This window comes from Bos indicus, chromosome 9 (assembly GCF_029378745.1).
Source record: "Bos indicus isolate NIAB-ARS_2022 breed Sahiwal x Tharparkar chromosome 9, NIAB-ARS_B.indTharparkar_mat_pri_1.0, whole genome shotgun sequence".
NCBI classification, from domain to species: Eukaryota; Metazoa; Chordata; class Mammalia; order Artiodactyla; family Bovidae; genus Bos; species Bos indicus.
Window position 1 is genome coordinate 19,073,184 of NC_091768.1, and position 72,089 is coordinate 19,145,272.

The window sequence follows — 72,089 nt, forward strand, 5'->3', positions numbered from 1 at the left end:
TGTGTCTGACTCTTCACAGCCTCATGGACTGCAGCCTTCCGGGCTCCTCTGTCCTCCTCCTCTGCCACTTTCCACTCTAGGGGATCTTTCTGACCCAGGGATTGAAATGGTTTCTTAGGTCTCCTGCATTGGCAGGCAGATTTTTTACCACTAGTGCCACCTGGGAAGCCCCATATATATACTATATACACTATAGTGTATGTATATACTATATACACTCTATATACTATATACATTACTTATTTTCAAACAATTCAGATGTAGAGATATAGGTATATTTCTATATCTGAATTGTTTGAAAATAAGTTGCAGCTCTCACATGCTTTCACCCCTAAAAAACAAAAACAAAAAACTGCAGCACACCACACATTACCTAAGAATAACTACAATACTATATTTTACCTTAGAAAACTAACTATAGTTCCCTAGTATGCAATATCCAGACTACATTCTAATTAAAGGAAAATAGGAGTTAAGTGAGGAATCCAGTTCATTACCGGGCTCCTTTTCCCTGCATACCATGTTCATTTTGTCAGTCTCCCGTGGAAGAATCTAGGGTGGCTCCATGTTTCAAAGCTAAGCTGCTGGTGACAATTCAAGGCCTCTCTGACCATGTGGACAGCCCATTCGCAGCCTACGACAGTACATTCCCACGGACACTGACATGCCATTTCCTTAGTGCCTACTGTGTGCCAGGCCCAGCTCCAATTCTCTCTGCTTCCCACCAGCAACCCTCTCCTCCAGTCACGGTATTTTTCCATTTTCCTGCACGTCTATGCACACTGATAGCCGGGAGGAGTCAAACTGTCACTCAGGCCTTTAGGATTCCCCTGGTTCATTAGTCTTCAAATCGTGTCCCGTGGGCTCACCCAGTGAGCCTTAGGAGCTGCCCAAAGAGGTGAGGTGACAGCCTCGGGCTGGGTCCACCTCCCTCACACCATCCCCAAAGAATTATCGGTATCCTACTGCTCCCTGGTGGCTCAGTGGTAAAGAATCCACCTGCAATGCAGGATCCATAGGAGATGCGGGTTTGACCCCTGTGTCGGGAAGATCCCCTAGTTCAGGGCATGGCAACCCACTCCAGCATTCTTGCCTGCAGAATTCCAAAAACATAGCCTGGCAGGCTACAGTCCATGGGGTTGCAAAGAGTCAGACACAACTGAAGCGACTTAGCATGCACTACTTTGAAAAATGGTTTTAAAAGCCATTAATCAAACCCAACCTATCATTTTGCAGAAAAAAATGGAAGCAGGAAACAGTGAATCTATTTTTGCTCAGGTACCCAAAATATGGTTTTAGGAGATGAACCTACTCCAGATGTGACTCCACGTACTTCCCTCCAGCCTTATAAAGGTTGTTCCCCATCTGACAAGTTCTCCTGCTACTCTCAAGACTCGTCCAGACCTCCTTCAAACATCAGGAGCATATGTGCATAATACACCATAATCCTTCCACAGCTACTCAAAATGGTTCCCTGCTCTGGTCTCCTAGAGTCTTTTTTAGACTGAATTGAGCGACTTCACTTTCACTTTTCACTTTCATGCATTGGAGATGGAAATGGCAACCCACTCCAGTGTTCTTGCCTGGAGAATCCCAGGCATGGGGGAGCCTGGTGGGCTGCCATCTATGGGGTCGCACAGAGTCGGACACGAGTGAAGCAACTTAGCAGCAGCAGCAGCAGCAGCACACATATATAATGGTTGATTTTTTTACACTGGAGTCTTTTATGGTATTATAGTATCAGACAGAATGGAATCAGTATAAAATATAGGTCAAGAAGGTGCTCTAAGAATGCAAAAGGCCAAAGCAACGCATTGTGACTGAAGATCAGTCAAGTGTCCAATTCTTTCTTGCCGTCATGGGGACATTGCAGCCACTCAACAGCTACTGATCAACTGAAGATTTTACACAATTTGATTAATCATTATTCAACTCACTGTTAAAAAAAAAAAAAGGAAAACAAAAAACCTAGAAGTGTATATGGCCAAAGGTCTGTCTGGACTCGTAAGAATGAAGCCCCAGATTACATCTCTTCTTGGGTTGTTATCAATTCTTTAGCAAAGTGCTCAGAACACAGCAGCAGCTCAGCAACTGCTGGTTAAATGTAGTTCTTGGGGGCTTTGTATATGTTAAATAAACCAGTTTTTAAGAGCACTGTTCATTACCAATTATTCAAGCTAAATTCAACCAAAAAGAATGAATGAATACTATAAAAATTTACCTTATCCTGATTTAGTAGCGTCTAAATCAGGATAAGGTAAATTTTTATAGTATGAAAAGACCTTAAAGATTTTATACTATTTTATACTATGAAAAGACCTTAAAGATTTCACAGGTAAAAAAGCAATTCTTTTGGAATTCAAAGGAGACTTGGCTCTAAAAATAAAGGTACCCATACAGGTCAGCTCCACCTCTGTTTCCTTCCTTCCATCCTCTATTCTCCCCAGATTCCGTTTTGCCTTTCAAATCACTCCAGTTCCACAAGTCGTTGGGTGGGATGGGCTGGAGTCTTCCAACCCAAAAAGACAATAGTGGAAGAGCCACAAGAAGTATTATTCAAGATCAATTATTTCCTGGAAATACAGCTAAACATTTATTCCAAGTCCAAGAAGTCATTTTTCACAGGCACTCTACAGCAACCAGGTAAATAATATTTTAAAGTGCTATTCAGTAAATTAACTTACTTAGTTTTATGTATGTTTGTTTGTGACTAAAATCTGTTCTCAAAATGAAATCCATTAGAGTAATTATATGAAGGTTTTACAGTGGAAAAGGTTAGGATTCAGTAATGGCTTTTATAAATACACATTTGTGTTACTAAGTAACTAATAATGTTAGCTTCCCCACTAGACTCTGAGCTCCGTAACAGCAGGACAATGACCTTCTCAATACTGCATCCCTAATACCTTGCAAAATGCCCAGCATTTAGATGTTCAGTATGTTTTTGATGAATAGATGAATGTGGAAGACAGACTTTGGTGCAACCCTGATATGTCCTTTGTCCTGAAAACATATGTATTACAAATCAGGATGAATTCACGGAAGACACACTAAATCAAATTTCCACAAAGGAGAAAGACCGAGGAAAAGGATCAGTTGAATCATGTGAAATCGCTGTTTCTGAAGGTCCAAAGAGAAAATAGGATAGGCATTTCATACAGTTAGGCCTAATGCGATTGTTTTATTTTTATTTAAAAAAATTTTTTATTATTATTTTTTTTTACAATATTGTACTGGTTTTGCAATACATCAACATGCATCCGCCACAGGTGTACACATGTTCCCCGTCCTGAACCCCTCTCCCACCTCCCTCCCCATACCATCCCTCTGGGTCATCCCAGTGCACCAGCCCCAAGCTTCCTGTATCCTGCATCGAACCTGGACTGCCAATTTCTGTTCTTAACAGTTTAATGTGAATGTTTTAAAAATGTTCTGCTCTCATTTCTCAATCAGTGTGAATTTATAAGACTAATTTAAGTACATTATATTTTAAAAAGAGATCTTTCCTCCTATCTTTATAGAGGAGTTTGAGAAACCAAAGTGTTTCCAAGGGGATGTAATAGGTGTCTTCAGACACTTGAAGGGTCACTGGATGAAGAATGTTAGTTCTGTACGTCCCTGATCCTGGGAGACCTGACATCAATAGTTGGCAGGTACAAGGATAGGGCTTCCCAGGTGGCTCAGTGGGTAAAGAATCTGCCTGCAATGCAGGAGACTTAAGGGAGGTGGGTTCGATCTTTGGGTCAGGAAGATCCCCTGGAGAAGGGCATAGCAACTCACTCCAGTGTTTTTGCCTAGAGAATCCCACGGATGGAGGAGCCTGGCAGGCTACAATCCAAAGTATTGCAGAGAGTCAGATACAGCTGAAGCGACTGAGCAGGTACCCACAAGGATACAGTTCTTAGCTCAACAATAAGAAAGTACTTTGTAATAGAGCTGTTTGAGTGATAATGTCAAGACTGAAGGAACTCAGTAAGTCTAAGAAACTGTTTGTCATGTTGTAAAGGGGATTTAAACCTCCTTGGAAGGGAGTAAGATGATCTCAGGGGTTCTTCCCGTCTTCAGAGTTGATAACCTGGCTTCAAGCAACTCAATGAGACCCATCAACCTAGGTCTATTTATCTCTATGTGAATATTTCCTGTTAAATTATTAAGCAATTTGTAATCTGGAAAGAAAGATATTACACAGAACATGGTGTAATTTTTGTAGAAAAGTGAAGTTGGGTCTAAATTAAAAAAGAAAATGTGAGCACACAGGTCAAACTAGTATTGTCCCAAGAATAGTACCACAACCAAAAACGATGTTCCTAAAGCTATGATGTGCCTCTGTGCGTGCATGCTAAGTTGCTTCAGTCGTGTCTGACTCTTTGCAACCCCATGGACTGTAGCCTGCCAGGCTCCTCTGTCCATGGGATTCTCCAGGCAAGAACACTGGAGTGGGATGCCATGCCCTCCTCCAGGGGATCTCCCCAACCCAGAGATTGAACCCACGTCTCCTATGTCTCCTGCATTGGCAGACAGGTTCTTTACCATTAGCGTCACCTGGGAAGTCCCAAACTGGATTCTAAAAGGCTTTAGTTTAAATACAAACAACCCGCCTGCAACTCAGGAGACCCCAGTTCAATTCCTGGGTCGGGAAGATCTGCTGGAGAAGGGATAGGCTACCCACTCCAGTATTCTTGGGCTTCCCTGGTGGCTCAGCTGGTAAAGAATCCACCTGCAATGTGGGAAACATGGGTTCGATCCTTGGGTTGGGAAGATCTCCTGGAGAAGGGAAAGGTTACCCACTCCAGTATTCTGGCCTGGAGAATTCTGTGGACTGTATAGTCCATGGGGTCATGACTGAGCGACTTTCACACAAAATAAAGATGATTTAATTTTTGCACTAATTCCAAGGAATATGAGCCTGAATTGTGGTTTATATGTTTGGGTTACACTGTCCAATTAGCTTAATTTGGAGACACATAGAGCAATGATAACATCCTGAGCTTGATTCTTCTCTTGTTTATTGAAGACCACACTGAGTTCACCAAGTATTTACTCTGCCTCTACATATGTCACAAAGGTGAAAGAGACAATGGTCACTGTGCCCCAGGGACTAACATCTCACCTGCTGCATGGTTTGACTCCTAATACTTCCTGAACATCTATTTTGTATCATTTCACACTTTTAACACCCAATCAAGGGTACTATTTTTATCATTTATAGACAGGAACTCTAAGATATGCAGAGTATAGACAGACTAAGTAACCTGTCCATGATTATATGGAGAGTAAGAAATAAAGACAGGATTTCAACCTAGGCAGTCTGGTTTCAGAGTTTACAAGTTTAACCAGTATTATATTGCCTTTGACATGAAGCACAGTTTTTCCTTTTGCACACTGAGACTGACCACCTATGACAGACATACCTGACATATGCACCAGCCCACACCTACAAGGCCCATTCGTATTCATCCAATTTCCATTCAGTTGGCATTTATGGAAAATCCACTGCATTTTAGGCACTGCATTACCTGATTTCATAGAAACTATCTCATTCACCACTAACAGCTTTGTCGAACAGATATTATCTGTATTTTAGGGATGAGAAACTGAGCAGAAGTTAAATGACCTGGCTGGCTTCACATAGGTGAGCAATGGTGACCTCCTTAAGTCCTGTGCTTTTAGTAGCTTCATAAATGTCATTTTTAATGGTGTACAGTCAGTGGATTTTAGTACAGTTACAAGGATGTACAACCATTTTAAAATTCCAGAACCTTTTCATTATCTCCCCCGAAGGAAACTGTTTCCATTATCCGTCAGTTCCCACTCTCCCCTCCCACTACCTACCATGAGTCTATTTTCTGTCATTATAAATTTGTCAATTTGGACATTTGGCAGGCATGAAATCATATAACTGTTTTTTTGTGACAGCCTTCTTCCACTGAGCGGATGTTTTCAAGGTTCATCCTTGTGACAGTATGTATCAGTACCTCATCCTTTTATATGGTTGAATAATATTCCACCGTGAGGCACATTTTGTTCATTCATTCATCAGTGAATGGACATCTACATTGCTTCCACTTTGGGGAAAATAAAAAATACTGCTATAAACATATCATGCATCAGTTTTTGAGTGAATATGCTTTCAGTTTTCTTGGGTATATACAGAACTCCTGGGTCATTTGGTAACTCTTCCACTTTCTGAGGAGCTTCCAAACTGTTCCCCAAAGATGCTGCACCATTTTACGTTCCCACCAACAACAAATGAAGGCTTCAATTTCACCAGGTGCTCTCCAACACTTCAATTTTTTAAAAGTTATCCTAGTGACTGTATTGTCTCCTTATGAGTTTGACTTGCATTTCCCTAATTATTTTGAGCATTCCTTCATTTAAATCTTGGCTATTGATACATATTGCTGGAGAAGTGTCTATTCAAATCCTTTGCCCATTTCAAATTTTAAAATTGTTTATTGTTGGGTTTTAAATTTTTATTATATGTTCTGGATAATAGGTACTTATCAGATTTATTATTTGTAAAAATTTTCACCCATTCTGTGGATTATACCTTTACTTTCTTGACGTTTTAAATTTTGATGTACAATTTATCTAGTTTTTTATTTGGTTGCTGTGCTTTGGATTTCATACTTAAGAAACTACTGCCTAACCAAGGTCATGAAGCTTACTCATAAATATAATCCTAAAACCGGCTTTCACCTTCTCTTCTCATACAGGAGAGAGATGTATAATCCCATATTCCCTTTGCAGTTTTAAAAGAGCCTGAACCTCTACTTGGCACTGGATAAAAAGGCTCATTTTTACTGAGGCATAGGAGCATCATATTAATATATTTAAAGAATTCACAAGTTTTCTCCCAAATTAATTTATGAAAAGTGCTTATTACAGGGTAGTAAATAAATTGTGGCTACTTATAATTATTATCTTAATCATTATAATTACTGAAAGATATTTTATGTCAGCGTTCTGGATACAATAATAGAAAATAATAAAAGTTCAGAGCTCACAATTAAGAGAGAGGCATTCAAAGAGATACATTAGCATAGGTGACAGCTAAAAATTGAGATGGCCTCCTTGTATCTGCTGCGATTGGAAACCTGAAGGACAGCATTTGTAGCTCTAGCTGAGAAAAACATCTCCTAAAATTTGAGGAAGGAAAAAAACTTTCGTTTCATAAACCTGTTTCAAACTCCTTAATCATTTTAACGTCCCCCAAAGATGTTATAAAACAGTTCACCTGCTGTCGGGCTGATGTATCTGATGTATCTTGACTTTTCAGTTCACACGATCTTTTCACAGAACATAAAAATGAGAATTACAGAGCCACTTGCTTCTCAAAGCCCACTTATTCCACTACAATCCATGGGCCGGCCTCAGGGAGAATTTTAGGACTACCACTTACGACTGGACAAGCAGTGCACCGCTCAACCTTAAGGCCATGCCATTTGACTCAAAGTCACTGTGGATCCAAAGAGTTATGATTTTCCAGCAGGTTAGGCAGACAAGTGGGCTTTCCAGGTGGCTCAGTGCTAAAGAATCCGCCTGCCAGTGCAGGAGATGCAAGAGACACAGGTTCGATACCTAGATCGGGAAATGGCAACCCACTCCAGCACTCTTGCCTGGGAAAATGGGTTGCCATTTTCCCTGGACTAGGAACTGGTGACCCACGCCAGTATTCTTTCCTGGGAAATCCCATGGACAGGGGAGCCTGGTGAGAGTCTGTGGGGTGGCAAAGAGCTGGACACAACTGAGCACCGCACAGCAGAACACAAGCAGACGAGCATTTTGGAGAACACATATTTTTCTAACTTGTGTACGTTCACTGAAGGGGTAAGCAATGTGGCAGTGGATGGGATTCCCAAACCTTCATTGCATCTGCTGGCAGCACACTCACACCCTTGGCAGCATATCCTTAGGTCTTCAAGTTCTTGGGGAGCAACGCAGGCTTCCTGTGTTATTTTGGTAGCTGTCTGCTCTACAGTATTCCCTTGCTTTGTCAATGTGGCAGTAATAATACCCATTAACTTCAAGAGACGTATACCAATGGCCTACAGAACCCCTGATCTTTGTGTGTTTGAATAAAAAGTAATGAAAGCAGTGGCCATGGCAAATAAGGATTTAAAACACACTGATTTCCCAAGAGAAAAATATCACAATTCATAGAAGACATTAAAGTGATGTTAAACATAGGAAAAGCTGTTTTACTAGTAATAAGTTTAAAAATTAAAACAGTACAGCATATTTTTCATTTATGAGACTAACCAAAATAAGGGTGTTGACAAATGCAGGAAGAAATGGCATTTATATGCTGTTGATGGAAGTGGATAGGGACCACTTTTTCGGCAATGGTGAGAACATGGAATGTATATTCCGTTTGATTCAGACATTCCACTTCTAGGAAATTATTTGAGTTGAAATATGTAAGTAGGCAAAACTTTGTGTACAAGAATGTTTACTGCAGTATTACTGGCGATACTGCACTGTTAGAGATAATCTTTGTATCCAATACAATTTATTGGTTGAATTAAATTCAAAATAGAATGCGTAGTATGACTTTTAAAATTATATGCACATATGTACACATGCGCACACAAGTGCTTCTATCTGCACATATACACAGTAAAACAGAGAAAATGATGGGACAGTGACTATCTCTGGGAGATATGAAGGGGGAAAAGGATGAGTTTGACTTTATATATCTTTGTAATGTTATTTTTTAAAAGATCACCAGCAGCACTTTAGAAATTAAATGTAAACCTATGAAGTTTATACTTCACTTCGGAACTGGAAGCTAGCCAGAAATATACTTCAACTGTGTATTAACTGCATGATGAAAATATTTTTGTCAAGTGATCATAGGATACCAGCTATTTTCCTTTGGGGTAAAAGTTCTCGGCATATCTAACACTCATCAGTCAAGGTACATTTCATAATCAGAAACCAAATAAACTATATATGAGATTATCCTCCATATAATACAGTTCCTATCTGTAGGAGATTAATGCCAAACTTGGGACAATGACACAGGTGTAAATTCTGAGTCCTGAAATTATACCTTGGAGGAGGGAGCTTGTTTTTGTTGATAAGAGAAAAGCATGGAAAGCCCTAGGAACAACAGCCTTTGTGCAAGAGTCCCAGAGCAGCACAGGCAATAACTATTCTCCATTTCTTCATCTAAGAAGAATCCGCAGATTTCAGCTTTTCTGGGGTGTTCATGCATTTACCCAACTTCTCAGGAATGCAAACAAACAAATTTGCATTTAGAAAACAGCTCTTCTGACCATCCTTCCAGAAACAAAAAGACATTGCTATGGCCCGAATGCTTGTGTCCTCCCAAAGTTCCTATGCTGAAATTCCAACTCTCAAAGATGCTGGCAGTAGGAGGTGAGGCTTAACTCATGAGGCTGGAGCCCCTATGAATGGCATCAGTGCTTCTAAAAGAGAGATCCCCAGCCCCTTGCCCCATGTGTGGACACAGTGAGAAGTCTCAGATCTGAGCGGGCCTCACTCGATCCTGCTGGCACTTGACTTCAGACTTCCAGCCTCCAGAACTGTGAGAAAGAGATTTCTGCTGTTTATAAGCCACCCAGTCAGTGGTATTTTGCTACAGCAGCTTGAGCAGACTCAGACGGATGCTATTCAAAAGACCAGGTTCATGTCCGGATTGTTCTCTTTCCCAAGGGCGTGGAGTAGGTCACATACTCTCCTACTTCTTAGCCTACAGAGTGCTCTAATACTACCTAAGCCAACATCTTTCCCAAAAGTGGTCACTTGGGAAAAGAGCATTCGAAACTGTGAAATTCTCAACAAATGGGAAAGTATTTTAATATGAATGTAACTTAGTATTGGCTTCTCAGGTGGTACTACTGGTAAAGAGCCTGCCTGTCGATATAGGATATCTAAGTGACGTGGGTTCCATTCCTGTGTTAGGAAGATCCCCTGGAGCAGAAAATGACAACCCATTCCAGTGTTCTTGCCTGGAGAATCCACAGGGACAGAGGAGCCTGGTGGGCTATCGTCCATAGGGTCACAGAGTTGGACACGACTGAAGCAACTTGGCACAACACAGCACAACTTAGTATTATTTTGAAACTGGGAACATTTTCAAGGATGAGGCTGAGTTTATGGTTTTTCACTAGTTCTGGTTTAGCAGAATGCCATTCTATTTATAAGGATTTCAACAAAATAATGTTGCATTAAGTTTTATTATATGGTTGACTATTGCTGGCCACTTCTGGTATAAAGGTTATTAGAAATAATTCTACACTGGCACTCATAGATGATTCTATTAAAATAACATTTTTAAAGGCCATAAAATTAAGAAACAACCCTATATGAATTATTAGAGGGACCATCATGAGACAGACTGTACAAATTCTTTCCATCTTCTGCAGCAAGAAAATAAAACAATGCCTAAATTTAGCAAAGACACTACTAAGAGGCAGGTATTTTGCAGGCAGGAAAACCTTTTATTTTAAACCACAAATAATCAGCAGGTGGCCACAACTATCCATGTTTCATTAAAATCACATAAAACCTAGGTACAAAAGCACCACTGATTATTGCTCTAGAAAAACGGCATGAAAAAATCCAAATACGCACAGTAAAAGCACCACAGGATGCACAGGACTAAATTTTTAAAGCGAGTGCATGGAATACTGAAATCAATTTTACAGACAGCTTCCAATATTAAACTGGTATTTATTTTACTCAAGGATGATGGAAATTTCCAAAAAGCACGACTATGAGAAGGTAAAATGTCCATCCTTATATATTTTTGTATGCCAACTAGTAGAGTCCTAAAAAATTAGCATTTACAAAATACTCGGTAAAAATAGCTTTTAAAAGTTGTCCCAAGAGGTACATAAAATCAACCCCAATTTTCATGACCATTCATTCTCCCTCGTTAGCTACAGATTCAGTTTTCTGTGCCTGTGAAAAAAGAAAGGAAGACAAAAAAGAGAAGAGTTACTATTAAAACTACCATAAGCCAAAGACGACTCCACCCGAGCAACATGCACAGTTTGGAACATCTGTTTTTAGCGGCTCTACTGCAAAACCGAGTTCAACTCTGGGTGTAAAAACAGACAAGGCAGGGATATATGACACCAACACTTGGCTGCATTTGTTGCTTTCTGCTTTGCAAACGACCACAAAAGCTTTGCCTGCGGGGCTCCCGCGGTTCACGATTAAAGAAAGAGAACACCACACCACTATCTGATGCTAGTCACTGCAAACGTGCAGAATCGGCTACTGTACCCTTAACTCTCACTGTTTCAATCTGCCCCTTTACTGACAGTGTGCTGGGTGGGGTACCTCTGGAGGCTGAGACACTAACAGTTGAGCGAGAGATGTGGATCTGCAATCACATTACAGGCAATAAAGAGACACATTATGAACGTGCGGTCGCCGGCTGAAGGATCCAGCAATTGCTTTCAAGACACTGATTCAATCAGCGGGAGGTGTTTGGGGCAAGTACCTCTTCAGTTTTAGTGTCACCATTTTCAGACGGTGCTGCGGTACCTTCCTTTCCAGCTTCCTGCTTCTCCTCCTTCTTCCCTTTAACACCTTTGCTAACCTTTGCTGCCGGTTCTTTCTAACAGAGGATCAAAGCACAGGGAGACAGAGTGCGTGAGACAGGGTGGGAGGTTGTGTACATTTAGCCAGCCTCCATCCAAACACAAGGGGAAGCACAAACAAGGGTGACGGGGTGGCTCTCAGGGGAAACCGGGAGCCCGGTTCTGCTGAGCTTTGAGTGGGTTACATGGAGGCTCCCGTGAAAATGTAACAGGCAACTCAGGAAATCCACTGGACTTTGACTTCTCCTCAAGTGTGTTTCTGGCGGGCATCCTCTCTTGATACAGTGAGAAGCGGTCCTGCCGTGGGGAGAGCAGCTGCAGGGGGACACAGTGAAGTCAGGGCAGACCCAGTGAGAGCAAGCGCTGCACTTGAGGACCTGGGGCTAGAAGCTGGGAGAGCCCTTGAGAAGGAAGGCCCAGAGGAAGAAAAATTCCTGATTTTAAGACCAAGCCAGGACTGCCCTGGTGGTCCAGTGGTTAAGACTCTGCCCTGGTGGTCCAGTGGTTAAGACTCTAATGTGCTCCCAAAGCAGGGGGCCCAGGTTCCATCCCTGGTTTGGGAACTAAGATTCCACATCGCACAGGCCATGAAGTGTGACCACACCCCCGTCCCCCCACCAAAAAAAGACCAAAGCCACAAAAATAACTTCTGCTTCACAATCGCCTTTTCACGCCTCAATATACATCATTTCAAACAATGCACACGCAACAAGGGATGACGCTCTGAAGGGCAGAGTAAACAAAAGCCGTTTGGGGGTAAACTTCCTACCCCCGATAATTCTGCACTGCAATTTCCTCATCTGCCAAACAGAATATGTATCTCTACCTTAGTAGGACTGATGTGAGTGTCTATGTATAGGATGAAAGTGAAAGGCGCTCAGTCATGTCTGACTCTTTGTGACCCCATGGACTACTCAGTCCATGGAATTCTCCAGGCCAGAATACTGGAGTGGGTAGCCTTTCCCTTCTCCAGGGGATCTTCCCAACCCCAGGGATCGAACCCAGGCCTCCTGCATTGCAAGCGGATTCTTTACCCGCTGAGCCACCAGGAAGGCCCACGCATAGGATGAGGGTCTGACATAGGACAAGAGGCTATCCAGGTGGCTCAGTGGGTAAAGAATCTGCCTGCAATGCAGGAGCTGGAGGAGAATGTGGATTCAATCCCCGGGCTGGGAGGATCCCTTGGAGAAGCAAATGGCAATCCACTGCAGTATTCTTGCCTGGAGAATCCCCATGGACAGAGGAGTCTGGCAGGCTACAGTTCATGGGGTCACAAAGAGTCGGACATGACTGAAGCGACTGAGCACACACGCACACAGGACAAGGGCTATGTAACTGCCTGTATTCATTATTTGCTGTGTGTTTATTACTGTGTGTTAGTCGCTCAGTCATGTCCGACTCTTTGCAACCCTGAGGGGTGTTGCCTGCCAGGATCCTCTGTCCATGTGATTCTCCAGGCAAGAACACTCAAGTGGGCTGCCATTTCCTTCTCCAGGGGATCTTCCTGACCCAGGGATCAAACCCAGGTCTCCTGTTTCCCTGGTGGCTCAGCTGATAAAGAATCCACCTGTAATGCAGGCGGCCTGGGTTAGATCCCTGGGTTGGGAAGATCCCCTGGAGAAGGGAAAGGCTACCGACTCCAGTATTCTGGCCTGGAGAATTCCATGGACTGAATAGTCCTTGGGGTCACAAAGAGTCAGACATGACTGAGCGCCTTTCACCTACACTTACCTGCACTGCAGGCAGACTCTTTATTGTCTGAGCTACAAGGAAGCCTTAATTTTTCGGTAGTATTGATTAATTATTAGTCAGCAGACTGGCCTCCTAAGACCAGTTCTAGGAAGCCAGAAGCCCCTCACAAGTCCTCCACCAGCTGTTGGCAGCAGGCCCAGGCTCACTGTTCCAGAGAACCATCTGAACTGTGTGTCTCATGAGGCAGCTACCAAATTCCACCTTGGACATGAGGCTTCTCAGAGTAGCATATGCTCTGACTTCCTTTGCTGTATGGACCAAACGGAAAACAGACTCCCAGCAAAGTGTAAAAACTGTGCTCTCTGCTTTTTGAGAAAGCCTGTCTCCAGCTCGGGTGAGTTTTCTAGTCCAGGCACTGAGCCTGAATCATTAAATGTGATCTTTCCTCGGATGACTCTTGGGATATGGAATTATAATTCATTCACTGTTGAAAAAGCCAAAGCGGGGGAGGGAGCACCTCTTACCTTAGCAGATGTTTTTCTTGGTTTAGGTTCAGGTTTGGGGGGAGCAGGTTTCTGCAAAGATAAATGAAGTTATACAAATACTGAAAAAGACAACCCTCAGCACCAAAAGAAACAGCAACAAGACCGCCAAAGACAACAGTCCATTTTGACTATGATGTTCATTTCAAAAGAAAAAAATGTCCTATTTTCAGCACCAGCAAAAAGACCTCCGCATTTCATGACTATTTTTTTCATCCTGGGTTCTCAAGTCGACGAAAGGTGAGATCCGGAAGTCAATTCACTATTCCCTGGGCCAGAACAACTCTCTGGGAACACGTTTAAGCTTCTGTCTGATGTCTCTATTTCCTTTTATCACAGCAATGCAGCAAGAGGAACGACTCAGGCCCTCGGCCAAATGACTCTGTGAATTTGGTTCACACCGGCCTTCCAAACAGTCTAGAAATCCTAGCACCATCACAGGCGAAGCCCATCTGGGAATGAAGAGAGCTGCCCATGAAGTATTCCAAAACCAGTCCCAAATTCTCCCACCTCTGATGCGGGTTTCAAATGCCTGTCTGAGCTTGAGCTTCTTCCTACTTTTCTCTTCCAAGGCCAGTTCAAGGTGAACAGAATCTCCTGGCCACCCAGACCCTGGGCTCCCTAGAGTCTGTTATTAGGAACACAATTATGATGAGGCAGTGCTCACCGTGTGTGTGTGTGTTCAGTCACTTCAGCCGTGTCCGACTCTTTGTGACCTTATGGACTGTAGCCCACCAGACTCCTCTGTTCGTGGAATTCTCCAGGCAAGAATACTGGAGTGGGTTGCTGCACCCTCCTCCAGGGGATCTTCCCGACCCAGGGATCGAATCTGTGTCTCTTATATCTCCTGTACTGGCAGGCAGGTTCTTTACCACTAGCGCTACCTGGGAAGCTCACAAGGTATACTGTTAGCTCCCAGAGTTCCAAGATCTTTCACAGACCTTATTAGCCAAAGGGCCCACCAGGCGACTTCTTTTTTTTCTGGCCTTGTGTGTTTCTCCCCACTCCTGGGAGCAGTGGCCCCCTGCCCTGTGGCCCCAGGTCCCTCCACACAAGGCTTCAGCCTGGCTGCTTCCTAAGGACCTGAGATGGGTACAAAGAGACATGGGGGCAGTTTAAACCTGTGGTTTTTCTAAAGCTATCTTAGGGCAAATATTTCTCTCGCTCATGGAGCTAGGAAAAAATTATACCTCTCTCCTGGCACCAGGGAGCATGGTTTTTAAATAGAAAACACTGCCCAGAGTACCTCCTCCACGCCCCCACCCCATCCTCTCCCCCCATGGAGAAACACACGTTCCCCCAGTGCCTCCAGGCATCCAGGGCCATGCCGAATCTGGCCCTTTCCATCAAGGTCATAAACTGAAATTATAATCACTTCAATTCCGGAAGACTGGTCGTTGGACATAACCTCTCAAATAAGAAAAGGAAATTGAGCTTGAAAGGCAGGGGCTGTTTTCCTTAATCCTCTGACCACCATCAATTTGCTCCCCAAATATATCAGCTTGCATAGCTCCTAAATTTTCAGGATATAAAACATTTTACTTCAGGCTTTGATACACTGTACTAACATGTCCTTGTTTTCTCAATTTACAGCAAGACGGACCTTTTCCCCCTAAACTCAGTATTGGTGTTTCAATGGGACAGGAAATGGTGATGTTTTTGTAGTCTGTAATCCCACCGGCTTCCGAGGCTCTGCGTCAGCACCGCGGGCCATACTGTCAGTGGAAGATATTATATTGCTGGACCCTGGTGCTCAACAGAGGCCTTGTTTTATATTTTGGTTTTTGACTTAAAGGTCTGCCCCCCCTTGATAGGCTAGACATCCATGCAATACAATGGCTTTCAGCATAATCTACAGGAAAATCTAAAAGAGTTAAGACACAGCTTTTCAACCACAGAGAAAATCACACCACCGGACAAGTGTAACATCTTTTGTGTTGGTGTATTGTGTTGGTATTGTAGCAAAATCTGGATTAACTATGTACACACACAAACACACCGCCCAGGTCTTAACCTTCCAGGTGACTCTGATGCTGCTTCTTAGCTTGGGCCTCATGTGGCGCTAGTAGTGAAGAACCTGCCTACCAACGCAGGAGACACAGGAGACGTGATCCTTGGGTCAGGAAGATCCCTTGCAGAAGAAAATGGCAACCTACTCCAATGTTCTTGTCTGGAGCACCCATGGACAGAGGAGCCTGGTGGGCTGCAGTCCATGGGGTCACAAAGAGTCAGACACACCTGAAGTGACTTCCACGCACACATGTGGAACACTGGCTCAACCCAACCTAAACCCATACTTCCGAACTTGAGAATGGTTCCAATACCTTTTTCTTTCCTTTTCTTTTAAATTTGTGAAACAAGTTTAGCAAAAATATATTGAGAAGAAAAGCCAGAAACTGATATATATTTTTTTAATTTGTGAAGTTTCCAATATCCATTTTGGCTTGGATTCCCTGCATTGTGCCAGGCACAGGTGTGGGCTGAGAAGAAAGCCAGGCTCCCTTGAAGGTCCCAGTGCCATCCAGTATGGGCTGTGAGCCAAGAGGTCAATGCCTTTCCCCCTGCATCTCAGTGGGCAGCGCACGTCCCCCTCCAGAGAGCTGGGCTGACTGGTCTTGGCAGGAGGAGGCCGGGCACACGAACAGGCTGGGTGGAAGGAGCACCGGATTCAGCCAGGAGCATGGCAGGGTGAGGAAGGCTGGGGCACAGTCTTGTAAGGCTTGATCACTGCCCATCCCAGCTTCAATGCTCTTAACCCACGACCCTTCCTTGGGCTTGGCCCGGAGAGGGAGACCCCAGGTGGCAGACTGGAAATGGTTCCTTTTTTTTTTTAAAAAAGATTCTCTGCTTCTGAAGTGAGGCTACAGCCTATGGATTCAGAGGACTTCCAGAACATTCTGACTAAGGTATGGATTTTCTCTTTCTCATGGAGAGAGAATCAAGACTTCTTGTCTCCTTTGGTACATCAGGTACAGAATAGGAGATGAGGGCTTTGCTAATAACGTCACTCTACATCACACGGCTCCAGCCATATCAAACAACTTCCTGGGCTTCGTATGCTTGCTCGCTGGGCTGCCCACCTTTCTTTACCAGCGTATTTGATTAAGTGAATTGCTTGGCAACACTTGTCAAACCTGCTCGAAATCCTGACCCAGGTAATTTCCAAAAAGGAAATTAAACAAAGCTCAAGGGAAACACCACCTTAGTCTTCATTCTGCTGCCGTGGATAGGAGGAATGTGTGTTCGTAAGAGCTAACAACAGTGGGGTCCAAAGTACTCACCGCTGACAACCTGGCAGACCGTCTGGTGGGCTACAAAGGAAAAGAAACACAAAACATAATTCTTCGTGATTTTGCACAATCAAGCTGATTTTTTAAAAAGTTCACTCTTACTGTCTTACTTTGTTGACAGAATAGTACGCATGAGTCCCATTAATCCCCCACCTCAACCCCCGGTGAGCACAGTTAAACATACCCCAAGTGCCCTGAGCACTGGAACATTCCAGAAGTGTCTGTAAAGAGGTGCAGGTGCAGTGTTCAAAGAAACGGCCTCTCACAGGGGAGGGCGCCGTGGGCAAGGCAGGGGAGATGCGTTTAGGCTGCAACCCAAAGCACCATCTACTGTGTGATAAAATGGGCCGCAGGGGCACTGAGGCGCTATTTCAGAACCAGTCCAGTCTGACTCGCATTCCTCACGAACGGAACCGAAGCTTAAAAATTTACACAAAAAGAGACTTATATAATTGTGCAGAAACCGAAATAGCAGGAGTCCCCTCCCTGGTTACTATGTTAGAAAAGAGAAGGACTACAAATCTTAGGCAGTTAACAACCACAGCTTCCTTTTACCTGTAACAAAATAAACACAATGATTGATCTATGAAATGCACATCACTGAAAGATTTAAATAGAGTAAAACGCTCTTTTCATTTGGAAGTTTACAAATTTAGAGAACCTGTTGAGATTAGAATTTTTCAAGGAAATCTTTTTCCTCAAGGATGGTGCAACTTCACAGCAAAGGAGATGGTAAAGAAAATTACTAAGAGCAGAAATGTTCTACATATTTCAAAAAAACGCACATACAACTGATACTCTGCTCCTCACCCACCAAAGACAGAGCCTCAAGGGATTTCACTTTCTACAAGTACAACTTCCTTTCTTTATAAGTGTTCCAGGAGCAAATACTCCTCCCGTTCTCTTCGGTCCATCTAGAACAGTGTACCACCTAACATATAGTAGATATGCAAGTACACTCATAAAAAAAAAAAAGGAACTCAAGCTTTTCTCTAATTTGCTGCCTTATGCGGACTCTGCCTCATGACAGTAACTTAAAGGTCTCAAATAATCTTTTTGACGGTCAGCGCAAATGATCAGCAGGAACCTGGCTCACAATTCCAAGGAATCATGGAATTCTCAAGTCAGTCTGGGTGAGCTGGTCAAGGCCAAAGGGCCTTGGAGTGTTTCTTGCCATCTCCACATCGAAGAATTTTCTTGCTGAAAATAGCCAGAGGAAGCTAAAGCTGTCTTTCTTTAAACTACAGAAGGAAATGAAGGGCCAGAGCCTCCAGGAATAACTTTAACCCTGGGTTCGCGTGCACAGCTCAGAGCTGGACTTCAGGTGGGTGGGCAGAAGTGTCGAGTCAGAAGACCGTGCAGACACGTCGATGCACAGGGTCAGGGGGTGCACAGCACGACACACAATGCGGGTCTTCCCTCCCGCCCCTCGTCTGTAACCCTTCTGCACGGAACCATCTTCTCTAGCGCTTCTGTAGCTCTGATGCCTCGCGGGGGCCCTCAGCAAACATGGAAGTGACTGGACGGGGTGAGCAACAGACACGCACAGCAAGAGTGAACTCGCAGGGAGCGGTGCCAAGGCCACTAGTTACTTAGGATCCAGTTTGGAGCCTGAAAAGGGGCCAACAGGTTAACCATTATTTACAACTGCCTCCCTATCAACCAACGAGCTGTTCTGAGTAAGAGCTCATTGAAGGGAAGCCAGATCCTGTGAAAAATTTCCCAACTCGATGGTTCTCTGCTCCCTCCCTCTCCAGGCAAGAGGGGAACACACGAAGAGGCAGAGTGATGTCACACCCCCACCCCGACCCTGGGATTTCCAGAGGCATTCCAACAGAGCACTGGCCTGCCAGCTGTTCCCATCCAAATGACTCACTACCTTTTCATAATTCAGGTCCAGTACAAGAGTTTCAAAATAAAAAGCCTACAGAACGCATGCAAAACAAAGTCTGCCTTTCTAGGCTATCTAAATGGAGCCATATCTAAAAAGCATATATTTTACAGTAAAATGATTTTATGACTTCCTGCCTAAAATTTACCAGCTCTTCTTTCTATGTCAGGGAGGGAAAAAAAAAACAAACAAACAACAACTTCTCTTAAATATTCTTCTCTTAAACCATCCTAAGAGATGCTCTTTCTCACTGCAGAGAGGGGAGGCTGAAACAAACTTTCGCTCACAGTCAGTAGTACTGACTTTGCACCAAGTGTGTATACCTTCCTGGAAAGTTTCATCACATTTCACAAATCTTCCTACAAATGACCGGACTGTATTTACTGGATATAAAATAGACCAGGCTGCTCTTCTCCCTTCTTTCAAACACTAGAATTCAAAGTATTCATTTGAGACTCACATTGTGGGGCAGAACTACTATTTTAAAAAAAGATAAGATGTAAAATAAAAGATAAGATTTAAAAAAAAAGATAAGAATTTCTCTCAATAAACAAGGCTTTACTATATAGCACAGGGAACTATATTCAATATCTTGTAATACAGTGGAAAGAATTTTAAAAAAGAATATAGATGTATACATATATGTGTATCACCAAATCATTTTGTTATGTGCCTGAAACACAATATGGTAAATCAACTATACGTCAATTAAAAAAAAAAGTCTTTCCGTTTGTTGATTGTGAATCCGCAGGAAAAGTGGCCAAAAGAGCAGTTCTCAGGGGAAAAAAGGAAGGCTTTTAGAATGATGGGTCGTTAAGAGTTATAGAAAAAACATGAGGGTTTGTTACTGCGGTACACAGGTGCTGGACAAAATGGAATTATTCAGTAGGCATTGACTGATCACCTGATAAACTCCCTAGGCTGGACAAAATTATCGTGAGGGCTACTACGAAAGATACGGAGTTTTTAATGTCCTGCAAAAGCAACACAGAAGTCTGATCTCAATATGACAGAATTCCCTGGGAGAGCTAGAGACAAGCAGAATCACTGAACTTAGCTGAATACTGCTCAAAACATATACGCCATTCCAGTGGAACTGAGAAGTATATTTACTTTTATGAGACTTCTTAATGCTTCTGTGCTTCACCATGCACTTCCAAGCAAAGCCCACAAGTCAAGTTGCTTTTAACTTTCATAAACAAATGAAGAGCTAGGTCGAATTTCCCTTCTTTGCAGAATTGAGAAGTGGAGCAGGATGCGTATCAGGGTCTTGACTGGAGGACGGAGAAGACAGAGAAAAGGCACTGGGTGACCAGATTATTTTTTTTGGGGGGGGGGTGGGCCATGACGTGTGGCATGCGGGATCTTATATAGCTTTCTGACCAGAGATTGAACCCGGGCCTCCGGCACTGGGAGTGCAGAGTCTTAACCACTGGACCACCACGAAGTCCCATGACCAGATTTACAATGACCCCAAAAGGGGCATGAGGACAGGGGATTTTGAGTCAGAAGACTCAGACGGCTTTCCTGGTGCTGCAACTGACAAGGTATGACACCTGAAGGAAAAGTATGTTATTTCTCTGAGAACCTTTTCCGCTCTTGTTATATGGGGATAACAACTCGTGCCTCTGTTGACCAAAACAGTGCTTCTCTGACATAAATTACTCCCTCTGATTGCTTTTTCTTCGTAGCAGATTTCTGATCATTTTATTTTCTCTCTCTTTCTCCCTTCTACAGCGGAAGCTCCATGAAGGCAGAGAGACTTTTGCTCCTTTGTTCACTATGCAATCTGCACAGCCTGGCGCATTCAAGTGTTCCATACGTCTTGTGGTTGCTTTGGTCGGAATGCTGTTGCTGTTGTTCAGTCGTTAAGTCAGTCGTGTCTGACTCTTCGCAACCCCCTGGACTCCAGCATATCAGGCTTCCCTATTCTTCACCATCTCCCAGAGTCTGCTCAAACTCATGTCCACTGAGTCAGTGATGCCATTCAGCCATCTCATCCTCTGTCACCCCCTTCCCCACCTGCCCTCAATCTCCCCCAGTATTAGGGTCTTTTCCAATGAGTCGGCTCTGTGCATGGCCAACTATCTCTATGGAAATCCCGAAGTGCTCTCTCCCCTTATTCCAGGGTTAAATTAAGGGTCAGCTCAAACAATGGAGGTGAAAATCTGCCCAGTGTAATGACGGTAGCCTATCACTTTGGTAATTTATTGTCCAGATACTATACTCTGCACTATGCCCTTCAAATACCGTGGAGAAGATTTTTAAAAGGGGATCCTCCTTTGTAACTGATATTTATTGAATGTAGACTAGGCTGGGCATACTCAGTGACATAACTAGAAAACCCCATCAATTCAGCGGGGAAAATCAATCAATATATGATCAAATAGTTCTTATCCCAAAGCACTTTTAATTAACCAACCTTTTCACTTTTTAAACAATTGTGTTGGTGTCCTGAAGACAAATCATAAGTTTTAATCTGGTCCTGATTTAAATGATAGGAAGAGTCTTTTCTAGGAAAGATTTCTGATAGCAGTAAGATAATACATGCAATCAAATAGAACATTAAAAATAATAATGTAAAAATATAAGTAATAAAAATTCTGAGGCTAAAAGAATATGCATAAGACAACTGTATGAGCAAAAATCTTGTTCATATATTCTAACCAGCTTGCTTTTAGTGTTGAAAGAAGGGAAAAGATGTTTTCACTATCCATGATCTGTTGTACGTAATGGTTTCTAGGTTTTCTGACAGATCAATTTAAATAGCAGTCCCCAAGGAGAAACCCAAATGCATTTGTGCCCAAACCTAAAAACATTAAGGTGTATTACACTTAGTCAACTGTCCTACAGATTACATTTCACCATTTTCCAGAAAACTCAAGCGCTGAAACTTTGGTATAACATTTTTTTATTTGTTTCTACCATTTGTTTAGTGACTTGACCTTGGATTGCCAGTTTTACCTCCCAAGCTCTGCTAGACACTGAAAACTGGGTAAATGCATGGCGGGGACTCGGCTATAAGCAGTTCTGTTTGTTCTGCTTTTGAATTATTTCTTTACAGATTCTGTTGAAGATTTTCCATTTGGCCGAACAAACTTCCTTTTACAAATCATGTGTAGGGGTTTTGCTCTCATGACAACCTCTGAATTATTAACACAATATGAGTCACCCAATCAAAGAATCTGTAACTAGATATTGTTTTCGTCTCTCTCGTGACCCCTTTTAGTTTATAAGTTCAAGGGTTAAGAGCTGCAGTGTTTCCACACACTGTAAAGCTCTGTGCAAAAGGGAATGGCTGTCATCACAGTAACCATCTCATTTGCTACTTTTCTAGCTCATCTCCTTTTAGAAGTTCATGATATTGCCATGGAAGGTCAAATGCAAGTATCTCTTCCAAGTTCCTAGCCTTTTGGAGTTTTCTGTATTTTCACACAGAGCTTCTTTGACTTATTATCTAATTATCCCAAACCCTAAGAATTTTCCTGGTTAAAAATAAAAAACTTTAAAATTCTGACATTTTACGTATCTTTTGTAATTTTTGACTTTAGAAGACGACCGCTTTTAGGCAAATACTCAGAACCCAAACGGTAATTTATAGTTCACTCACTGGAGTGGAGAATTTATTAAATCAACAGTCTTTCATTTCCTTACTGTGAAAGGCACACTTTGTTCTCCTTGATGAATTTACCTATTATCTCACTCTTTGCCCAGGAGGAATTCTCAGTATCTGCTTTAACAGACAGCAGTACTCACAAGCAGAAACATAAACACAGTAAGTGGAAAACACCTCCTGAGTGCCCCTGACTGAAACCTGCCCAGGCCCAGGGCAGTGACACAGCCACAGGTCTGTCTCTGGTTTACATAGTCTCAGCAATCCGGTTTAGAAGAGGAGTCATTCAGATGCAGACAGTCGTAACAACACTAGAAGTTCCAGTTAATGATTAAATACGGGATGTCAAAGATACACTTACCTCCTGTTTAGTTACTTTGGATCCATCCTTCCCCTCTGTATTCTCTGGAGACTAAAAAGAAAACATTTGGGTGAATTGTATTTAAGTTGGAAAATGCATATTAAAAGACCACATAAGCCAATGATAATCTCCAGGGAAAAGAAAATTTGTAAAAGGATACGTTTTACACACACACACACACACACACACACACACACACACAGAGCATTTATCTGCATAACTGCTCTAATATTAAACCAGAATTGTTGCAAGAACTGATCTGAGCCCCTGTTCTCAATGTACATTCACTTGAAGCAATTTTCATTGATTTCTCTTGCCACCGGGGGAAAAGAACAGGGAGCCAATAGTCACTTTGTTCCCTAAGATGAGAGCAGGAAAAGCCCAGGCCAAGGGCAAAACTGTTATTTTCACCCCATACTCGCCTAGCTTTGATTCTAGCCCATTTCCTGATAAGACCTGACACATTTATCATGAATTCCCATTTTTCCATCAGTAACTCCAGGGTCTCTCCCACACTCCCAGCCCCAGCGGAATGGCCCAGCACCCAGCCACCCTAGCTGATTTCTTTCCAGAGTTTGATCCATCCCCCCAGGCAGCATCTGCCCACTCTTGTGATAGCGCAAACCTGACTCCTTTCCAGACTCCATAAATACACTTAGATTTATAAGGCAAATCAATTATGTCAATATATTTTTATTGGCTATACAATAAATAAGATGAAAACAATAATAATCAGAAAATTAAAACTATTTGACACAACACAGGAATAGAGTGGGTTTCCCAAGTGGCGCTAGTAGTAAAGAACCTGCCTCCCAGTGCAGGAGACTTGAGAGGTGGGTTCAATCCCTGGGTGGGGAAGAACCCCTGCAGAAGGGAACGGCTACCCACTCCAGTATTCTTGCCTGGAGAATCCCATGGACAGAGGAGCCTATCGGGCTACGGTCCATAGGGTCACAAAGAGTTGGACACAACTGAAGTGACTCATCGGACAAGCACGCAGGAATAGAGGAGTGGCTCAGACAGTAAAGAATCTGCTTGTAATGTAGGAGAACCAGATTTGGTCCTTGGGTCGGGAAGATGTCCTGGAGAATGGAAGGGCTACCCACTTCAGTACTCTTGTCTGGAGAATTCCATGGACAGAGAAGCCTGGTGGGGCTACACTCCATAGGGTCACAAAGAGTCAGACACAACTGAGCAACTAACACACACACAGGAATAGAGTTCCCAGGACAAAAAAAATACAAATAGCAAACTGACATTTGATACAATGCATGGCTTAGGAACGGAGAAGGCAATGGCACCCCACTCCAGTCAGAGGAGCCTGCTGGGCTGCAGTCCATGGGGTGGCTAAGAGTCGGACATGACTGAGTGACTTCCCTTTCACTTTTCACTTTCATGCACTGGAGAAGGAAATGGCAACCCACTCCAGTGTTCTTGCCTGGAGAATCCCAGGGACGGGGAAGCCTGCTGGGCTGCCGTCTATGGGGTCGCACAGAGTCGGACACGACTGAAGCGACTTAGCAGCAGTAGCAGCATGGCTTAGAAAAGAAAACAGCTATGTGGTAATGCCTAGTCTGATAAAATGAGAAAAACATTTAAATGCTCCTCAAACCCACTGTTTGCTGGTGTTAGTGACACTGTAAATCAATATATTTTCAAAGAACAATCTGGCAATATAAAAAAGACACAGAGGACTAATCATGTAATGACAGAGTAATTCTGATTTTGGAAACTGGAACCAAGACTCAGAGAAAGCAACAAGAAGCTTTGTAAAAATACCATTTTGTTTGTACTCTTTCTAATATGAAGTAACTGGAAACGACTCACAGGATCAGTAAATAACAGACAAATGTTTAGATAAACAATGTAATTATTAATGTTATGGGATTAAAAATAGTTAAGCTATGTGAACATATGGAAAGTCCACATAAAGTAAGATTAAATTTAAACACTTAGGTTACAGGAAAATCCCTGGCAGACCAGTGGTTAGGACTCCACACTTTCACTGCTGAGGGGCTGCGTTCAATCTCGGGTAGGGGAACTAAGATCATGTGAGCTGCACAGTGCGGCCAAAAAATATTAATAAATAAATGCTTAGATGATAAAATAATATGTAAAAGTCAGGTCAGAAATAGATAAAGTCTTTGAGAAAGACAAAAGCTTTTCTTCTATGCAAACAACACAGTAAGCTTCTTCTTCCCTGGGACTGCCTGTTACCCAGTCTATGGATTTCTCTCTCTTCAGAACCTCCCAGATCCTTGGAGTTCTCTCCTGTTTCCCCATCAAGCAACTATTTTTCCCCTCATCCATGGAATCCTCTCTATCATCAAGGAAAACAGAGCTTCTCTTTTCTCTCCCCACTCTCTGGCACAGGAATGTCTGGCTCATAGATCTTGTGCTGTATCAGGTGGCTGAGTTAGAGACAGAAAAATCTCGGATAATCTAAAAGGTGAGCCATTTGGCTTTGTCCATTTCCCCAGTTACCAGTGTGACCCTTCTGGCCACAAACCAGACGCTGTGTTGTCTGAAGTGCTGGGCTCTCATTCTTACTTATCAGGCCACACTTACTTATCGGCCCAGATCTGATCTGGGCTACCCTCTACCTGGAACTGACAGGCTTTTAAAGAAGCAGCACACAGCTACTACTTATTTGTTTTTTGGCCATGTGGGATGTTAAGTTTCTTGACCAGGGATTGAATCTACCCTCCCTGCATTGTAAGCGCTGAGTCTTAACCACTGGACTTCCAGGGAAGTCTCCACACAGCTTCCACTGACATTAAATGACATTAAAATTTTTTTTTTTCTTAAACTGGTATCATCCACAAATTTTTTTCCTTAGACTGATATTAACGACATTATGTTCAATATGCTTCCCGCCAGTGGATTTGTGACAGCAATATGACTGATCACTCTCTAAACTGACCTAATATTGTTCGTATTGGATGCAAATTATTGAAAAAGAGAAACTTGGAAACAACCCCCGCACCCCCCAAAAGAAGGCAGGTATAACTGAATATGTTATTTCTTCCAGATGAATGAATGAGCCTAAGACTGGAAACGGGAAGAGAGACAAATGTAGAAAAGCTGGTTTGTCTGGCAACTACTCTACGAGATCACTCTATAACAAGCACATAGCAAACTGGTAGGCAGGAACAACCCAAATGATCTTCACCCTGGGATCAGTGGGGTTCTGCGGCACACATGCAGGTCCAGACACCACTTCACTCTTGGCTCCCTAGCTCAGAGCCGTGTGATCTGGGACAGTGACCTGATCATGCGACTCCGTCTCTTTCTCTGATCAATGATAGTGACACCTAACTCAAAGGGTCACGTTTACAATCAAGCGAGATACTGGGGAGAGCATTTCATAGACTGAATGGCTATACAGATGTTATACAACAAAACATATAAGACCTTCAGTCAGTCAGTTCAGTCGCTCAGTCGTGTCCAACTCTGTGACCCCATGAATCGCAGCACGCCAGGCCTCCCTGTTCATCACCATCTCCCAGAGTTCACTCAAACTCACGTCCATCGAGTCGGCGATGCCATCCAGCCATCTCATCCTCTGTCATCCCCTTCTCCTCCTGCCCCTAATCCCTCCCAGCATCAGAGTCTTTTCCAGTGAGTCAACTCTTCTCATGAGGTGGCCAAAGTACTGGAGTTTCAGCTTTAGCATCAGTCCTTACAAAGAACACCCAGGGCTGATCTCCTTTAGAATGGACTGGTTGGATCTCCTTGCAGTCCAAGGGACTCTCAAGAGTCTTCTCCAACACCACAGTTCAAAAGCATCAATTCTTCGGTGCTCAGCCTTCTTCACAGTCCAAGTCTCACATCCATACATGACCACTGGAAAAACCACAGCCTCGACTAGACGGACCTTTGTTGGCAAAGTAATGTCTCTGGTTTTCAATATGCTATCTAGGTTGGTCATAACTTCTCTTCCAAGGAGTAAGCGTTTTTTAATTTCATGGCTGCAGTCACCATGTGCAGTGATTTTGGAGCCCCAAAAAATAAAGTCTGACACTGTTTCCACTGTTTCCCCATCTATTTCCCATCAAGTGATGGGACCAGATGCCATGATCTTAGTTTTCTAAATGTTGAGCTTTAAGCCTACTTTTTCACTCTCCACTTTCACTTTCATCAAGAGGCTTTTTAGTTCCTTTTCACTTTCTGCCATAAGGGTGGTGTCATCTGCATATCTGAGGTTATTGATATTTCTCCCAGCAATCTTGATTCCAGCTTGTGTTTCTTCCAGCCCAGTGTTTCTCATGATGTACTCTGCATAGAAGTTAAATAAGCAAGGTGACAATATACAGCCTTGACGTACTCCTTTTCCTATTTGGAATCAGTCTGTTGTTCCATGTCCAGTTCTAACTGTTGCTTCCTAACCTGCATATAGGTTTCTCAAGAGGCAGGTCAGGCGGTCTGGTATTCCCATCTCTTTCAGAATTTTCCACAGTTTATTGTGATCCACACAGTCAAAGGCTTTGTAGTAACAATTTTTATTTGAGTATAGAAGTAAAATAAAGAATCACCTTTTAATCCTGAAATTCTAGACTTCCATATTTGTGACTGAGCCGTATCTACTAAGGCTTATTTGTCTTAATGAGTCTGTAAATTATCAAATATGATATATTAAATTCAATAGAGCCTTGAGGTTTAACGCAATTCCTTACATCCAGATTCCCTGCAACCTTGTCATCTGCTTCTGTTACACAGAATAACAGGTATACAATTTCAGAAAGACCTACCACCTTCAGACTGTCTTATCACACACTGCTAACACTTAGCCACGAGGCTGGAGAGAGCAGGAGGTCATGGTATAAAGGAATCAAAAGAGAAGCCTGAAGCTTTCATCCGAGATTTTGAGGAATAAAAACGAAGAAAAGGGAGAAATAAGGCTTGGGGGTGTACATAGATGATCTCAGATATACTTCAACCACCTTGTGAGCAGAAGGGAAGAATGAAGTGAGTGAGAGAGGATGCAGGGGGTTCCAAGGCAGACAGGTTCTTGCCCACTCCCCTAGACAGGGTTGCTGCTGCTGCTGCTAAGTCGCTTCAGTTGTGTCCGACTCTGTGTGACCCCACAGATGGCAGCCCACCAAGCTCCCCCATCCCTGGGATTCTCCAGGCAAGAACACTGGAGTGGGTTGCCATTGCCTTCTCCAATGCATGAAAGTGAAAAGTGAAAGTGAAGTCGCTCAGTTGTGTCCGACTCTTCGAGACCCCATGGACTGCAGCCTACCAGGTTCCTCCGCCCATGGGATTTTCCAGGCAGGAGTACTGGAGTGGGTTGCCATTGCCTTCTCTAGACAGGGCAGACTCACGCTAATCTAGTTCGAACGCAGAATGGCCAAGAAGGCAAAGAACCACGGTCTAACAAAAAAGCTCTTCACATATCTGAGGCTCCTTCAGCACCCAAGTGGATGGGTGCTGAACTAAGAACCAGCAAGGGGGAGGGGACACACGTGGTGGTCTGATGGAAGGCACATCGGGGATTCTGGGGGACTCACTGGGTGGCAGATGGCGCAAGTCAGCAGGCAGCTGGATCACTGAACACCTGGTAACCCAATGGAAAAGGAGACTCACCCGAGAGCACAAACTGTGTACGGCAAAAATCAACAGGTAGTTGAACTTTTTAAAACTGCCAAGTTCTGAAAATGAAAGCAGGCTCCTTGAAATTAAAAAGAACTCAAAACGTAAAGTCTAGACCAGGTACAGCAGAAGAAATAATGAATTGTCATGGAGTGCTGAGGAACTAGCCCAGAATGCAACAAACAGCAATAAGGAGATAAACAGTATGAAAGACGGGTTAGGAGACATAGTGGTTAACTCCAAGGATCCACATACGTTTAACAGACTTGCAGAAGCAGAGACCAGAGACGCTGGTAGGAAGGCAAAGGCATAATGGGTGAGAATTTTCCCAAACTGAAGTCATGAGTCTCCAGATGAAAAACTCACACCAAGGAACAAACTGGAAACAAAACAAAGCAAACATATACAATGAGACATAATAAAACTACAGAAAGTCAAAGAAAATGAAGAAAGTCATTAAAAGTTTCCAGAATTAAGAGATGGATTATTTTCAAAGAATTAACTTCTCACCAGAATCTGTAAACAGCAAACTCCAGAGAAATGTTCAGGAGTTGAGGAAAAGTGTCAGCCTAAAATTTTACACCCAGCTATCATTCAAGAGGAAAGGTAAAATGAAGATATGTCATAAATACTAAGAGTTTACTGCCAACAGAGTCTTTTTTTCAACAAGGATCTAAAACTAAAGAATCAAATTCAGCAATAAGAAAAGAGAATTGAGACGAAAGAAAAACGTGTAAGAAAAAAGTATAAAATATATTGGCAAATCTATTAATTGTAGATACTAATATCTATTTCATGTGTGTTTAAAATATTTCAATAGAAGTCATAAACTAGTGTTGCCCTATAAAATTATAAAATGTAATTTTAGATTTTTGAATAGCCACATGAAGAAAGTAAAAAGACAAAGGTGAAACTAATTTTGATAATATATTTCATTTAGCTGAAGATACCTAAAACGTTATCATTTCAACATGCTATCAAGATTCAAATTATTAATCAGGTATGTGACAAACGTTCTTCACACTAAATCTTCAAATCCTGGCATGTATTTTACATTTACAGCACACTTCCACTCAAATGCCAAGTTTTCACTAGGAATCAGTTCATTCAGTTCAGTCGCTCAGTCATGTCCAACTCTTTGCGACCCCATGAATTGCAGCACGCCAGGCCTCCCTATCCATCACCAACTCCCGGAGTTCACTCAAACCCACGTCCATCGAGTCGGTGATACCATCTAGTCATCTCATCCTCTGTCGTCCCCTTCTCCTCCTGCCCCCAATCCCTCCCAGCATCAGAGTCTTTTCCAATGAGTCAACTCTTCGCACGAGGTGGCCAAAGTACTGGAGCTTCAGCTTTAGCATCATTCTCTCCAAAGAACACCCAGGGCTGATCTTCAGGATGGAATGGTTGGATCTCCTTGCAGTCCCAGGGACTCTCAAGAGTCTTCTCCAACACCACACTTCAAAAGCATCAACTCTTTGGTGCTCAGCTTTCTTCACAGTGCAACTCTCACATCCATACATGACCACAGGAAAAACCATAGCCTTGACTAGACGGACCTTTGTTGGCAAAGTAATGTCTCTGCTTTTCAATATGCTATCTAGGTTGGTCATAACTTCTCTTCCAAGGAGTAAATAAGCGTCTTTTAATTTCATGGCTGCAGTCACCATGTGCAGTGATTTTGGAGCCCCAAAAAATAAAGTCTGACACTGTTTCCACTGTTTCCCCATCTATTTCCCATCAAGTGATGGGACCAGATGCCATGATCTTCGTTTTCTGAATGTTGAGCTTTAAGCCTACTTTTTCACTCTCCTCTTTCACTTTCATCAAGAGGCTCTTTAGTTCCTCTTCACTTTCTGCCATAAGGGTGGTGTCATCTGCATATCTGAGGTTATTGATATTTCTCCCAGCAATCTTGATTCCAGCTTGTGCCTCTTCCAGCCCAGCATTTCTCATGATGTACTCTGCATAGAAGTTAAATAAGCAGGGTGACAATATACAGCCTTGACATACTCCTTTTCCTATTTGGAACCAGTCTGTTGTTCCATGTCCAGTTCTAACTGTTGCTTCCTGACCTGCATATCGGTTTCTCAAGAGGCAGGTGGTCTGGTATTCCCATCTCTTTCAGAATTTTCCACAGTTTATTGTGATCCACACAGTCAAAGGCTTTGGCATAGTCAATAAGGAATACCTGACCCATATTTAGAGATCATAAACTTTATTGTATTTTCACATATCCAGGTTGTTGCAAACATGTTTAAAACCTTCTAATAACTGAATCGAATATCAGCTTTTAAATTTAAATTGATGAAATTAAAATTTTTAAACTTGGCTCATTCTTTCTCAGTGGCTAACAGCCTCGTGTAGTTAGTGGCTGCCATCCTGGGTGGCACAGGTCTAGACAATAACAACCATAAAAGATGAGAGGAGGGGGAACACAGCATCCCCATCTCCAGCATGGGAGGGTCCTGGTTTTGTTCTGGAGGATTATACAGACACAGAATCATTTAAGATCATACTAAAATAAAAATTTAAAGACAGGCATTATGTTTTTTAAGAAAATAAAAAAGAATCTATACACTTAAAAAATCAGGAGGGGTGAAATAAAGCAAATTTTACACATCAAAGACAGGAAAGAAAAGAGGAAAACACATGATAAATAGAAACCACAAAATAAGTCATTAGAAAAAGTCCACATATATTAGTTATCATAATATACCTAAACAAATTACACTCATTCATTATAATGTCAAATAACAAAAGAAAGAGCATGCAATATGTGATTACTTGTAAATTTCAAAACATGCACAAATCAATATTATGGATTTATATATAACATACACATCATGAACATCTAAAATCATGACCTGCAAAGATATACAATCAATTCATGATCAAGGTTATCTTCAGTAAGGTTCACAAGGGAAGGGAACCAAGGGGGTGTTTTGAACTTAAACTTTATAACATTTTATTCTTAGAAAGATCTGAAGCAAAGAGGATAAAAAATGGTCAAATGTGTGAATTCTGAATGATGGGTAAATAGGCATGTTATATTATTTCCTGAATTTCTTTGTATTTAAAACTCCCAAAGTATTACCAATATTCAGGGGGAAGAAGGGTGGAAGTAAAGCCCAGGTGGCAGTGCCACATCTGCCAACACAAATTCCACAACTATTAGTGTTTCTTGTGTTTCTTACAAGTCTGGGCAGACACCACCTCTTCCTCTTCTGGCCAAAACATAATTCATAGTCATTTCATTTGTGCTGATACGAAGGAATCTGGAGTCGGGCAAGATGGGAAGCCAAGATCATTAGAAACATGAATTCAGAACTGTCCTCTTGAGTGGGCGTGGGAGGAGAGCTGGTGAAGGAAGCCAGAGTTCCTTCAGCAGCTGACCAACTTCACTGTCTCCACTCTCCCATCTTACAAAGATGCCAGAGTCCTGCATCTGAGGACACGAAAATGTACCGAAGGGGACAAAATCATACTTCCTTAAGACTGCAACAGGACGAGGAGTCCTTCTTGGGAAGCGAAGGAAATGAAATTTGGAATTTTCATTCTGCAGACCATCCATAGGAATCAACAGAACAAATGCCCAGGTATTGAGATTCTCGTTGAATAAACAGCAGTTACTACTTTACTCAGGGGCTCTAACGGGGACCATCAGCCCAGCTTTCTCTCTCCAAACTCAGGAAGGTATCTGCAAAGATGAGAGAATCAGTATGCCCCTCAACAGCTGCTTGGAAACAGCGCTGGATGGTCCTAGCCTCCAAATTTGTCACTTCTGAGAAAAATACTGAGGGTGTGGCAGGAAGCTGGGAAGTATAGTACCTCCTGGTGCCATCTTTTTCCACTGCGGAAGACAGACAAGAGCTCGGGATTCTTAGCAACGAGTGCTGGACCTTGTGTTAAAGTTCCAAATAGTCTTCACCGGTAAGTGCAGGCTCTCGGAGTTTTCCTTCCAAGACATTAAGTGACAAGGGTTGTTTTCTAACTTAAGTGAATTCACTGAGATCGTATCGTGTGTACACAATTCAAGTAACCATTAGCCAGCTGCCATAGAACAAATCCAGATTCAACTGCTGGATTATCTATGCTGATGCAGGAAAGTTGGGAGCAGATATAACTGCAAATAAACAATCACTTCTTTTCATCTAGGGAATGTATTACTTTGAGCAGACTCTTATTCAACTCGCTGGTCAGTATGTTTAAATTAGTACCATTTCTCTTTTAAAATTAATTTTTAAACATTTTCTTTTAAAACTAATTTACATTTTCTGTTACAAATCTAAAGCTGGAGAAAATAAAGCACTCCAATAGTGAGCTGGTTAGCAAAGAGGACATTTAAGGACAAAAATCCAAATAACCCACCCAGAGAAAGACTGAAATGTGTCTATAACTAAATTTTCACTCTTCTGCTAAAATTGACACATAATTAAATTATTTAAGGCAGCATTAATTTCCGTCCACAAATAAGGGCACTGTCCGTGAAATTCTCATGAAGTTTTCCAAATAACACATATTTCCCTTAAACTCAAACATGCACGTATTTGACATACAAAACAGACTCTGAAAATTTTATTCAAAGCCATAAGGACCACTGTTTAACATCAGCATGGCAGTTTTTCATTCATTCTCTAAGTGTATGTTTGAGATCTTCCAATACGGCCATTTCCTTCTCCAGATCTTCCCAACCCACGGATTGAACCTGGGTCTCCTGCACTGTAGGTAGACGCTTACTGCCTGAGCCACCAGGGAAGTCCAGCCACCAGGGAAGTCCAATACTGCCTTGCTTGTTAAAATAACCCTTAAAAAATCCAGTATCTGGGGATGAGAGGTCACATGCAAATGACCTTCGTTAATAATGAAACCAATGTCAAATTTCTTTCTTACTTCCTCCTTGGCTTATGTCTATTAATTTCATCAACTTCTATAAACCCAAATAGCTTGTTAAGGCCACGAGGCTAGTATGTCTTCCCAAAATAAAATCTTGTTGTTCACGATAAAAGTAATGGAGTAAGCACTCTGCTTTAAAAAGACTCTCGATGAACTGAAATAAACAGCAATTCTCTCTTTTCTGAGGGATACTTTTAAGGAAAGTATCTCATGGATTCCATTTCAAAAGATAGCGGAAGGCAAAGTGTTTAAGTACGCTCAGCAAAATTTTCTTTGTATGAATGTACATAATTTAAAAATGGAAATATATCATTAATACAAAATAACTTAAAAATTTTACGCAGCTCTTTGGTCTGAGCTGCCTTTTTCAGGAGAGTCACCTCTTCCCATGTTGGGTGAATGGGATGGTGCAGGAAGCTCCTGGCTGAGGCTGGAAGCCTGACCCCAACCTGGCTTGTATCTTATGTCCCTGGGCCTGAGTTTCTTCATGAGGAAGACTAAGAGGCTGGATCCAAAGATTTCACTCTCCTGACTTAGTAAGATACTCAAATATATACTAATCACACTATGGAGTGTATATCACAGGTCAGGTACTGAAGCCTTGGAAGGGATACGAGGAGAGACCCAGAGCAACCATCATCATCTCAACACACGTGGACTATACTGCACTCACGTGCGAGGCAGTGATCTAAATGAGTTAAAATCTCCTTCACCACAATCCTGTGAGGTGGGTAAAGAGCATCATATCCACTGTATGAATCAGGAACTGAAGCCAGAGAGGTTTAGGTAACTTGCCCGAGACAACACAGCTGGTAATCTCGCTGGTAAGTGTAAGAGCTGGGATTCTGACCAGGGGGACAGGCTCAGAGTTCATCCTCTCATCCACTACAGGCTCTAAGTGCTTTCTTCTGGCTTTGCTAGATTCAAAACTGGGTGCATATCTGGGACTTTAGGGCAGCAGAAGGGTTCCAGTCTGGCAAGTATCTTAACCCGTAGACCTGAGCAAGCAGCACATAATATGTAATGGAGTGTTTCCTCCTCTGCCTCATTTGTGCTGCTGCTGCTGCTAAGTCGCTTCAGTCATATCTGACTCTGTGAGACCCCATAGACGGCAGCCCAACAGGCTCCCCCATCCCTGGGATTCTCCAGGCAAGAACGCTGGAGTGGGTTGCCAGTTCCTTCTCCAGTGCATGAAAGTGAAAAGTGAAAGTGAAGTCGCTCAGTCGTGTCCGACTCTTAGCGACCCCACGGGCTGCAGCCTACCAGGCCCCTCTGTCCATGGGATTTGCCAGGCAAGAATACTGGAGTGGGGCGCCATTGCCTTCTCCGCCTCATTTGTGGGCCTCAGAATAACATGGAGAAGGCAATGGCAACCCACTCCAGTACTCTTGCCTGGAAAATCCCATGGACGAAGGAGCCTGGTAGGCGACAGTCCATGGGGTAGCAAAGAGTCAGACATGACTGAGCGACTTAACTTTTAGAATAACAAGAAACAATTTCCCATTAGAAATATGACATGTTAATTGCTTCCAAGTTCTGGCTATTTGCAGTGAACAATCGGGTGTATGTATCTTCCCAAATTACGGTTTTCTCTGGACATATGACCAAGAGTGGGACTGCCGGATCATATGGTAGCTCTGCTTTTAGTTTTTTAAGGAACTAAATGTCCATTTGAATGGATAAATATGTGGGGACTTCCCTAGTGGTCCAGTGGCTAAGATTCCTCTCTCCCAGTGCAGGGGGCCCAGATTTGATTACTGGTCTGGGAACTAGATCCCACGCACTGCAACCAAGAGTTCACAGGCCCTAACTGGAAATCCTGCATGTCACAACTAAGACCCGCAGAGCCAAATAAATAAAGACTTAAAAAAAAGAAGATGTGGTACAGAAATATACAATGGAATATTTCTCAACCATAAAAAGAATGGACAATGACACTTGCAGAAACATCGATAGAGATTATTACCCGAAGTGAAATATCAGACAGAGAAAAATATCGTATGACATCATTTATACGTGGAATCTGTAAAAATGATACAAATGAACTTATTTACAAAACAGAAACAGACTCAGAAACAAATTTACAGTAAACAAAGGGGAAAGGTGAGGGTGGGATGAATTAGGAGTTTGGGATTAACATATACACACTACTATATACATTAATAAAACAGATAATCAACAAGGACCTACGGTCTAGCACAAGGAACTTTATTCAATATTTTGTAATAAGCTATATAAGAAAAGAATCTGAAAAAGAATAGATATATGTACATGTATAACTGAATCACCTTGCTGGATACCTGTAACTAACACAATATTGTGAATCAACTATACTGAAACATAACCTATACTGCAAATAAATAAATAAAAATTTTAAAAAGACTAAACCTATCATAAAATAAAACAAGATAATACTGAAAAAATGAAAATATTACATGTTAAGAGGCATATAAATTTACTATTCTAGGTTTTTAAATGTTCATATACATGGCTACAAGTACTTTTATCTTACTATTAAAAGTAAAGACAAAACACCAAATCATTTCTATCATTTTCGTAGCACTTAATGTTTTTCTATGTACATTCAACTTGTTGCTGTATTTGATCATCTCAACAGCACTGAGATACACAGGGACTGTCTCAATATTCCCATTTTACAGATGAAGAAAAGAGGCTCAAAGAGGTCAAGCGACTTGGCCCCATTAAAGAGTCGGGGAGACGTGTGACCATTAAGAGGGGGAACAGTAAAATTAAAAACTGTAAATAAAAGAAGAGATAAAGGAAAGCAATGAAAAGTAGACATAAAAGATACAGTTCAGAAATGTATTCTACGCCATATATATGGAAGGTCAGAAGTCTTTCAAGCTTCACATTTAAGTCTTTGGTGTATTAACCTCCCACATACACTGGGTCTAGGACTCACAGCAACTTCCCACAAAGTGAATTTAACTAATTGTGTCCAGTATTGTAAAAAGCCAGTTTATACCCAAAAAGAGAAAGATAGAAAAGAAAAAAAAAAAAAAACCACCTTTTGGGGTAAACTTTGTATTTATCTTTGGATGGGATCAAAATAATAAAGATACAATTTTAAAATAATGTCACTTCATACCTTTTAAAAATAACTTTTGTAATTACACATTTATCAGCTGGTAATCCAGAACTCTGAAATAAAAATCCGTTCTGTTCTAGGTCCAACAGCTTTTCCAAGCTATGAGGCTTTCATTCTTTATTTGACGAATACCAAACACAAAAGCACCTGCTTGTTTTTTAAATCCAGTGCCTAAGCAATGGGGGCTTCATACATGTATTACAACGTGTCAATAGTACTGTGTAATATGCAAGTGTTCATGGGGCTCTCAGGTCTCTGAGACTCAGATTCCTCATCTGCAAAACTGGGCTAAAAATATATTCTACCATGTTGGGTTACTGGAGACATTAAATGAGATGGTGAATGCAAAGTTCTTAAACAGTCAATGGATGTTCCATATCGTGAGGCCAGTATTTTTTTTTTAACTGTAGTATAGTTGTAAACTATACTTTGCAAAAGACCCTGAAGCCAGGAAAGATTGAAGGCGGGAGGAGAAGGGGACGAGAGAGGATGAGATGGTTGGATGGCATCACTGACTCGATGGACATGGGTTTGAGCAAGCTCTGGGAGTTGGTGATGGACAGCGAAGCCTGGCGTGCTGCAGTCCATGGGGTCACAAAGAGTCGGACACGACTGAGGGACTGAACTGAAACTGATGCAAGTGTATTTACATGTTTCTGGTGACAGGTGAATATCCCTGTTATCTGAAATATAACAACAAAGACAATATATCTTGGAAATAGTAAATCCACCAGTTGATGGTGGAATTAGAGAAAATATGAAGTTTTAGACTTTCAATACTCGAAGATGCCAAAGCTTAGGGATGGAAACTTCACATAAATACCTTGCATAGGAGCCTGCAGTCCATTAGTTTCTGAAATACCCAGAAGGCTTCATGATAATGGGCACCTTTCAGAAGCCAGAGGTCTGGACCCTGAGGGCAGCCTTAGGCTGCAATCACAGATAATAATGACTTGTGGAGTAACTTCCTCTGACTGGTGCCTAGGAGCAATGGCATCAGCCTGTATCTTAATAAAGACAACATTTTAAACAGATGGACACACATATTTACATAGCTTGAGTCCTTCTTGTTTCATTCAGTGGGCGCCTTTATTTAAATACCTATCACTGACTCAATGGACATGAATTTAAGCAAACTCTGGGAGCTAGTGAAGGGCAGGGAAACCTGTCATGCTGCAGTCCATGGAGTCGCAAAGAGTCGGACACGACTTAGAAACTGAACAACGACCACCCCCTGAGATTACTAGAAATGAACGTGTATGGGAAGTACTGTGGCGTCACAGTTAGGCCAAAATGCTTGAGGGCTGGGGTGGAATTCCTAGTTCTGTCACTTCCCAGCTGTGTGACCAGGGGAAATGCCTTCATCTGACTAAGTCCCTGTTTTCTCACTGTGTCTGGGGCTGAGACCAGCTGCAGGCTCCATGGTCTGGAAGCAGACCCGTCTCGGCCACCCCCTACCTCTGAAGATGTCATTGCGGAGAACACACCTGACCGGGTGCTTAGATGATTCAGGTTATTAATGCAAAGTGCTGGGAACAGTGCCTGAGTCATAGAAAGCTACCTAAATGTTATTTATTGTGGCTGTCAATATCATACTCTGTGAGACGAGGCCAGCCTTGCAGAACTGCAGGGAGAATAAAATGAAATAATATGAAATTACTCCATAATGCTTCCCACCCAGGTTTATTTCTAACAACTTCACATATTTCTATTTAAAAGAAGGTGCCTAATGACTATAAAGCACAAAGCTCAGCCAGGCATTCAATAAATGGCAGCTATTTAACTTTTAATGGTAATAAATATATGCATATGTTGTTACTGGTAAGTTTCTCTTGAAATATTAAATTTTGGAACCAATTTTGAGATTTAAAACCTTTTTTCTCTTCTTCCCTACTTCTGATTATGCATATCATTTACTTTCTGTGACTGAATAAGCATTTGCTTTGGGCAGATCTAAATGGCCCTGTTTTCTGGATATGCCCACAAGATATAAAAATACTGGACTCAATAAACACCTTGACCAAGGACCAATACATGATTCAATTGAACTCTTCTAAGAAGGCAGTGAAATGCACAATAAATGAGCAGCCAGTGGGGGGAAAAATTCAACATTTTGATTTGGTTTGTTATCTTCAACACTGATTTTGAAATTACTCAGAAGACTAATATCGTATTTCAACACACTAGGTACTCTGAAAGCAGACAGCTTAAATGGTGTTTATGTCAGTCGCCATTTCCAAACTGTAACCTGCAGGAAAGTGGAATATATTTAAACTTGGTGTAAACAAAGGCAGTGGTCTAGGGGAAAAAATGTAGGAGAAGTGGATCACCTGATAACTGATTTGCCAAGGGAATTTTAATGTTATATGGCGATATTTTTAAGCATAATTTTTTCTGTGAGAAAAATCAACCATGTAAAAATGCACCAGATGAAAGCCTGTGTTCTCTTAAAAACACCACATTTGTTATCTGGTTGTTGAACACTGACTCCTATAATTGCAGTTAATTGGACATACAGGTGCGATCTATGTGCCACTGGTCCTCCTGTAAAATGAAAGCTGGATTACTACAAGGCTATTATTTCACTGCAATTCTCTTAACAATTAAAAATTATCATTCAGTATCCTATGATAAACCACAATGGAAAAAAATATGTATATATTTCTATGTGTAAAGATAGATATATGCACATAAAACTGAATCACTTTGCTATACAGCAGAAATTAACACAACACTATAAATCAACTACACATTCATTAAAAAAAAAATACCTGTCTCGCAATATGGAACATCTACTGACTGTTTCACACATGCTGGCCCTGTGCTAAGAACTTTGCATTCATCATCTCATTTAATGTCTGCAATAACCCAACAAGGTAGAATATATTTTTAGCCCAGTTTTGCAGATGAGTCTCAGAGACCTGAGAGGCTTACAGAGTTAAGCAACCTACCCTAAAACATACAGCTAGTAAACAGTAAAGCCAGGTCAAACTGGACGATCTCCCCAACAAAGACATGAAGTAATTCAAGTTACTACTTTCTTTTTTTGAAAACGATTCATTCATGCACTTGTTCAACAGTTATAGCACCTGTGCTAAGTGCTGTGGTGGGAATTAAAAAAAAGGCCAGAGCCATCAAACACTTCATGGTCAAGTGAAATTAGAAGGACTACAAAATTAATTCAAAATTAGGTAATCAAATAATATATGTCAATTTAGAAACATGGTACTCACTTTTAAACATCAGAGGGTGGTTACAAGAAAAGCATGGGACCAGGAAGTCACAGAATCTTCACTAATGAGGGCACCTACTGTGCACAATCTAACCTCAACGGCTATTAATATAACAGGCCTTAAATTTACGTTTCTTCTACTTCAAAGAAAGCAAGACTTCACAGACCACCTCTATTAACTAGCAATGATCCCCTTAAGATAAAAAAAAAAACAACAAAGTAACCCCCAACCCTTTTAACCAAACAACTTTTTGTCAGTGTTTTTTCTTTGGACATGCAGTCTGGCCAAACTTTTGAATGTTTAGAACTCATGGTTTTTCTTGTGGCTCATTATCATTTCTTGCCATGAATTATAAATACTGTCATATTTATATTACTTACCCTCTCAGACTGAAAGAGCCTTAAAAACAAGGGCCTTTACTCATTCATTTCAGAAAGAGTTTGTAATGTCAATAATTCACTTACTTTCCCAAGGTGATGGTACTCTGCATTAACATGATGCTTGATAAATGTTTATTTCACATGAAGTGAGTGAAGGGCTGAATAAAATGTATAACCCTGACGTTTTGGAGCTTTTACTCAAATATAGGTTTCATTTAAGTATCAACTCAATTAAACTCAGCAAGTATTTATGGATGGCATACTACGTGTCAGGCCCTTTCCATTCAGACTGGATAGCTCAAAATGGCACGTGTGCATGCTCAGTCGCTTCAGTTGTGTCTGACTCTTTCTGACCATATGGACTGTAACCCGCCAGTCTCTGTCCATGGGATTTTCCAGGCAAGAATACTGGATTCGGTTGCCATTTCCTCCTCCAGGATATCTTCCCAACCCAGGGATAGAACCCATGTCTCCTGCATCTCCTGCACTGCAGGCAGATTCTTTACTGCTGAGCCACCGGGGAAGCCCAAACCAATTTAGAGATTCAATTCAAGCCCTATCAAAATCATGGCAGGCATGCTTGTAGGAATTTACAATCTGATTCAAAAATTTGTATGAAAGCCAAAACAATTTTGAAAAAGAATATAGTGAGAGACTGACATTACCAGTATCAAATCTTACTATACCATAGAAATCAAGATAATGTGGTATTAATATATGAATAAATATATAGATTATGAACACAATTCAAGAGCACAGACATCCAACCTTTACATTTATGATGAACTGATTTTCAACAAAGGTGCCTAGGCAATTCAGTGAAAAAGGATGGTCTTTTTAACAACTGGTGCTGTGATAAGTAGATATCCACATATACCAAAACAAAAATAATATAAAACTGAAACCCTATTTACACACTATTTACAAATTTAACTCAAAATGGATCATAGACCTAAATATCAGAGCTAAAATTATAAAACTTCTCGAAGTAAATATCTGTGACCTTAGATTAGGCAAAGATTTATTAGACAGGATATTAAACGGATTTCATCAAAATTAAAAAAACTTTTGTTCTTCCAAAGACATCAAGACAACATTTTTTAAAAAGCCACAGACTGGAAGGAAAGATCTATAAATCATTTATGATAAAGGACTTGTATCTAAATATATAAAGAACTCTTACAAATCAATAATAAGACGAAAATCCAATTTAAAAATGGGCAAAACATTTGAATAGACATTTCACCTAAGGTATCTATTATGCTAGTAAACACATGAAAAGATGCTCATCATCATTACTTATTACAGAAATGTAAATTAGGCTAATTAAAAAGCTATAACCAAAAAACCCCAACAATTAGCTATGAGCACAGATACAGAGAAAACTGGAACCCTCATGCACTGATGATACAATTACCATCAAAATCAGTTTGGAAGTTTCTTAAAACATTAAGGATAGACTTTCATATCACCTGTCAGTTCCACCCTTTGGAAACTTCCCAAGAGAAAATGAAAATATGTCCATGCAAAGACTTACATATAAATATTCATGACAGCATTACTTAAAACAATTCAAAATGAAAACAATTCAGATGTCTATTGACCTGTGAAAGGATAAACAGAAAGTCGAAAATTCATACAACGGACTACTATTAGGCAATAAAAAAGAATGGAGTATGGATACAAGCTACTCTGTGGATGGACCTCAAAATCACTGTGCTGAGTGAGAGAAACCAGACACAATTAGACTACATATTGTTTGATTCCTTTTATATAAAATTTCCAGAAAAAGCAAATCTATAGAGATAGTAATCAGTGGTTGCCTAGGACTGGGGGGGAGTAGGGACTATCTGCAAACCATGGAGAAGACCTTTCTGGAGTGATGGAAGTGGTTTAAAACTGGACTACAGAAATGTTATACAACTCTACAAATATATTAAAAGTCACTGATTTGTATACTTTGTATAGATAAATGGACTCTATGGTAAGTACACCATACCTCAATAAAGCTTTTTTTTTTTTAAAGGAAATTACAGCCCCATCCATAATGCTTGAGAGTTGCTCAAGTGTCAGTATCACTCAGCACTGCACAGTGACACAATCAATCTTTTTTTTAAAAAACAGACTTTTAAAAAATTCACATCTCATTATTCTTAATAATATACATGTATTTGACTTCTAGTTAAACTAAACATTTCCATGTATTGGGTTTGTTATTTTCTTAAAAGGATATACATCTATTTCATAAGGACATCTTTTCATCTTTTTTAAAGTAGCATGCTTTTTTCAGTGGTATGTGGTAGACATATTTTTTCCCAGTTTTTCATTAGTTTTAAAGTTCTGTTAACAGGGTTTTCTTTTTCTTTGCCATATGACATATTCATTTTCATGTAGTCAAATTTATCCGTATTTTCATTTACAGAGTCTGTCTCTGATGTTATAATACGCAATCTCCTTTTGAAAGATTAATCAGAAACCTTGAGTATTGTTAGGTAAGCATCCCCTGTTCCAAGACCAGCGTTACTAGGCCTTTCCATTTTATGTAAAGAGATAAAGCATAATTTCAAACCTCAAAGCTGGAGGCAAACCGACTTTTCTGCCTTAAACCTTTAGGGTAAGGATGGACTAGTGCTGACCCCCAAATTCCTGGGAAATTGTCTCGTTAGAGAAAACTTCCCATGTGATACACTTGACTTTTCCAGTAGTTCCAGTGATGAGGAACTGGAAAAATAAAAAGAAGGATGTGAAAACGTGCCCGCTGCTGCTAGTCATGCCAGGACCATGGCTAGAGGGCTCACTGGCTGAGGCCTCTTTGGAGACCATCAGGTCATTCCCTAACAACGTGATCACTGCATTCAACGTGATCAGGCATTCGTGGATGTCTGCCCGGAACAGTCTAGAACTCAGTCACTCACTGTCCCACCACCACCTGAGTCCAGGAACACTACCATTTTCCCTGCTGCTCCATTCACTATTAGTGGGTGGTCACTCACTACCCATCAGGTAATGAATACAGGAAACACAACTTTATTTAAATCTCACCGACTCAGGAACAGATGTAACACTAACTGAAGAACCCGTCACTCCTGAGTGCTATACTCATCGAAAAATACTACTGCAGTTCCAAAAACCACTTGCTTTCATGTAGCTATGACGACCACACAAAGATACAGAGAAAACTCATAAAGGTAAGAGAGACTCAGGAGGTACTGCACAACACAGGGACTACAAATAATATTTTGCATTAACTGTAAATGGAACATAACCTTTATAACGATAAAAAATTTTTTTAATAATTGTATTTTAAAAAAAGAAATGCCATAAAAACGTTTTATATTAATGTGGACACTATGGCCTTTAAGGCATATACATGAGGCCCGGTCATGTTAGATACAATCAGAAGAGGCTATTCAAATGCCTGAAAACACAAAATGACTGATTTTTTTTCTTTGTATATATGAGTCTCCCCCACACACATACACTTTCAAGACTGGCCCCAATTCAACCTCTTTCCTTATCTATCCTACAGTTTTTGGAATCTATACTATATATTCTGGGACCTGTATACAGGTTTAATATTATTTAATTGTTTTGTGCCCATTACTCATCAAATTAAACATAAGCTCCATGAGGGCAAACTTTGTATTCCTATGGCATTCAAGCAGTACTAGGGTTCCAGATGCTTCTACTGACTTTGTTAGTGCCATTTCTTCCTCTGCAGCCTCAACAGTGCTCATTAAATAACATTTCTTGATTTCTGGAAAAAGTTGAAAAACAGGGGCCAAGAAGGTTAAAAAAAAAAAAAAAGTATTGTGAGGGCACTTTGAAAACTTACAATGTAAAACAGGCAGTGCTTTAGCTAAGAAAAATACCACGGAGTAGTATGTAAATGCTTTGGCAGATACCCCAGCTTTACAGATCTCGAAGAGCACAGCACAGATTGTCTCCAGTTCTCTTCTCTGCACCTAGGCAGGCTTTATCTAATGACTATAGTTTCCTATGTAAGTTTCAGGGAACCCCAGGGCTCCATGAGGCAGTTCCAGGGTTCTATGGGGCGGCATCAAGGTTTGCCTGGTGAACACAATGGCCATGGGAGCCACGTTTAATTCGTGGTTGCTCCTATCCAAGTAACAACCCAGGTCTTTGAGCCGTATGTATAAATGAAAAGAATTTCTATTAATCGAGGAGAGGTTTCCTATCTCGGAAGAAGACTGACACACAGGTGCCAACACACAGGTCGGCCCTTGGTCCCAGGATGCCTGGCTAGCTTCTTCTCTGCTTTCTAGGGAAATAAAACAATAATCAAAAGCCAGTTTCTCTACTGTTCTTCTGTTCTTCCCTTCTGTTCCCTTGAGAGAGGAGGGCAGTGAGAAAAAGTGAAGAGTAATGGTTTCACTAACTCTGACTCCTGGACAACAGGATTCCAGCACATGAGGATCTCTTATAATAAAGAATTTGTACAATCTATTTGTCTACATTTGTTAATAATTCCCAGAATGGAGATGATATCAACTCACTCTGGAACCCAGTTCTTGGTGACTCTACTAGAATTCCCAACCTCATCATTAAACCAAAGATAAAATGCCGAAAATGGTGGCATCATTCTAATGTCCTCATTGTAGTACTGGAAAAACCGTACTTTCATAATAATTAAGTTTAACTAATGAATCCGAAGTATTAGTACTCATCCATCTTCTCAGGCTGGGCGTTTCTTTGCATTTCAAATTCCTCTTCACCGCCCATGAGTGAGTAAATAAAGAGAATGAGTAAACAATGTCTGGAAGTAAGGCCTTTACCTACAGCATCTAATTAAACCTTTGGTACTAGTTATTGGCAGCTGACACCCTTAGGTAATTCCTGTCTTAAAGCCCCAGTTCAATGGCAGTACCACCATCTCTCAAGGAGTTCTGAGGTTTAAATAAGACGTTAAATCAAACTCCGCCCACAGTATGAGGCATATAGTATGTGCACAATAAACTCTTAGATTTTTTTTTAAAACTTTTAATTATAATATTTATTTTTCCAAATGGAGGAGACAAGTTTTCCATCAACTTCTAAAGACAGATAAAAAGTCAAAAGCCTCTGTATTTTTAAAGCTTCAAGATTTTGAAAATGAGATCACTTACAAACACAAATCATTCCACCATCTTTAACTGATACAGCAACATACTATTTGCCTTTTTGCTTCCAATTTAATATCCTCACTGCTTAACACTGTTGGACACGCGAGGCCAGGCGGTGGGAGGGTGCAAAGTATTTTCTCAGCAACAGCTGCCACACTGCAGTTTCTCCTCGGGGTGAAAGAAAGCCTTCCCTCGCTTCCCTGGGACAATGACAAGTCGCAGCCGGACTCAAAGGGAAACGTGCGTCCCCGGTGCGAGTCACTTGGGTGTCCCGGGCCTGCGCGGAAGGGGACACATAATAGTCCTGCAGGAGGGACCCCAGGTCCCCCCTCCGCACCCAGGGGTGCGAGAGCACGCGGAGCCCGCCTTCCCGGACCAAGTGTGGGTTTGGGTCGCCGAATCGGACCCGGTGACCCCTGCCCTTTGCAAACACAGTTGCGCGCGCCCCCGGCGGCGTCCCGTTCCTGCGCAGGGCCAACTCCGCGAGTCCCCGCCGCCAACTGCACGCAGGTCCAGCCGCCCGGCCCTGCCCGACACTGGACTGGGTACATACGGGTCTGCAGCGGGGGCGGCAGCGGGGTGAGCACTATGTTAAAACATGGCTTTCCCTCTCCCGTGGCCTGAGCGCCTTCGCGGCGCACCGGCGTGGGCATGGCCCACAAGGGAATAACCCGGACATCTGCCCGACTTACTGGATTCATTTTCGATCTCCCTGTGCGTGTTACTTGTTACTCCTCCCCTCCGCCCGCTCCCCCCGCCCCCGGTCTCGCTGCTTTTTCTTGCACACTAACCTCAATCTGGCAGTTTTGGAAACAGAAAACTCCCTTTCTGGAAGCGGGGGGGGTGCAAAGCGCTTTTGCGTCTTGTTCGAGGTAGAAACCATTCCGGCTAGAATGAGTTCGAAAAGAAGGGAAGTCGCGTCGCCGGAAAGAAAGTAACATCCAGAGATCGATGAGGACAGAGGGAGGGAGCAAGATCTGCAACAGGCACCTGAAAACAAGCCTGAAGGAGCAAAGAGAATCGCCGCCCCCGAGTTACTACCGAGTGCATTCCGCGCCATCCATAGCAATGGCAAGATTTGCTCTTCTCACAGTCTGAAGGCCTTTGAAATCTTTTGGGGGTAAGACTTACCTTTCTCTTCGGCATAATGACTGTATTCGTGCAGCTTAAAAGTAAAGCAACGGGCTGGAACTACTGGCACCGCCGCTGGATGCTGCCGCCGCCGCAGCTGCTCACGCGCAGGTCTTGGCGTAGCCCGGCCTCCGGGACCTCAACCTCGGCGGCTCCCTCCAGGGGCCCTCTACTCGCTGGTCTCCCCGCTCCTCCAATAGGGAGCCCCGGCAGCCGGCCGCGAGGCCCCATTGGCTGCGGCAACGTTCTAAATTCCACGAGGGCACGCCCACCTCCGCGCGCACGGTACGCGCTGTTGTAGTTTCCACTTCACCGAAAAATCTGCCTGGCGACTGAGCATGCCCAGTTCAACTAGTAACCCCCGCAAGCCACGGGATCCTGGAGTTTCATTGTTTTGTTGCTCCCTATTTGGATTGTTATCAGTAGGAAGTGTGGGCCTTCGTAAGAAGGAAAAAGAGTAAGAATGGACACATTAACTTTATAAGGTAAATGTATACGCGGCAAGCATTTTGTGTTTCCTGTAAAAGCTTGTAATGAGTGCTGTGTGGTGCAGAGCTTTGAAAGTGGGAAGGTACTCTGCTCTGAGACAGTCTGGCAGTCTCTAAGGGTCTCAGTTTCCCCTTCTAGATTTCTAGTGACAGTAAACCCTAAAAGTGCTTAGGAATAATTTCCTAAAATCTGATTTCATATCGCTTACAAATTCAGTCACCAGCAAACTAAGCTTGAAGGTGAATAGGGTGTGTTTACTATGGAAATTAGAAAAGACTGAACAAGGTCAGATAAGATTATTTTATTTTTTGAAACATATTTAAATGACAATTCAAATATGCACAATTTAATGTTTCTCAAAGTTTTGCAAGGCATCCAATGGATGCCTGGATTAAATATAAAATATATAAAATAAAATAGAAAGTATTTTAATATAAAATAAACACTCTGGATTTATTTTATGAAATTATTCTTATCCAGATACCATAACCAGTGATAAAACCTCAAAAGTAGAGAGAACTAGAGATCAATTTCCTTCATAAACACAGACATGAAATCTTGAATAATATTTTAGTAAATTAAATAACTGTAAATGAAATGTAAATTTTAAAAATTGTGAATCACCTTTATGTTGAATACTTGGAATCTATATAATTTTCTACATCAGCTTTACCTCAATTAAAAAAAGTTCTTTTTAGGAAGTCAAATCCAGCAACATTTAAGAGGATAAGCCTTCATGACCAGTGAAGTTTATCCTGGGAATGCAAAATTGGTTTAACATCTGAAAGTCAATCAAAGTAGTTATTTGAATAATAAATAGTATTATAATAATAAAGTAGTATTCTTTATTAATAGAATAAAGGAAAGAAAAAACAGTTTTTCAACAGATACAGGAAAAGCACTGGTGAATGATTAAACAAACTTTAGTAACTATATACAATAGAATACTACTCAACTTGATGAAGAGGAATAAAATATTCCTACCTGGATGAATGTCAAAAACAAAATGCTTTGTGAAAGAAGGCAAGTATAAAAGACCATACTGAATAATTCCACTTACATGAAAATTTTTAAAGCAAAATTACACAGTTTTATAATCATGTTGGAAGGCAAAAGTTCACATTATAGGAAAACACTAATGAGACCTTACACTACAAATATGGCCAAATCCACTTTAGTTACACAAAGGCTACAAATATATGTTAAATAGCATCATCAAGTAATTAATTTTAATGCTTGACATTTTTCTTTGTTAATTTTCACAATAATGAATTAGTATCCTAGAAAACTACAGAAGTGATCAATGACTTTCTTTTTTGTAATATCTTTAGGAACACATGGATTTTTGGGCATGGATATTTTTTTGGCATGCTTCAACCTGTTGCCATTATTACTTTTTTTGATACTCATATTGCTCCAATGTGAGAGACTTTTTTCAAATTAGTACTTGTATACTTTTGACATGATCCCAATTGTTTTTGATAGACTCCTTATTTTCGGGTGTTCAGTGGATCAGGATACACTCAAAAGAACTGAGATAAAACCAGTTCTTTGCTTCAGCACTGGATGAAATTTGTTTATAATTTTACCATGGCAAGTAATTTATAATGAAATTGTTTTGAAAGACAGTTAACTTGCAAAGTGCTTTTTATTTTTATTTTTTCAGTTAAAAATTTTTGTTTTGGCCGAACCACACAGCATGTAGGGTCTCAGTTCCCTGACCAGGGATCAAACTCTGCATTGGAAGCACAGAGTCTTATCCACTGTACTGTCAGGGAAGCCCTTGCAAAGTGCATTTTAACCCAATGAAAACATTTTAAAATAAGGTATGTGTGGGAAGGATGCTGAGTAGCTCTTGAAATCTGGCTTGAATTGTTTTTCTTTATGGAGATAAAATGATGTCACAACAAAGGTGGGACTGGAGTGATTTCTTTTTCCCCCTCTGTGATGAAAAGTGATTCATGAAGTTGGCTGCTTTAGCTGATGTTTGTCAAGACTAACCACTCAACCAACAACAGCAAACACAATTGTGACTGTTTTTACTGCATATAATTAAATAGTGGAACTGGTTTATGGAATTCTCCAAGCCCGAATACTGGAGTGGATAGCCATTCAATGAAAATGAGCATTGCTAATTGGATAAAGAGGGTTGATTGTGGGGACCTTGGGTCCTTTGAGCCCCAGAATTCATTTCCAAGTGATGAGAATAATGGCTTTAGTTGTAAAAATAAATAACAGCATTGGTTCTTTTTACTTTGAAGGCCCTTGTACCTGCCTGAGCAGGATGTTAGGGAAGGAAGGCTCACCCTGTGCCTTCAATAGGCTTCACTGGCAGACCTAGGGGTGAGGAGGCAGGCAAGGAGGATAATTTTGCAGGTAGCTGCAATTCCAGATTAGGAGGTAAAGACAGCCAAGCAGAAGTGAGTATGCCCTCTGCAAGACAGTGAGAAGGCCAACCTGGTAAGAAGAGACTCCTTGGTTTATCAGTAAATTCCTTGACCAATCAACCTCTAAGACTGTAAAGTCTTCCCTGTAGGCTGTGGATGCTGTTTTAGGCAAGATAGACAAAGGATAAATGAAGGGGGTTACTGCCTGAGGAAGAAGGAAAAATGAGTGAACAGACCTCTTTTCCAATTCCAGCTCCTTTCCCCTTCTTTCCTTCCCATAATGGTTGGAATCTTACATGGACCCCAGCACTTTTCAAACACCAAGGTGAAACCATATGTGGTACCATGACTGTGATTAAAGAAGATAGGGGAGGGAGAAGGGAAAAGAAAAAAGGGCTGCTGCTGCTGCTGCTGCTAAGTCGCTTCAGTCGTGTCCGACTCTGTGCGACCCTAGAGACGGCAGCCCACCAGGCTCCCCGTCCCTGGGATTCTCCAGGCAAGAACACTGGAGTGGGTTGCCATTTCCTTCTCCAATGCATGAAAGTGAAAAGTAGAAAATACTAGAGTGTATGTCACATGATAAAGGCAAGTCATGTTTTAGAAAGTGTTTCCATTTTCCATGTTTCCACATAAACACATGTCACACTTAGATACATACATGTGGAGTGTGTCTGTGTGTGTGTGTTCTAGGTTGTGACTTGAAATTTATTTTTAGGAGGGGTCTTGGTGAAAAACCTTGAAGCTACTGCACAGCCCTAATAAATATTCATTGGAAGGACTGATGCTGAAGCTGAAGCTCCAACACTTGGGTCACCTGATGTGAAGAGCCAACTCACTGGAAAAGACCCTGATGCTGGGAAGGATTAAAGGGAGAAGGAGAAGGGGATGACAGAGGATGAGATGGTTCAATGGCATCACTGACTCAATGGACATGAGTTTGAGCAAACTCCGGGAGATGGTGAAGGACAGGGAAGCCTGGCCTGCTGCAGTCCATGGGGTCGCAAAGAGCTGGGCACAGCTGAGTGAGTGAACAATCTTAGCCCTAATGAATCTTGTGGTTCTGGGGGCTCCAGCAATTTCTTCCTCTGGAGGAAAGATGCTTCATCTTCAAGTCTTGGAAACAAAATTTGAAAGGGAGGGGTCACCTCCTTTTTCTGTCCTTCCTTCCCTCTTTCAGGCAGGCACAGGCAGGTTTTGCTCGAAGTAATGGCAGCTGTGGAGAAATCAGAAGCAGAATCATATTTTGTTGCTCCTGACAGATCTCTAATTCCTGGATAAGTTACTGTTCTTCAGTAAATAGGCCAAAGAATTCCAGAAGTAAATGAACAAGAGGTGGCAAAAGAGTACTCCTTTGTTGGTGGTGGTGGTATTGTTATCAGTCAGGTCTCTAATTGGACTGAGTGCTTTTTTTTGAAGAGACCACAGTTTTTACAAAGTAACTAGAACAGTCCATAGCTTCCCAGGTGATGCAGTGGTAAAGAACCCGCCTGCCAATGCAGGAGGTGCAAGAGACTCAAGCTCCATCCCCTGGAGTAGGAAAGGGCAACCTGCCCCAATATTCTTGCCTGGAAAATTCCATGGACAGAGGAGCCTGGTGGGCAACAGTTCCTGGGTCACAAAGAGTTGGAGTTCTTTGTGACGTCTGTGGGGTTCCATCACTCTAACCCCAGTTTACTGAATCAGAATCTTTTATGGCTGGATTTGGGAACGTACGTTTCAAACAAGCTTCTTGTATTGTTTTTTATACTAGAATTTAGTCTGGGCCTGAAAGCTGGTACTTAGATTGTATATCTGTGAAAGCCTCTAAAATTAACACACTTCCAAAGTAGGACCTTCATTCTGTGGGCGAAACTTTCCCTGCCAGACCTCATCTTGTGCTCGGGCTTCATCCCTGCTCAGTTCCAGTTTTGCCAGGCACTACCTACCTTCTTCTCTAGTTGCAAGGAGAGTAAAAACGTCCCACCTTGAGATCTTAGAAAAGCATCTCATCCCAGCTTCCCAGGCAGCTCCTCAGCCTCTGGCAAGGTTAAATTCCATGGCCTCGCACCCTCAAAGTGTACCCAACCTTAGCAAAACCCCACAAGCCATGCCTCCAAGGCTCTATTATTTCAGCATCTGGACAAGCACACCTTGTAACTGCATTAACGAGGAGGCCCAGGGTGTTCTGTGATCTTCCAACAGTAACCCCCTTTTTGTTTTCCCAGCCTTCAACAAATGTGGTTTACACAGTTTTCCCAACCTCCCCCCACCCCCCAGTCCTTTTCAGGTTCAATCTCTGTGTTATTTACCTCTCCTCCTCCTTCTTGCTGCTGCTTAAACTCACAGGAGTGTAATTAATTTGCTCTTTGTAGTTCTCCAAAGACTATTTGGGCAGAAATTAGCCATGCTCTGTAACTAGAACCAGAGATTGGGCTGCATTTGTTCAGCCGTCCCTTTCGGCTTGGATTGTCCACGTGTCCTGTGCCAGAAGCCAGCCAAGTTCAAGGTGGTGAAAGTGGGGAATCCCAAGGTTCAAGGCAAGGACACAGTCAAGTCAGGACACATCCTATCCCTTTAAGGCAGAAGCCACAGCCTGCCAGGTGCCCAAGGCCAGCTAGGGGTTGTTGTCAGGCTCCCAGGCAGAGTTGTACTTTTTTTTTTAATTGGTGTCTTTTAATTTTTATTTATTTATTGTTTTGGCCTCACTGTGAAGCGTGCAGGATCTTGGTTCCCAACCAAGGATCCAGCCCGAGTCCTTCTGCATTGCAATTGCAGAGTCTTACCCCCTGGGCTGCCAGGGAAGTCCCTTGTGTTGTACATTCTTGCAAACTATGGCCAGGGCAATGCACTCTCAAGCAGACCCACCTCTGCCCATTTCTGATGTCTTCTGCATTTTCTTTAAATCTCAATATCCTTGCGAGCTTGTACAAAACATCCAGTAGCTCCACCCCCATCACTACTCACAGGGCCCCCGTCTTTTAGGGCAGATCAAACCATTTCCTTTCCTCAATGGTAGCAAAAACAAAACAAAAACACCATCCAAGAAATAAAAATATCTAGGTTTAGGGAAATGAGAATCAAATGAATCATTCTGGAAAACACCATAGAGCAACTGGAGATGGTCTTCAGGTTAGCTTGGTTATACTACTACTACTACTACTACTACTACTAAGTCACTTCAGTCGTGTCCGACTCTGTGCGACCCCAGAGACGGCAGCCCAGCAGGCTGCCCCATCCCTGGGATTCTCCAGGCAAGAACACTGGAGTGGGTTGCCATTTCCTTCTCCAAAGCATGAAAGTGAAAGTGAAGTCACTCAGTCGTGTCCGACTCTCAGTGACCCCATGGACTGCAGCCTTCCAGGCTCCTCCATCCAAGGGATTTTCCAGGCAAGAATACTGGAGTGGGATGCCATTGCCTTCTCCTAGCTTGGTTATGAGCTGCTCTAATTCTCAGGCATTAGGTTAGAGTTAATAGAGGCAATAAAATGATTTTGCCAGGTCAGAATGAGTTCTAGCCACAAGGCAATGAATTTTTTTACCCACAGTGGGAAACTAGCCTGAAAATGTGCCATAATCTTTAAGGTTGCTTTTAAGCATGGAGGGTTTTTATCATTGTTGTTTTTATTGTTTAAGTATGAGATTGTGCTATTCCCACCAAAAATCTCATCCTTTCTCATTCCTACTTTCACTTCTCCAGAATTTTTAGCAAATTTTTTCTTTTTTGTTTGTTTGTTTTCTGAAGAATTCAGTTTATCCCTTAATAGGTCAAAATATTTTTGATTTAACTTTTTTAAAAGTAAATTCTTTCACAGACATGGGAAACATAGTTACCAAAGAAACTGTGGGGGAGGGGATAGATAAATCAGGAGTTTGAGATTAACAGATATACCCTACTAAATATAAAATAAGTAAACAACAAGGTCCCACTGTACAGCACAGGGAACTATTCTCAGTATCTTGTAATAAAGCATAATGGAAAATAATCTGAAAAAGAAAATATGTATGTATATGTACAACTGAATCACTTTGCTGTACACTTGAAACTAACACAACATTGTAAATTAACCATGTTAATTGTTCAGTCATTAAGTCGTGTGCGACTCTTTTTCGATCCCATGGACTATAGCCTGCCAGGCTTCTCTGTCCATCGGATTGACTATACTTCAATAAAAAAAATTCCTCCTGCCAAATAAATAAATTCTTATCAGAAAGCCCTGAATTTGCACTTACAGAGCTTGAATTCCCAAGTCATTGAGCTATGATCATGTTACTCAACCTCTTTGAACCCTGGTTTCCTTGTGGTAGAATGAAAATAATGTTTATCTGAGCCGGACACTACCAGTTACCTGCCCAATATTCAAAGTGGTTTTCTTTCCTACTAACAGAATTCTGATTTTGGTAATAGCTGTCACCAAAACAAAACCTTTAGTCCCCCAGTTCCCCAGAAGAGAGAGGTTGCTATGTAACACTGTTTTGGAAATGAGATGTGTGCGGAAGTCAAGAGGTTGTAGTGTAAACACCACCTGTAACTGGGTGGACCTAGCCCCACTGCTGCCTTCTGCCTTTGAACCTCCCCTTTCCATTCTGGAAGTTGCTAGTAATGTCTGGAGGTGGTCTTATGTCCGTGAGGATCAGAGCCAGTTTAGAACTAAAGAAAAGAAAGGCAGCTAGCACTCTGTATTAGTCCTGGCTTGCTCTCCTGCAGACTGCTTACTGGGATTTCCCAAGTGACTCAGTGGTAAAGAATCCACCAATGCAGGAGACACGGGAGATGAGGGTTCAATCTCTGCGTCAGGAAGATCCCCTGGAGTAGGAAATGGCAACCCACTCCAGTATTCTTGCCTGGGATAATCCCATGGACAGAGGAGCCTGGTGGGCTATATAGTCCACAGGATGCCAAAGAGTCAGACATGACTGAGCATACACACATAGAGACTGCTTATTACATATGGAAAATTCACACTTTGCTTGTTCAAGCCACTGTAGCTGGGTGCCTGTGACATACAGCTAAACACAATCCCTCACTGATACACAACCTCATAGAATTGGTGTCAGAATTGGAGACTAAACTATGAGAATGCATAAAAGCCTGAAGCACAGTCCTTAACATATTGTGTTTGATGAAACTGTATTATCAGGTCTTCCCTGGCCCAGTCGTTAGGACTTTGCCTTCCAATGATGGGAGGAGGACAGCAGTTTGATCTTTTGTTGGGGAGATAAGATCCCACATGCCCAAAAAGCCAGAACAAAAATAGAAGCAATATTGTAACAAATTCAATAAAGACATTACGTCAAAGCAAAAATCTGTTTTTTTTTTTAAAGTATATTATCTTCCCCCATAGATTGTAAAAGATAACACAAAAATTTTTTTAATTTTTCCAGAATCCCTAAGGGCCTGACTTTGGATGTTCAGTGTAAACCTCTTAAAATTAAAGTAGGTGGGGCCTGAGGGTATGTGAAAATTATAAACAAGCTTTGTTGTTGCTATAGCACTTGCTGCCCTACCTGTGGCCTGCTGCTAAGTTGTAAAGGATGGATGTGTTGCCTAACAATCTCATCTTCGCTGCGGTGGGCCTCCATGCGTATAGATGCTAGAGTCTAAAAACCAGATTCCAGAGCCCACTGCAGCTTGGGTTCTGGGTATGCTTTGAATCTGGCCAATCAGATGCACTAGCTTGGATTTAGAAAGTCGAGACAAGAAGGCCACGCTTCTGTCTGTCTGTCCTGTCTGCTACTTTCTCTTGTCTTGTGACAGTATCAGCAGAGATACCAGGCACCAGTTCTGTGGGTTCTGAGAGGTGGGCTTCCTGGCACCCAGCCTGTGGACCTAGATGGTGCCAGGTGTGGTGTGGTCTGGAACTAGTGGCAATGCTGGTTTCCTGACGGAGAGAGAGAGTTTTCATCCTCAAGGAGTCCTGATGCTAGTGGACTCCTGATTGCAGGGGAGACACAGCTCCGTTGATGACCTGGTTCTGGGGTGTGACTTTGGGAGACTTTTCTGAAAGCTCAACCTACAATCTATTTCTTTATTGCTCCACTTGTCCACGAACCACTGAATTTTTGAATCTCTCTCTTCCTCCTTGAATTAGATACAGTGGGTTCTGTTCCCTGCATCTGAACTCTGAGCTGTAGAGCTTCTATTCTTGTGTATGTGTGCTCAGTCGTGTTCCGATTTTTTTGTGACTCCGTGGACTGTAGCCCTCCAGGCTCCTCTGTCTGTGGGATTTCCCAGGCAAGAATACTGGAGTAGGGTGCCGTTTCCCACTCCAAGCGATCTTCCTGACCCAGGGATCAAACCCATGTCACTTGCACCTCCTGCACGGGCAGGCGGATTGCTGCTTACCAAATGTTTCCAGCTCTAAGAGGCGCCATCTCTCCCCCCAGAGCTCTGCTTAAGGGAGCAGTTGTCGAGACGAAGACTGGCCATGTGTGTTCCTGAGTGACCACCTTGAGCAGAATCTTCTCAAGTCCCCTCCAATGGACATGGGACACAATAGAAAAGAAACCTCTTATTTAAGCTGTTGATATTGGGGGGTAAGTTTGTCACCATGGGATTATCTTATCCTGAAGTGACAGAATTTGGAAGAGTGAGCTGCTGCTTTAATAATAAATCCTAAATTATGTGGCATTTGGCTTAACCACTGGTCAAAGGAATCAAGGTAACTATTCTTGAAGGACTGAAAAATCTATCCATGTTTTTTTTTTTTTTTTAAATAAGTTTTTCCCTTGCCCCCTGCAGTCAATGCATGGAGTACTAACCACTGGGCCACCACGGAAATCCCTAGAAATCCATGTTCTCTAGTGGGCAAAAAGTCGGTAAAGTGTTGCCAGCAGTCAACTGGAAAGTAGAAGGCATACCTAACTTTAGGGAAGAGACTGAAAGCAAATTATTACTGTTACTGTATATTTGCTTGCTATTGACTGCATGTGACAAGATATTGCAAGAAAGAGATATGAGGAGAAGATTGGTCAGTTTTGGTAAAGATGGATAAAAGAGATAAGAGGGTTTGCAAATTCAAGGACTTACAAGGTTAGAAAGGCAACGGCTTCTCAACCCAAACAATAGAAGATAAAACTGATACTTTGAGCCATGAAGTCTATTAAAACCCAGCTTTGCAGTGAGGATCAGAACAGTGAACATGGATTAGGACAAGGTGGCTGATATCCCCTTCCGTTGGACCAAATGGCTATGACTTAAACACGGTTCAGGGGAAGAGATATTGCTCTCACTGCTGAGCTCAAGCAACCCACAATTAGGGAGGGAGGCGGAAAAAGAGGGAGAGAGAGCAGGAAATACGGCAAAGAAATATGTCTAGAAAGGAAACATGGGGCTAAGAAGTCAAACAAGGTTTAATCTGAAAATCAGTTTTACTGTTAAAAGAGGCACCAACTTGGATTAAAGGCAGTTGGAGCTTCTTAAAACTTAAATTGATCCTTGATTCCTATCAGAATGGGTAAGAAGTATGCTGACAAGACAGCTCAGCCTCTACAATAGATAAAATCATTGACCCTGGGTATACACTGGGCGACTGGTTCCACAACTCCTGTGGATACCAAACTCCACGTGATCAAATCCCTTGTATAAAATGGTGTGGTACCTGTAGCCCTCGGATGCGGAACCCCCAGGTATGGAGGGCTGACTGTATTTTTCAATACCTACTTCAGACAAGGCCAAGAAGAAGAATTATGGAAAGGGAAGAGCCTCCCAAAAGGAAAATCCAAGGCCCCATGGAGATCCACAGACAGGGGACTCCCTCCTAGGAAACTCAAATGAAGCCTCTTCAGGGAAAGTTCCTCACCCTGCCGGGGGGTCCTACACCTTCGGTGCAGACTAATATCCGGATTGTCATAGGCCAGTGACTGCCGTGTGTTTTCCATCTTTCTTATTTTTACTTTTAGTTTTTGAAACATCGTTTGTTTATTTGGCTGCACCAGGTCTTGGTAGTGGCACACAGGATCTAGTTCTCTTAGCCGCTGGACCACCTGGGGAGTGTCAGTAAAGCTTATTACAGTTATCCTGATCCTGCTCCACCACTGGAGTCTGTGTGTGTGTGTGTCTGTGTGTGTGTGTGTGTTAGGGGAGGCTTGGGTCTGTGCATCAAGAGGAGCTGCACTTGGCCCTGTGAGAGGCTGGTTGCGCGTTCCTCTCTGATACAAACTCCCAGGCATCACCCAGAGACCCTGGGCTTTGAGCCTGATGCCATCACTGGGACTTCCTGGAAAGCGAGTGAATGAATGCATCTTACATGCAGGAAGGAGGGTAGAAGAATTATTTCATACCCAGAAGAAGAGCTTGTGATAATAATTAATACTGTTCACCAGTGCTTCCCTGGTCGCTCAGTAGTAAAGAATCTGCCTGCCAATGCAGGAGATATAGGTTCGATCTCTGGTCCAGGAAGATCCCACATGCTTCGGAGCAACTAAGCCCATGTGCCAGAACTATTGAGCCTGTACTGTAGACAACTGGAGCTGCAGCTGCCGAGTGCCACAGGAGAAGCCGTGCACGCAACCAGAGTAGCCCCCACTTGCTGTAACTAGAGAAGAGCCTGTGAAGCAACGAAGATCCAGCACAGCCAAAAATAAATAAAATTATTTAAAAAATAACTTCACCAAATGGATTTGCGTTACTGCTAATGGGCCCATGATAGGTTTATACTGCCCCTCCCCCTACTGTTAAAGTCAGGCGCAGCTACTGTAACTTTCAGTTCAGTTCAGTTCAGTTCAGTCGCTCAGTCGTGTCCGACTCTTCAAGACCCCATGAATCGCAGCACACGATGGACACACACTGTCCATTGCCAACTCCTGGAGTTAACCCAGACCCACGTCCATCGAGTCAGTGATGCCATCCAGCCATCTCATCCTCTGTTGTCCCCTTCTCCTGCCCCCAATCCCTCCCAGCATCAGAGTCTTTTCCAATGAGTCAACTCTTCGCATGAGGTGGCCAAAGTACTGGAGTTTCAGCTTTAGCATCATTCCGTCCAAAGAAATCCCAGGGCTGATCTCCTTCAGAATGGACTGGTTGGATCTCCTTGCAGTCCAAGGGACTCTCAAGAGTCTTCTCCAACACCACAGTTCAAAAGCATCAATTCTTCGGCGCTCAGCCTTCTTCACAGTCCAACTCTCACATCCATCCATACCACAGGAAAAACCATAGCTTTGACTAGACGGACCTTTGTTGGCAAAGTAATGTCTCTACTTTTGAATATGCTATCTAGGTTGGTCATAACTTTCCTTCCAAGGAGTAGGTGTCTTTTAATTTCATGGCTGCAGTCACCATCTGCAGTGATTTTGGAGCCCAAAAAAATAAAGTCTGACACTGTTTCCCCATCTATTTCCCATGAAGTGATGGGACCAGATGCCATGATCTTCATTTTCTGAATGTTGAGCTTTAAGCCAACTTTTTCACTCTCCACTTTCACTTTCATCAAGAGGCTTTTTAGTTCCTCTTCACTTTCTGCCATAAGGGTGGTGTCATCTGCATATCTGAGGTTATTGATATTTCTCCCGGCAATCTTGATTCCAGCTTGTGCTTCTTCCAGTCCAGCGTTTCTCATGATGTACTCTGCATGTAAGTTAAATAAGCGGGGTAATAATATACAGCCTTGACTTTGCTAATTAACTGTGAACAGAAGCCACACCTTTCCTAAGCAACATTTTTTAAGTTGTGGTTAAACACCCGGTAGTGTATAGTTTACCATCGTAGCCGTTTTGAAGTGTACATGTCTGTAGTGTGAAGCATACTCATGGGAATGTCTGTAAAACAGGTCTCAAGAACTTTTCCATCTTGCAAAACTGAAACTCTATGCCCATTAAACAGCGACTCCTCATCCTCCCTTCCTTTCAGGCGCATATAGCCACCATTCTGCTTTCCCTCTATAAATTTGACTGCTCTGGCTAACTCACGTAACTGGAATCAAGCGTACAGTATTCGTCTTTTGTGACTGCTTCTTTTACTTAGCACAGTGTTCTCATGGTTCACCACATTGTTGCATGTGACAAGATAGCCTCCCTTTTAAAGGCTGAATAGTATTCCACGGTGTGTGTCTCTCACATTTTGTTTATTCATCCATCCATCAATGGGTGTTTGGGTTGCTTCCACCTCTTGACTGTTGCGAATAGTGCTGATTTGCTGAGCACCATTTTTAAGAGCCCCTTTTCCTACTGTGACAAGCAAAAAGGCACATGTTAAGATGAGCGTTTCTCAGCCTGAGTCCCTGAGTTATTAAAATGAGTGGTGCTCCATGCTGGCCCACATTGAACATGTGCAGTGAACAAGAAATAAGCCTTTGTTGTTTTAAGGCACTAAGATCTTGGGGTCCTTTTTCCCCCTGTGAAAACTGATAAGGTTTTAACTTTTAAAATGAAAATTTAACTCCTGCAAAGTTTGCAGAGAGAGACATTGATCAGAGGTCCCCCCAATGTAACTTCATTTGAACCCTGTTCTTCTGTTGTATCTCTTCAGTTACACTTTCCTCTGGAGGTTTTGTTTTGTTTTTTTCATACTCATGACTTTTTCTTCAGCTGGCCGAAGCCTGGAGAAATTTCAAATCCCTTTTTCTCATTTCCTTTTCATTTATCTCGTTTCCTATACTTTGGATTGGCAGCGTTTTGCATCCTGTGTATTTGATGGGAGCAGGTTTGATTGAGCATCTAAACCGCCTGATAAGAGAAGCTAAGAAGATAGATGTTAATTCCTCCCCGCCCCCCCCCCCACCCCCGCCCCCACCTCCCCGCCACTTGCATTAATGACATAGGGTCAATGTGATAGCTCACAATCCATTGGGATGCAGTCTCCCATGACTCTGTCATCCTCATTATGCACCTTCTCTGTCATATTCCACAATGCCTGATCCAGCTTCATTCCTCATGTGTGCGTTTTGGCCAGCAGAAAGGATAAAAAGAAAGGGAAAGACACGCCCTCTCTCTTTAAGGCAGCTTCCAGAAGTTGCACATATCACTTCCACTTCCATCACATGGTAGAATTCAGTCATGTCAAACATAGCAGAGGAAACTGGGCAACATGATCTCTGCTCTGGGCAGTGATATTCCCTGCCTTTGGTAATAACATGGGGGTCTTACTTCTGAAGAAGTGGAAAATAGATATTGAGGTATTATGCCTGTGGTAGACAGAATAATTATCCCCCAAAGATACCCACATCCTAGTTCTCAGGGTGTTCCTGTGCATATGTTACTGTTTATGGAGAAATGACGTTTCAGTAGGAACCTTAAGATGCGGAGATTCTCCTGGATCATCCAAGTGGGCCCAATATAATCACATAGACTCTTAAAAATGGAGAACTTGGGCTTCCCTGTTGGCCCAATGGTAAAGAGTCTGCCTGCCAATGCAGGAGACACGGGTTCTATCCCTGATCCAAGACGATCCCACATGCCACGGAGCAGCTAAGCCTGTGTGCCGTAACTACTGAGCCTGTGCTCTAGAGCGTGGGAGCCATAGCTACTGAGCCCACATGCCACAACTACCGAAGCCAGACTGCCCTAGAGCCCATGCTCTGCAACGAGAGAAGCCACTGCAATGAGACGCCCGCGCACAGCACCTAGACGATAGCCCTGCTCGCCACAACTAGAGAAAAGCCCTTGCAGCAATGAAGACCCAACACTGTCAAAAAATAAATAAGTAAGTAAAATTATTGTTTTAAAAAAGAGGCAGAGAACTTTTCCTGGCTGTGGTTAGAAGGCAGGTCAGAAAGTCCATACAGGCTTTGAAGAAGAAGGATACCATGAGCTAGGGAATGGAGGTGGCCTCTAGAAACTGGAAAAACCAAGGGAATAGATTTTCCCCCAGAGCCTTCAAAAGGAACACCTTAACCTTAGTGCAGTGGCAAGACATGTTGGACTTCTGACCTGACTGTAGGATCATAATCTCCTTGTCTTTAGCCAGTAAACTTATGGTACTTTGTTACAGCAACAATAGATATTGAACACACTGGCTTCTCAGCCACAATGCCCTCTTTGGGCCACCCAAACAGCCGTGTCCAGTCTTTTCTTCACACACAAAACAGATTCACCTTCTAGGAGAAACCTCTCAAATTCCATCCATCTCTTCCATTTACATTGTCAGCTCAAAGTCCAAGACTCCCAGAGCTATTCAGTCCTCTCCATCAAGTCTGGATGTAGCCAAGTTACCTGCTTCCCGAACACCTACTGGTAGACAGGGCTCATTCTCTAGGACCTAAGTTCTTTGACTAACTCATCTGGCAGCCTTGATGGCAAAGTCTCATATCCAGAAGGCTCTCCCATGCCCGCTTTCTCTACGTACTTCCTGACTCTGCCCTCGGAAAAGGTCTTCCTTGTGCTACGTCTTCCAGGGCCAACATTATGTGGGCATTGAAGAGCTCATACCATTTGAAAGCCGCTAAACTTCAGTATAAAAGCAAAGACATCATTTTGCTGACAAAGGGCTGTATAGTCAAAGCTATGGTCTTTCCACTAGTCGTGTATGGATGTGAGTGTTGGACTATTAAGAAGGCTGAGCAGGAAGGAACTGCGGCTTTTGAATTGCGGTGCTGGAGAAGACTCTTGAGAGTCTCTTGAACAGCAAGGAGATCAAACCAGTTGATTTCCTTAGGAAATCAGCCCTGAATATTCATTGGAAGAACTGATGCTGAAGCTCCAATACTTTGGCCATCTGATGCAAAGAACTGACTCACTGGAAAAGACCCTGATGCTGGGAAAGATAGAGAACAGGAGGAGAAGTGGCAACAGAGGATAAGATGGTTGGATGGCATCATCGACTCAACAGACATGAACTTTGGCAAATTTTGGGAAATAGTGTAGGACAGGGAAGCCTGTGTGTTGAAGTCCATGGTGTCACAAGAGTCAGACATGACTTAGTGAGTGAACAACAACAACAATAAACTGGTATCCCACCTCTTCTTGGCATGGGTTTGAGTGCCCAAGGATTGCTCTGCAGATTAAACAGTTTGAGGTTTTCTAAGTTTGCTCTTTCTTTGACAATCTATTTCTCCCAAATGCTTGATAGGCATTTATTTACTTTCAGTTGATTCCATTGGCAATTAACAATAGCCAGATGTGTCTAGATATAATTATTAAGCCTCAAGATTATTCTTTAGGGCTACCCTTGTAGCTCAGTGGATAAAGAACCTGCCTGCAATGCAGGAGACCCAGGTTCAATCCCTGGGTCAGGAAGATCCCCTGAAGAAGGAAATGACAACCTTCTCCAGTATTCTTGCCTAGAGAATTCCATGGACAGAGGAGCCTGGCAGGCTACAGTACATGGAGTCCCAAGAGTTAGACATGACTTAGCCACTAAACTACTACTAAGATTATTCTTCAAACCTTAAGATTATTAATTCATTGGGCATAAGGAAACAGAGGTGTTGGGCTGTGCCTGGCAGCTTCCCAAAGACCCTGATGGGTTTTGCTTTAATTGTTGACCTCATGGAAGCTAGACAGTGTGCTTCCTAGTTTACAAAGTTCTCCAAAACTGAGGTATAAGAGCCACAGTGACCTTCACCGTGGCCAACTGTCACACAAATACATCATTCTGACTGCCAAGGGGACCAGATGCCAGGAGAGTTCCTTAATATCAGGTCCAACCATGTAATACTAGATACAGTATAACAAGCTTTTGGCTTCTCTCAATGATGGAGAAAGCCTTGAACACTTGGGTTAAGTTCAGAAGGACTTTTGTAATCGATTCAAGATGGCGGAGTAGAAGGATGTGCACTCTTCTCCTGTGAGAACTCCAAAATTACAACTAACCACTGTACAACCATTGACAGGAGAACATTGGATTCCACCAAAAAAAGATACCCCATGTCCAATGGCAAAGGAGAAGCCCCAATAAGACAGTACAAGGGGCAAAATCAGGTTTAGAATCAAACTCCATACTGTCCAGAAATGCTCAGAGGGCTCAAACAAACGTAGTGCACTCCAGGACCTAGGGACCCCACAAGAGACTGAACCAGACCTGCCTTTGAGTGTTTGAGTGTCTCCTACAGAGGCATGGGACAGCAGTGGCCTGCCACGGGGACAGGGGCTCTGGCTGCAGCAGACCTGGGTCACACAGTGTTACCCACCATAGAGTGGTTGAGTAGACAACCCACAAACTGGAGAACAGTTGTACCAAAGTTCTTCCACTGTTGCAAAAGTTCTATGGTCCACAATGATTTCCCAACCAGGGATCTGGCAAAAGTACTGAGAACCACCAGGGGATTTGACTTTGAAGGCCAGTGGGATTTGTTACAGAACTTCCACAGCACTGGGGAAACACTCTTGGAGGGCACAAGCAAAATTTTGTGTGTACCAGGACCCGGGAGAAAGGAACAGTGATCCCACAAGAGACTGAGCCAGACTTGCCTGTGAGTGTCCAGGAGTCCCCAGCAGAGGTGTGGGTCAGCAGTGGCCTGCAGTGGGGTCAGAGGCACTGAATACAACCATCCTGGCATAAGCCCTTCTTAAGGAGGTCCCTGTTACTGCCATTGCCCCTACCGTAGTTTGGCCTCAGGCCAAAATTATGGGTGGGAACACAGCCCCACCCATTAACAGAAAATGTGATTAAAGATTTACTGAGCATGACCCCGCCCATCAAAGGCCCACTTTCCCTCACTGCCAGTCCCTCCCATGAGGAAGCTTTCACAGGCCTCTTATCCTTATTCATCAGAGGGAAAACAGAATGGAAACCACAATTATAGAAAACTAACCAAATTGATCACTTGGATCACAGCCTTGTCTAATTCAATTCAACTATAAGCCATGCTGTGTAGGGCCACCCAAGATGGACGAGTCATGGTGGAGGGTTCTGACAAAACGTAGTCCACTGGAGAAGGGAATGGTAAACCACTTCAGCGTTCTTCCCTTGAGAACCCCATGAAAAGTATGAAAAGGCAAAAAGATAGAACACTGAAAAATTAACTCCCCAGGTGGGTAGGTGCCCAATATGCTGTGGAGAAATACCTCCAGAAAGAATGAAGAGGCTGAGCCAAAGCAAAAAAGAACGCCTAGTTGTGATACCTGTAGTAACAGGCAAGTTTGGCCTTGGAGTACAAAATGAAGCAGGGCAAAGGCTAACAGAGTTTTGCCAAGAGAAGGAACTGGTCATAGCAAACACCCTCTTCCAACAACACAAGAGATGACTCTACACATGGACATCACCAGATGCTCAATACTAAAAACAGATTGATTATATTTGTTGCAGCCAAAGATGGAAAAGCTCTATACAGTCAGCAAAAACATGATCTGTAGCTCAGATCATGAGCTCCTTATTGCAAAATTCAAACTTAAATTGAAGAAAGTAGGGAAAACCACTAGATATTCAGGTATGACCTAAATCAAATCCCTTATGATTATACAGTGGAAGTGACAAATTCCAAGGGATTCAAGGGATTAGATCTGATACACAGAGTGCCTGAAGAACTATGGACTGAGATGCATAACATTTTACAGGAAAGTGAAAGAAAGGGACAGTGAAAGTCGCTCAGTCGTGTCTGACTCTTTGCGACCCCATGGACTATACAGTTCATGGAATTCTCCAGGCCAGAATACTGGAATGGGTCCTTCCCTGGTAGCTCAGTTGGTAAAGAATCTGCCTGCAGTGCAGGAGACCCCAGTTTGATTCCTGGGTTGGGAAGATCCGCTGAAGAAGGAATAGGCTACCCACCAGTATTCTTGGGCTTCCCTTGTGGCTCAGCTGGTAAAGAATCCGCCTGCAATGTGGGAGACCTGGGTTCGATCCCTGAGTCGGAAAGATCCCCTGGAGAAGGGAAAGGCTACCCACTCCAGTATTCTGGCCTGGAGAATTCCATGGGGTCGCAAAGAGTTGGATGCAACCAAGCAACTTTCACTTTCTCCTGCACTGCAGGTGGATTCTTTATTAACCGAGCTATTAGGGAAGCCCATAGGCAGTGATCAAAACCATTCCCAAGAAGAAAAAATGCAAAAAGGCAAAATGGTTGTCTGAGGAGGCCTTACAAATAGCTGAGGAAAGAGAAGTGAAAGTCAAAGGAGAAAAGGAAAGATAAATCCATCTGAATGTAGAGTTCCAAAGAATAGCAAGGAGAAACAAGAAAGCCTTCCTCAGTGATCAATGCAAAGAAATAGAGGAAAACAATAGAATACTAAAGGCTAGAGATCTCACAGGAATTTCATGCAAAGATGGGCACAATAAAGGACAGAAACGGTATGGACCTAACAGAAGCAGAAGATATTAAGAAGAGGTGGCAAGAATACAGAGAACTATATAAAAAGACCTCAATGATGCAGATAACAATGATGGTGTGATCACTCAGAGCCACACATCCTGGAGTGCAAAGTCAAGTAGGCCTTAGAAAGCATCACTCCGAACAAAGCTAGTGGAGGTGATGGAATTCCAGCTGAGCTATTTCAAATCCCCAAAGATGATGCTGTTAAAGTGCTGCACTCATTATGCCAGGAAATTTGGAAAACTCAGCAGTGGCCACAGGACTGGGAAAGGTCAATTTCATTCCAATCCCAAAGAAAGGCAATGCCAAAGAATGTTCAAACTACCTTACAATTGTGCTCATCTCACACACTAGCAAAGTAATGCTCAAAATTCTCCAAGCCAGGCTTCAACAGTACATGAACCAAGAACTTCCAGATGTTCAAACTGGATTTAGAAGAAGCAGAGGAAACAGGGATCAAGTTGCCAACATCCACTGGATCATAAAAAAGCAAGAGAATTCCAGAAAAACATCTCTTCTGCTTCATTGACTACGCTAAAGCCTTTAACAGTGTGGATCACAACAAACTGTGGACAATTCTTCAAGAGATGGGAATACCAGAGCACCTTAGCTGCCTCCTGAGAAATCTGTATGCAGGTCAAGTAACAACAGTTAGAATCAGACATGGAACATTGGACTGGTTCCAAATTGTGAAAGGAGTATATCAAGGCTGTATATTGTCACCCTGCTTATTTAACTTATATGCAGAGTACATCATGTGAAATGCCAGGCTAGATGAAGCACAAGCTGTAATCAAGATTGCCAGGAGAAATATCAATAACCTCAGATATGCTGATGATACCACCCTTATGGCAAAGAGCAAAGAGGAACTAAAGAGCCTCTTGATGAAAGTGAAAAAGGAGGGTGATTTTTTTTTTAAAACCTGATTTAAAACTCAACATTCAAAAAACGAAGATCATGGCATCCTGTCCCATCACTTCATGGCAAATAGATGGGGAAACAATGGAAACAGTGATAGACTTTATTTTCTTGGGCTCCAAAATCACTGCCGATGGTGACTGCAGCCATGAAATTAAAAGACGCTGGCTCCTTGAAAGGAAAGCTATGACAAATCTAGACAGCATATTAAAAAGCAGAGACATTAGCTTACCAACAAAGGTCCGTCTAATCAAAGCTATGGTTTTTCCAGTAGTCATGTATGGATGTGAGAGTTGGACCATAAAGAGCTGAGTGCCAAAGAATTGATGCTTTTGAACTGTGGTGTTAGAGAAGACTCTTCAGAGTCCCTTGGACTGCAAGGAGATCAAGCCAGTCAATCCTAAAGGAAATTAGTCCTGAATATTCATTGGAAGGACTGATGCTGAAGCTGAAGCTCCAATACTTGGGCCACCTGATGCGAACAAAGAACTGACTCATTTGAAAAGACCCTGATGCTGGGAAAAATTGAAGGCAGGAGAAGGGGACGACAGAAGACAAGATGGTTGGATGGCATCACCAGTTCAATGGACATGAGTTTGAGCAAGCTCTGGGAGTTGGTGATGGACAGGGAAGCCTGGCATGCTGTATTCCATGGGATCATAAGAGTTGGACATGACTGAGGGACTGAACTGAGAAGGACTTTTTGTATTTTGGACCCTAAACAAAATGGGAGTTTCATTCGGCTTCCGTTTCCTAAAGTATTGGGGATAGGAGCTTGTAGAACTTTACTTATGCCACTGGTCTTGAAGGGAAGCTTTGAGAAATGAACAGTGGTTCCCTGCCGGGGTCCAGCCCTGGCTGATCCAGGGTATTCGAAGTGGGGACGGTGTCGGCGAGGGTCAGGATACAATAGCTTCAATTAGATATTAATTAGAGATGTAAAGAGTAATAGAATGAGGATAGCTCAGTAGGAAAATTCAGTGGAGAAAAGAGGCTGAGTAGCTTGGTTTACACAGGAGACCAATAAAACTTCAAGACAAGAAGTTTGCACCACTTACGTAGGCCGCAGGCGTCCTTCCGTTCTCCCGAAGGAGAGGAGACACTGAGGCCTCCCCTGTCGGATCTTAGAAGCCCAGGCATAATTAGTAAGCATGGCGGGTTCCGCGCTCCAGATGGAGACTCAGCCAGAGTGAGAGAGAGCGTGACATGGGGAGACCAGTATTTTGAGGAACTGATCCCAATTCTTTATTTTCCATGGTCTACTTTTATACACTGAGATGTTATGCAAAAGTCACGCAGGGTCAGCAGTCCTGACTTTTATTAAAGTCAGGTGCTTCATACAAATGTATACAGAGGTCTTAGGGGTGTTACATCATCTTCTGGCCAGGGGGCCTGCTGACAATTTATGACCCTCTCCTTGTGACAGTGGTCAGTCAACCAGAACACTTTTTTCTCCAAGGGTGATTATTCTTAAAACAGACGTCACTCAAATAAAGTTACATTCCTATAGGGTGAGGGTGTAGTGGGTTTTAGTTAAGGAAAGAATTTACTTAGCCTAAGGTCTAACGTGATTAATACCAAAGGTTAATACTTATTTCTTCTATATATTCATTAATGTGTGTAAGGGCAGGGGATATGGAGACTTAGCAACAAACATTGGCTCAACAAATGAAAAACCCTTCACCAACACAATTTCTAATCAGCCCATTATACTTATACTAATAGGTTTCTAACTTTTCTAAGGAACCTGTTTTTAGAAGGTTTAAAGCATCTCGTGCCTCTCATGGTTGGGAGGCTGTGAGCAATCACATGTGGCTGGACAAGCCTGTCAGGTAGGCTAGAGAACCTTCAGAGGAGTTTGTAGGTTGAAACACTCCTCTCACGCCCAGGACTTATTATTAACTGGAGCTCTAAGTTAACTCCTTCTCCGAAAGAGGTGGTGGGGGACAGCCCCCCGTAAAGTCACAGGTGTAGGTGAGAGCACAAAGTAGTAAAGTAGGCAGGCTCTGGTTATGGGGGTAGATGCTCGAGAATTTCCAGGGGGACTCCTGAGGCTCGATCCCGCCTTTGTGTATGTCGAGCCTCCTTCCTCATGACCTTTGCCATGGGCGGAGTACCTCACTCTGGCCCCCAACAGTTCCCAACAAAATTTTTAAAGCTTTAGTGTGAATGAGGTTATAAATAAATCAAATCTTATTTATATGGCAAAACGATTATGTATTTTTTTCCTATTCAGAGTTTTTTAAACTCAGTTTTCAGTTAACTCATCACTTTCTTTACTTGGAGTACAAGAATGCGTCACTTCAGGGAAATGATCACACCACTTCCCAAGTCTCCTCCCTAACTCTGGGCCTTTATAACCTGTGCTCCACTCAGGGCCACCCAGTAGGGACATTAGAAACCCCTTTTGAGATCTTTAATCTACTCTGACATTTTACACTCTTTTGACCAACATCTCTTACTAGACCAAAGAGAAAAGGCTCTCAAAAGGCTTCATGTCTGCTCTAAGAGGAAACCATGGGAAATGGTAGTTATAAGCTGAGGATCAAGTGACTTTATGTAAGAAGGATTTGAAGAGCTTTTGCCCCACAGTCTGAGCATCACTGTGGTTCCCAGTGTTGTAACCCATTTTTTTTTCATTTATTATTTCATTTAATATTTTTATTGGGCTATAATCTGCCTCCAATGCAGGAGACCCTGGTTCAATTCCTGGGTTGGGAAGATCCCCTGGAGAAGGGAAAGGCTACCCACTCCAGTATTCTGGCCTGGTCACAAAGAGTCGGACAAGATTGAGTTACTTTCGCTTTCACTTTTCATAATTGCTTTACAATGTTGTATTAGTTTGTGCTGTACAACAAGGTGAATCATCTATGCATGTGTGCTAAATTGCTTCAGTTGTATCTGACTCTTTGTGACCTTATGGACTGTAGCTTTCCAGGATCCTCCATCCATGGGATTTCCCAGGCAAGAGTATTCACGTGGGTTGCCATTTTCTTCTCCAGGGGACCTTCCTGACCCTTGGATTGAACCTGCATCTCTTATAAAGAACCTGCATTGGCAGACAGGTTCTTTACCACTAGCGCCATCTGGGAACCAGCTATATGTATACACATATCCCCTCCCTCTGTAACCCATTTATAAATATTTCATTTTGGATACTTCCATGTCCCAAGACCCCTTTCAGAGTAACCTTCCTAGTGTGTTACTAGCCTGGAGAAGTAATCCTCACCTCAGATGCTGGCATGCCCCTCCTGCCTTAAAGGCTTAAATTAAACATAAAATCCCTGGATACCATTTATTTTTTTCCCCTTTTCCCTGGCAAAATTAAAATAAATGGCATTTTGCTCCAGATAGGATGTTGAAAGTTGTGACAAAAATCACTTTCATCTTTAAAGAGAAAAAAATTAGATAAACTAAGAAAATCATTTTAAAAAGATAAATGGTTGTTGAGTGCAAAGAAGTTTAAACAAACTAAATTCCATAGAGGGGACAGATCCTAAATATGTATATGTAATGTATACGTATGTGTGTGTATATATATGTGTGTGTCTGTGTGTACATGTGTGTGTGTGCATGTGTATGCTCAGTGGCTCAGTTGTGTCTGACTCTCTGTAACCCCATGGGCTGTAGCCTGCTAGGCTCCTCTGTCCCTGGGATTCTCCAGGCCAGAATACTGGAGCGGGTAGTCATTCCCTTCTCCAGGGGATCTTCTCAACCCAGGGACTGAACCCACATCTCCTGCATCTCCTGCATTGGCAAGTAAATTTTTTACCCCTGTGCCACCCGGGAAGCCCATACATATGTGTGTGTGTGTGTGTGTGTATGTATGTGTGTGTATATATATATATGTAATAATATATATTCTATGTACATAATGATAAGAGCAATGTAACTGAATATTTTTTAAATCACCCAAAAGTGTTATTTTTCTAGCAAAAAAAAAAGCGCTATTGAAAAATTATTTCTTAATTATTTAGTAAACTTTTTTTTAAACTTTTTATTTTGTATTGGGGTATAGCTGACTAACATACAATGTTGTGACGGCTTCAGGTGAAGAGTGAAGAGACTCATCCATATACATGTATATGTATCTATTCTCTCCCAAACTCCCCTCTCATCCAGGCTGCCACCTAACATTGAGCACAGTTCCACGTGCTATATGCTGCTGCTGCTGCTAAGTCACTTCAGTCGTGTCGGACTCTGTGCGACCACATAGACGGCAGCCCACCAGGCTCCACTGCCCCTGGGATTCTCCAGGCAAGAACACTGGAGTGGGTTGCCATTTCCTTCTCCAATGCATGAAAGTGAAAACTGAAAGTGAAGTCGCTCAGTCGTGTCCGACTCTTAGCGACCCCATGGACTGCAGCCTACCAGGCTCCTCTGTCCATGGATTTTCCAGGCAAGAGTACTGAGTGAGTTGCCATTGCCTTCTCCACCATGTGCTATATAGTAGGTCTTTATTGGTTATTCATTTTCAATATAGCAGTTTGTACATGTCCATCCCAAACTCCCTAACTATCCCTTCCCCCCATTAACTTAATGTTTTCTAATATTTAAGTTTGTTATTGAAATATAGTTGATTTGTAATATTACATTAGTTTCAGGTATACAATGTAGTGATTCACTACTTTTATAGATTATGCTCCATTTAATGTTATTATAAAATAATGTGGAAAAGGAAATGGCAACCCACTCCAGTATTCTTGCTTGGACTGTATTTTCCTGCGCTGTTTAAAATTAACCTTAGACTTTTGCTTGATATGAAAATATAACTTTTAATTTAGTTGCTGGATATTCATGACAAGATTGTTGACATTTTTCTTTTCAGCACTTGACATCATTAAAATTGTATCACACAATTTTTGTCAAGTTAAATAACGAAAGAGAAAGTATTTTTACTTAATTCTGAAAGTCCAATTCACATACAAGAGCATGAGGAACAAACATAAACAACTATGCCACTTGAGAAGCCCTTACACCACTCATAGAAAATATTTACAAAATGAATATTTGCAAGAAAGACATATTTCCCCTTGAATTGTATAATTTAAAATATTTTGACTTCTTATATGTAGTTTTATATGCATAAGGGATAAATTGCCCCCCTCTAAAAACGTTTTCCCTAGGTTGATTACAAAAGTCAGTGATCCAAAAATTCATTTAATAAAATTTCATTTTGGAGCACGCTTTTCCTGGGGACTTCGGGGATCACCTTGTGCAGTGAGGTCTATCTAGCCTTTGATCTTTAAATAATTACAAAAGTAGTTAATGGATGTCATGAGCTATTTTCGATATTGCAAAATGCAATCATACTATTGCTGGGCTTTCCCTCCCCGCAATGTGCACAGTTTTATAGGTCTTTCTTCCATAAAAACAGGACATCAAATTGTTGCTTAATTACCTGATGAAATTGACATGTCCTTCTGGCCCAGTTACCTGCCTTACCTTGTGCCTCTTACCGTTTCACCCGTTTTTGCGTCACCACCGTTTCTAATTCCCCTTAGAGGTTTGTCAGAATTAAAAAAAAAAAAAAAAAAAACAGAAAATGAAACATTTAATTATTGTTCACTAAGTGATTTTTCTAGACACAATATTTTGGAACACAAAGTTCATGGTTAAAAATTATTAGCAGACGAGCTCAGTAGTGAAAATGTTTCAACTGTTTATCTGGTTTAACATTCTACAGAGGTCTAAAGAGGT

The 72,089-nt window shown here is 42.2% G+C and overlaps 1 protein-coding gene across 5 annotated transcripts; it reads right to left on the reverse strand.

Annotated features, from left to right (window-relative positions):
* Positions 1-10,448: 10,448 nt before the first annotated feature.
* On the reverse strand, positions 10,449-46,616 carry HMGN3 (high mobility group nucleosomal binding domain 3). 5 transcript variants are annotated; one of them, XM_019967067.2, is made up of 7 exons: positions 46,436-46,608; positions 22,969-23,019; positions 17,095-17,124; positions 13,796-13,846; positions 11,480-11,596; positions 11,260-11,359; positions 10,449-10,932 (listed from the first exon to the last, which is right to left on the reverse strand). In XM_019967067.2, exons 1-7 carry the CDS (start codon positions 46,448-46,450, stop codon positions 10,919-10,921), a joined length of 378 nt encoding a protein of 125 aa, XP_019822626.1. In that variant the 5' UTR covers positions 46,451-46,608; the 3' UTR covers positions 10,449-10,918. The 5 variants fall into 5 exon arrangements, with proteins under 5 accessions (XP_019822626.1, XP_019822629.1, XP_019822624.1 ...); XM_019967070.2 differs by lacking the exon at positions 11,260-11,359 and having other exon boundaries at positions 46,436-46,601; XM_019967065.2 differs by lacking the exon at positions 10,449-10,932 and having other exon boundaries at positions 10,939-11,359; positions 46,436-46,609.
* Between the last annotated feature and the right edge of the window lie 25,473 nt (positions 46,617-72,089).

What these genes read in the sequence shown, in the direction of transcription:
- HMGN3 (XM_019967065.2), bottom strand. An exon ending in GGTCTGCCAGGTTGTCAGCG is followed by an intron (nt 13,847 to 17,094) that starts GTGAGTACTTTG and finishes TTATCTTTGCAG; the next exon opens with AAACCTGCTCCCCCCAAACC. An exon ending in CAAGAAAAACATCTGCTAAG is followed by an intron (nt 11,597 to 13,795) that starts GTAAGAGGTGCT and finishes ATCCTCTGTTAG; the next exon opens with AAAGAACCGGCAGCAAAGGT.